At 39.8% G+C, this 72,089-nt stretch overlaps 2 protein-coding genes across 2 annotated transcripts; both read right to left on the bottom strand.

Annotated features, from left to right (window-relative positions):
* Positions 1–22,329: 22,329 nt before the first annotated feature.
* LOC111221679 (protein Wnt-7a) lies at positions 22,330–35,094 on the bottom strand. Its single transcript, XM_022745171.1, has 4 exons — positions 34,564–35,094; positions 34,070–34,296; positions 31,273–31,544; positions 22,330–23,875 (listed from the first exon to the last, which is right to left on the bottom strand). Exons 1-4 carry the CDS (start codon positions 34,632–34,634, stop codon positions 23,396–23,398), a joined length of 1,050 nt encoding a protein of 349 aa, XP_022600892.1. The 5' UTR covers positions 34,635–35,094; the 3' UTR covers positions 22,330–23,395.
* Positions 35,095–49,116: 14,022 nt separating this feature from the next.
* On the bottom strand, positions 49,117–66,055 carry ptpdc1 (protein tyrosine phosphatase domain containing 1). Its single transcript, XM_022745397.1, has 10 exons — positions 65,871–66,055; positions 60,729–60,826; positions 58,407–58,578; positions 57,983–58,063; positions 57,621–57,739; positions 53,406–53,543; positions 52,203–53,314; positions 51,843–52,028; positions 50,130–50,240; positions 49,117–50,043 (listed from the first exon to the last, which is right to left on the bottom strand). Exons 2-10 carry the CDS (start codon positions 60,814–60,816, stop codon positions 49,930–49,932), a joined length of 2,121 nt encoding a protein of 706 aa, XP_022601118.1. The 5' UTR covers positions 60,817–60,826; positions 65,871–66,055; the 3' UTR covers positions 49,117–49,929.
* Positions 66,056–72,089: the final 6,034 nt, after the last annotated feature.

The raw sequence follows: 72,089 nt of genomic DNA, 5'->3' as shown, positions 1-72,089 counted from the left end.
CAGAGGGTGGCAGAAACGCACCAGAAGCTGTCACCAGACTTTGAGTCCATGGTTTTCATCCTTAGTCCTGTGTGTAGTTAGGTTTAGGTAATAGAGCAACTGTAGCTAAGGTTAGGGAATGGGTGCGACTAGACTGTCCCCTTTCATAGGCTCCTTCAAATGCAGCCGAGAAATACGACCTTCTTTTCCTGGGCCACGAAGGATCCAAAGGGTGGATCAACTTATCCCAACATTCACTGTGCGCCGGTTATGAAAGCTAACAACACCGACAGAGAGCCTGAGGGTTTCACTTTTAAATGTAAGTCTTGAGTTTCAGCTCAGTTCAACAGCTAACGTTGCAACCACGGGCCTTAAAAACCTCAAGTTTTTGTGAAAAAAAGTAACGCGTTGTCAAGGTTGCTAGGCGACAGGAGGCACGCTTTCCGACGCAACGATAAGGGCGGGAACAGCTGGTGACACGCAGTGTAAATACACTATATACCAGACCCTCTCATTTTCATTCGAAGGGCCACACCTTCGTAGACCATGTCTTCCGAAGGATGCAGCCCCTGGATTGGGACACAGACTATAGTCTATGATGCTTGCCTATGACTCATAGTCTAGCAACAGCCTTAACAACGACACAATGGTTGATTAACAACATACAGACCAATAAGTAATGAAAGCAAGAAACAACTGTAAGAATTGCAATTTGAAATATAGTGGCAATTTGCAGATTCAAGCCCTTTGGCACTTTGGATCTTAAACCCTAATCTCAGACTGACACACGCGGTTGTATTAATAAGTAGGCAGGTTCTTTTAATCACTGGTCTAGTAGGAGCTTCAGAGAGAAATTTAATTTAGCTTTTGTATCTCTGCACAGCTGATCAATTGCGGTGTGCAGTGGCTGTGAATGTTGCTTTAAAGTTACAGAAATGGTCAGACACAGCCCCCCAGTGAAGCTATCTGACCATAGGACCAAGCAGTTCTGGAGGAGTATACTGCCAGCTTAAGCTAGGTTACCATATAGTATTATATTTATTCAGAGAGCTTTTATTAATATAAATGACCTTTAAGTTTAGCCTCTTTAAGCGTGCATTAGACCAGGCTTGAATCCATCTGGCAACATTATCTCTACATCTACTTAAAGTCAATTTTTGGCAACAGCATGAGCTATAGTCAGCTATTTATTATAGGCATTGGCACTGGACATAGTTTCATTTCATTTCAAACTGCTGCCGCTCTCTGCCACTGTGCCTCGACATACACTACAGTCTGTCTTAGTGGTTCCCAGCACAAACCCACCTGTACCTGTTTTGATGTGTGGGGAACCACAGCCTGACGTGATTCCAGCTTCTGTTTTCCGCTCTTATTAAATATCACTCTTCTACGTCTTCTCAGAAAGTAATTCTGTTTTTACAGAGAACATCCACCTGCCTCCAAATACCTGATGATTGAGATCAGCTACTGGTTTTTATCTCCTGTGCTGTCTGCATGAGCTGTAAAGGAGCTCTGATGTGATAAGCGGGTACCATCAGGCTCTATCCCGCCGTCTTTATTATCACTTACCTCTCAGCCACTGTGCTACCAGAGGCTTCAGGAAAGTGACAGTTCTTTCATCAGCCCCGTGGCAGGAAACAGAAGGAGAGCCTGTGCTTCACGTCTATGTCAGTTTGCTGTGGTGTCGCGTTCTTCCCCAGATGGGCCCTTTGACTGATGTGGACAGTTCAGTGATTTTCCCGCTGTCTGAGTCATCACAGTACATGAAGACATAATTAACTTAATCGGTTTCAGACGAGGGGCAAACTTTGGTTTTAGACTCTTAACACGCACCACAAACAATTCACTTTTTAACTTCTCTTTGAACAACAGCTGTGGAGGCACATCTCATTGTTGTGGATTAGACGATTGGAGGAACTTTATTTGGTGCATCACTCCTTTTTATGTGTGTTCACCTTCAAGGTTCTTTCTCTCAGCACATGCAATAATAAAGACAACAATTTAGCTCCAAAGTGTAGCTATACGCAGGTGATGATAGAATAGATAAAACACTCGCCCTGTAATTCAGATCATTTATGTCATTAAGGCCACCAGGTGCAGATGTGAACTGTGACCTTGATCTCTAATAACATTCCTCTTCCGACTTCAACATCATCTCCATTCCCCAACAACTGTGAAGTTTGTAGGCAGAGATGTATTTGCACTGTTTGTTTTTGGATTGCTGTTAACACCAAAATAACCACAGAAGAAGATTAGGGCCACGTGATTTCTTTTTTTTTTTTTTTTCAGAATTGGAAATATATAAATTAAAAATTTGCATGTGGCCTTAATCCTCTTCTGAAAAGGACACTTTCCTCTGTACTGAACATTTCACTCACTCAATCTTCAAAATAGCTGGTTGTGAACTGGCTGTAACTGTGACTGCAGGCTGTTTGCAAGTTCCAGTAGATTCAAAGTAATGATACGGTCAGGGACGGCAAATTACTGTCATATTGAAACTTCTGTCGAACTGGTTTTACAGTGATTTGATATGGTGCATGGATTTTAGACCAGACTGGACAGCTGTGGCTCAGGAGGTAGAGCAGGTCGTCTGTTAATCGGACAGTCGGTGGTTCGATTTCTGGCTTCTCCGATTTGCATATCGAAGTGTCCTTGGGCAAGACACTGAACCCTGAATTGTCCAGATCAGAGTGTGTGTGTGATAGAAAAGCACAGTATGCATGTGAGAGTGGATGGGTGAACGTGGCTTGTAGTGTAAATGGCTTTGAGTGAAGAGCGCTGTATAAGTGCATTTACCTGTTGAATTAAATATGAATTTCACATTTGACTATTTCAGCAGGTGTATAATCTGTAATAAATGAATAACCTATAACTGCGGTGGTGTTTTGAACCTCTTCTTTCCCTCGCTCCTGTCACTAAGCACATGTGAAGCACTGTTCCACAATTTTACCATCTGTGAAGCTAATCAAACTGAAATGATATTAAATTTGACCAAAATATTTCTTATTTGTGTTTGTTTATTCATATTTTGTCACCCCTGCATAATTTATTGAAGCGTTTCACCTCAGTGTATTGATACATCTGTATTACAATCAGGAGAAACTTAATTCTGAGTTGACCAATAAACTTTCACATTGCCATGTGCAAAAGAGAGAGGAAAAGTGAGAGAGGAGGGAGTCCTTGGCGATTAGACCCCATCATCATGTCGTCATATGTGAAAAGGGGGTGAGGCTGTGCAAAGTAAAGAAAACCCTATGATGCTATAAGAGGATGCTGGAGATCTGGATGTGATGTGGACTCTGATGAGCTGGACATGGTGCAGGATATGAAGACTGGAGGTGGATGGTGTGGACGAGGGTCACAGCAATATACACTGAAACGACAGCTGACAGCAGGAGAGGGGGGAACAGATTTTAAAGTTTGACAGGGACAACGTGATTGGCTGGTTGAGATCGTGGCGAGATCTGATCGGTTTAAACGAAAACACCTGAAGTCAGCTGATTACAAGAAGAGAGAGGACAGAGTGAGAGAGTGGTGCTGAGATGGTTTTGTGTTCTCTGTTTTGTTGTGGTTTCAATTCTTTGAGTGTTTCTCAGTCCATGTGACTTTATGGTCACTCCCCTGATGTCATCACCAACTGACCAACACAAGCGTTTAGGCAGAACAACAAGCCTCACTCAAACCGGCTACATTATTCATGTAAGTAAGAAGGTTTTAACTGATCTGTCATCAACTTGTGTTTTATTACAAATGTTTCATCTGACAGGGCGGGGTGTTTTTCTATGTACCAGAGAGATATGTCAACAGTGAATTGAAGCGCAAGACACACGGTGTTTAATATATTAACATTAATCTGAAAACACAAACTTTCTCCTCCCATCAGTGCTGTTGGTGCCTAAACCCAACCACACGCAGCATTCATGATGCAAGCCCTGGTCTCCTGTGTCACAGTCCTACAGCGCACACACCCACAATCCACCTCCACCACCTCTCAGCAACTCCCAAACTGTACATAAACGTTACGCTTCCCTCACTCGGAAAAACATTTCCATGGAACATAATACACAGAATACACACGTTAGTCCCGACTGGCCTTGTGCATATTGCTGTGGTTCAGTGTGTCAACACTGCACTGACTGCTACTGAAATGTTGCCCAGTCATTGACAATCATTGATACCAAATACACACAGTGATTGTGCACAAGTGCACAAAACCACCCTGCAGATGTCTACGTTTTCATCATCATTCATGTTATAAGACTGCTGTAAGCAACAGTGTCTGTTAGGGCACTGACCTTCCTCTCATTTCAACATCATATGGAAGTTTCTATGACAACATACCAACTTATCATGTTGTAACAAATAAGGTTAGTTTTAATGAGATATTGAGATCCGTTGTGATGGACCAAGATGATGATATTGACAAGAAATGAAAAACTGAATTTGATATTAAGTGATAACGAGAAAATGCAAATGACACTTTATGAGGAAAACCTATAGACCTGCTTATTAATCATCCAATCAGCTAATCATGTGGCAGCAGTGCAGTGTATAAAACCCTGCAGATACAGAACAGGAGCTTCAGTTAATGTTCACATCAAACATCAGACTGAGGAAAACATGTGATCTCAGTGACTTTGACTGAAGAACAACTGAAAACACGGAACAACACTGATGACTTCTATACAATTTGAAAAATAAAACTAACAGTATGAAATAGAATTCTCTTCAAAGTCTTGAATGATCAGGTGATTGAAATATTACAAAAAAAGTTAATCCAACTCATTTGTCTTTAGTCTGTAAGATGAAGTAAAACAAAATGAAATCAGCCCAATACTCACCATTCATTTTACTAATGAAATGTTTTACTAATGCAAGTTTTCATTGTAAACTACTGTCAGTTATGCACATCAGTGCATGTGAGTGTTGATGAGTGAGCCCCATGAATAATGGGATTTATCCTTCAGGCAACTTGAGCCTGAAGATGGCGCTGCAGTTCCTGAGCTCCCTCATAGTAAACCCCAGTGTTGTGGAGGTTGTACGCATTAACATATACTGGCAATACATGGCCATGATTAATTCACCTAATCATCTAAAGTTTGATATTAATGTGCCACACGCTCTCATCGTAATGGCTTTCAGCACTCACACAGTCAGGATATAGTCACTGGCCTCAGGTACAACATTTTATCACATTTTACATGGTGAAGAAAAAAAAAAAGTCATGATGATGTGGTGATGTGAACTTCTGTCCCATAGCATGTAAATGGAACTGTGTTTGCTTATTTCAAATAGAAGCATCCTGTGTCTTGCGGTGGATTAAGCCAATGTCAACAGAGACCTAAGCTTTAAACAAACTGTGCTTTAGGGACAGTCAACTGGTTCTAATCTGGGGCCAACAACCACTGAGGAGGGGTCTATTAGCAAACAAATACTTAACTGCAGCGTGGCATACATCTATAACTGAAACATGTCTCAATAATAAACAGACAACACATAGCATGAAGAGAGAAATCCAGAGGAGATTGTATGAGCCTTGGTATGTTATTTTAATCATATATTTTCATATATAAATTAGTTTAATCTGCATCTGGATTTGCATTCAAATAAATGTATATCTTGATATACAGTATATGCATGTATCATATAAAGATGGTTGCAAAGAGCTATGGTCATTTATGTCAAATAGCCTGACAAACACTAACAATGTGGCAGGTGGTAATACAACAACAAATATTTTTCTAACATAATCAAAATATATCATGTTCCAAACATGGTGAAGAGTTGATGAAATCCATCGAAGAGATGAGGAGAAATTACAATAGCAGAAAATCTGTCTTGAATCAAGAGCTCCAGGTAAAAGAATTTAGGTTTTACTCCCTGCAGTTCAGGAGTTATGAGCCAACACATAAAGCACTTTATAGATGACCATACGCTTGCACTTCCTGTAAGAAAAACTAATCTGTTCTTCCTCTGCTCGTGCCTGAAAATATTTGAGACTGCACCAGAATCAAAATCAAATACAATCGTGATGGAAATATCTTTTCTAAAAGTCAAACCTCACTCAGCTGCTGTCAGACCTCAGAGCTGTGGTGGGTTTGCACCCTGGCACTGGGAGGAGATTGAGCTGAATGACTAACCTTGTCTGTGAGCCGCTCACCATGGCTGGCTAGCTGCCATTGGGAACACTGGGAGTGTGAAAGGGATAGCAAAGCCTCTCAATTGGCTTCCAAAGCTAAGCTTAGTGAGGCCTCTTTTCTTCCTCGGTGTGACTAGCCGATGAGGCAGGATCTCCAAGAAGCCTGTCACTTTGACCTAATCCGTTTTCTGCCCAGCTGTGGGGGAAAGTCACCTCTTAGTTTTATCACATTTGAATGCAAACAAGGCCGGAAGGGTGCTTGTGTGTCACATCGGAGGGCCTGTGAGCTCCTCTGAAAGGGTTTCCCTGTAGTCAAGGAGAAAAATGTGACAGGCAGCTCTATCACTGCTCACCCGCCAGACAATTTGAAAAATATTGCCTCTTTCAAGGCGCACTCTTCTTTTTGGGGGCCTAACCCAACACACCAGGCTGTTTAGCTTCTCCACAGCCATGAGACTTATCCTGATTGCCACATCATGGAATCTCATTGTCAGTGTTTAACATTGCATTGGAGCTAAGGAGGAGGATTAACTTTAACAACCCAGTGGTCGTCAGGCACATACATTCATTTATATAGAACCCTTTAACCGCAAATTACAGCACAAGGAAAAAATATTGACTAATAAAATTTTTGATGTAAACTTTTTTTTACTTTCTGTGAAATAACCTGTCAACATGACAGAGTGTAAAATGCTTGATTTGCTGCACATTTTTGACATTTTTGCATTTTAGGTTGGTTTCAGCTTAGAACTCATTGCATGTGGTTGTTCCACTGACATCAGTGTACAAGCCACATTTATTCCTGACTTAATTATGAAACAAAGTATGAATTTCTTATTCAGACAATGACCATGGGCCCACCGATCTGCCGGGGACAGAATTGTAGCGTCAGAATGATGAGGTCATGAGTTAACTGGAAGTTATTTAAGGTCCAGGGGCCGGTTGCACAAAACACATTAAGTTAAGATTTTCCTTAATGTCCAAGTTACAATTTCCTTAAAATAAAAACAGTTGCACAAAACACCCTTATGTCTTCTCCTTAAGGTTACCTCAAGTATTAGAGATTTTCTCCTTATCTTGGTCTTATACATAAGGAAACACTTAAAGTCAGTTAAGCCATTGCACAGAAGACCCTAGCGACCGAACTAAGGAAAAAACCTTAGGGTATCTCTGATTGTGTCTTACCTGCAGCTCTGCAGGTAAGACTGCAGATTTGATCAGCAGATTTGATTTGATCAGCAGTAAATTCATGATTTGTCCGACCGTCAGTTTGGTTTTCTTGCCTTCTTCGCCCATTTTGTGAGATGATAGCAGGTGAGATGATCAAAAGTGCTAATGCCAGAAAAAACAAGGTCTTCATGGAAATTGTACAATTTTAGCGCTGTAAAATATCTTTCATTGCTTCAAATGCCTTAACTCCCTCAGCTGAGGAGAAATTCAACCTTAAGTGTCAAAGTTAAGTAGAAAACTTAAGTGTTTTTGTACAACTGGCCCCAAATGTGGGAGTTTATTGGTAAATTGTGATGCAATAGAAAATACAGCTATGTACTGTATATATAAACTATGTGTGTTTCCTGTGATCACTGAGGTGAAGTGTTCTTCCTCAAGAAATTTGATCCCAAAAGATCTACAGTGCAGCTCAAGTGTTTTATTATCCTGTATATTTCAACACATTCAAATATACATCCCAAGCAGTGGAAACACTGTGGTGGCGGGAAAAGGTCATGTATGAGAGCAGCTCACGGAGAGAAGTCAGTATAATGAGTAAGACATTCGCCCAAATCAAGACAGAATAAAAGGAAACATCAACAATTGCTGATTGTTCCAAACCACAGCTTTGTTGGTGCCGTCCTCCAGCCACCACACTGCTGTGACAGTCGGCACTGGGTGAAATGATGAATGGGTTTAATAAGTCTGTAGCTCACGGTTACACCACAGGCAGATGAGACAAAACAAACGTGTGTTTCTATGTGTTTTAAAGAGCATGTAGAAAACACACATGTACAGACTAGCTTTATGGCCCTGAGGCGGCCTGGTCTTCTTAGACTGCTGGTGGATCTCAAGTCTGAGCTCTCAGAAAAGATTTCACACAACCTGATGAAGTTAGAGATTGTTGTCAGAGTTTAACTGCTGTTTTATAAAGTAATAAATCAGAGCAGCCGGTGTCACTTTTCCAGAAGAAATCCTTTGAGACACGTTTGTATTTGCTTAAACAATGATAGTCACTGTGGCTAAATCTATATCTATATCAACAGACAACCCAACACAAATGTCAGCAAACAAAGTCTGATCAAGAGGTGATTCGTGGAGAGAGCAATGGAAAAACAGCAACAAGCACTTAACACAAGAGCGCAAGTCCTTATAGGACGCAGTCTCATTTCACTCAGATTTTTTTTTGGACTCCAAACAGGACGCCGTAAACCAAGACAAGATTACGGACTTCTGTCTTACGCTGTATTTTTTCATCCCTCCTGATGAGACACATGAGGGCTCTCGACCGGGGACAAGCCCTTCTTGTACCTGCACCTGTAACCAGAGAGTCATTGGACCTCAGGAACAGCATTTTATGGTGGATGTGATCGCACAAGTATCGTCTGACAGAGCCTTTGGCACATTTTATTTTAGAGAAATACTGTAGCTGTGTTAGTGGCTACTGGTAATAATAGTATAGCTTTCCCCTCTGGGAGGAAAAGTGAATGCAATCTTGCCACATCATCTCTCTGCTTTTAAGCCTCGCACACACTGCTGACATAACACACAAACGCTTCTTTTATTACCTGGCAGTGATTGTTTGCTGAATGGGGAATGGCCTCCAGGAACCTACTAAGCATTCCAGAGGAGCGCTACAGTATTCCAGGGGGAGTAATGGCCATTGTGCCTCTGTTAGGTCGGCCTATCGTGTGGCCCAGAAATTAAGGATGAGTTTGTAAATAGCTGGATTTGATCTGATTTTCTCTTTCAAGTCAGGTGCCCAATGGGAGTACATTCTTACAGGGAAACAATTTTCCTTTATAAATCTGCAGACTGTAGTTTTAATCTCCCACAGTCCTCATTGCATGGAAGTGTTTTTATAGGGCAAATTATTGTACAACCTTTGATTGTACTTTTGATAGGTGGCGCTGGCTGCTAACACAACTTACAAAATATATATTTATCTTATTTACCTCTTGTGGTCACACAGACACGAATAACACACAGACCTTACCTGGAACAACCTCCTCCTTCTTCTTCTTTTCTTCTTCTGATAATTGTTGGTTAGTGAGGTTTGTGGATTACCCAGTGTAAGGTGGACCATCCAATGAGCACACTGCTTCTGGTGGCCATCATTGGTACAACAATTGCTATTGTTATTATTTTGAGTGCGTTTACATATGTTTTTCCTTAGCTACAAATAAATTGGTTGGATGATCTTTCTGTAAACTGTTGGCTTGTTTGCAGTCTGTCATTGTTATCATCACCACTAGTGATAAGACATAAGTAAAAAAAAAATACGACATAAATTGTGATTAACATGAACTATTCTTTTAAGGACAGACAGCTGGAAGGCTGAAGCCACATTTACGTAGTTGATAATGAATCCATCTGCCAGTGCCACCAGTGTTTTGCAGAACTGTTATTGAACCTTTTCTTCATCCTCACTGTCTGTGTCCTTACATCAAATTAGCTCCACGTCAATCAGCCGACCCGCCATCAGTTATTTAATTATCATCCTCGGTCTGACATCACTGGTCCGGCCAGCTGTGTTTTTCTGAGCGGAGGATGACATCTACGGACACCTCTGACCTCACGCTGAACTGGACTCTCAGCCAATCAGACGGCAGCGGACGTCCTCTCCTGCAGTTAACTATCGCCGGAACACACTCAAGGGCTAAATGGATATGGAACATCTTTCCAGATCAATCGGAAAAAGAGGAGCATCCAGAGGAGCTGCACGGAAAATGTGTGTTAGTGCAGTGTTCAGTGACGCAGCCTACTAGTGCTCATGGGAGACAAAAGACACAGAGAAAGCTTCACCTGTTAAATGTGAGGGCCACCGTCTAAGCCTGTCTGCTGATTCCCAAAGAGCTATGAGGAAGAGTTTGTATCAGTGGCAGGCTGCCTGGGTCCTGGCTGAAGCTCGTCCTGCTTATGGTCAGTCTCAAACATAAATATCAACTTTCCCTTCTTGAGGAGGCCTCAAGCTGTCAAAACAAAGAAAGAGGGGGGGACAGCAACAAGCAACATGAGGCAGCCATGGGAAAGCAGAATGCACATCTCAGGGAGCAAAAGGAAGAAATAGCCTTTATTTTTCTTATTCTGATAAATATGAACTTAGATCCCACATGTGTTTGCTCAACTTTTCAGCCACCAGGTGCAGCGCTCCTCTGATTCCCTACATTTACATGTTCTGTACACACTATCAGAGCACACATTCAAATTCAGACACCGTGTGATGTACAAGCATTGTGGTTTGAAAGAGGCATTTTGTGCATTTGGAGGTTTTCAAAAACATTTAGAAATGACTGTCAACACCGCAGGTGAGTCTACACCTGACTCTGTCTTATGAGAGTCTTATTAATCAGCTAATAGCAGGGTTTATTAACACTTATAATTCTAAACCAAGAACATATTTATCTGCCAGCTTCAGCTTTTACTTAAATGTTTTCTTCTGTTCTAGAAGTCACACGTCTATTGACAGACAGGTTCATCGATATCAGATGATTCAGCAAAACTCTGCATTAAACACACAGTCTGTAACTTCGGCCTCTAGGTGTCTCTCAATCTAAACAATAATAAAAGACAGCGTTGGGCTACATCATGAAATAGCGTGGGATCATGGGAGTTGTTGTCTTCACCACCATTACCATAAGCTCCTCCCGGTTTGGATTCCTTCAGTGTCAGTGGTTCAGGAAATCAAACAGACCCGGTGATTCTAACCATTAAAAACACTGAATGAAGCAGTTTGACATTTAAAGTCAGTGTTTGAGCGACGCTGTACGGAGGACAGAGACTCAGGGAAGAGTTGGAGCTGAGATTGATGCTAACCTTTGTTCTGATTGTTTCTCTATAACTTATGAAGCAGATGTTCAGGAGGTTTTTACCAGCAGCTGGATTATCCACAGAGGTGTCCTCCTCTCCACAACAAACACACCAGGGGATTAAAACCAGTAGAAACACTCAGAAAAATCAGAGATTCAGCAACGCTCTTCAGTGACACAGGACAGGACGTCTCCAGCAGCTGGAGCTGAGCTGTCTAACATTTCCTCAGCTTGTTTCTCTGATAACTTCAGATCCAGACGTCCGACGACTAAAATCCTTCATCTGGTTCAAATATAGAGCTGAAAACCACCAAGGTGTAAAAAGTGTATGTGGCTTAAAACAAACACAACACTGACACATGATCATAGAGGATATGATGTCACTGACAGGCGACCAATGACACGGAGCATTACCATGATTAAAATCACAGACTTCACAGATTTGGGATAATGTAAGAACAAGTCAAAGGTCTAATCATTTTTAGATATTTTAATGTGGAAAATTACATATAGTAACTTTAAAGGTTCACTGTGAGATTTTAGACCTCTAGTAGCGCTGTGGAGCTGTTTTTCTCATTCTGTTTATCTTGTGCATGCGTACACATGTGGGTTATGTGGTTCAGTCCTAGGTGAAGGCAACAACAAAGGATGAGAAGAAGAAGACTGCAGGCTAGTAAGCGTGGAGGCAAACAATGCTGGATTTAGAATGCTTTAACAATAAGCTTTGCAAATGTATTATGAGGAAGGAAAGGAGTGGGCACTTTGGCACGCTTATACATGGACACACAATGCATTGTGGTCAAATTCCCGTGACAGGGCGCCAACTTCAGTCACCTGCACAAAAGTCAGACACAGTAAATCTGCACCTTTCTACACGAAGGACGTGCTACATCAGGCACTGAACAATAGAGGTCCAGACTTGTTCAATATTGACATAATTCTTAAGGATACTGAGCTGAAAGATCCAGTTGGCGGGTTGAAAAGTGTGAGTGACTCTGGTCCTGCTCCTCCAAACAGATTTATGTAACTGCTCTTTAAACAATGACAAGCAGTGAATCCTATACCGCCATCACTAGCTGCCGTTTTCAAGCACAGAGACCCATACAAGCCACAAGGGAATCTTTCAACTTGAAAAAAGAACGTTTCAGAGTGTAATTGCATTATAGATCTTCAGAAGGTTTTGATCTCTGTCTCCCTTTTTAGCTCTGCCAGACACTGTCTGAACATCAGAGGCTGCAGCGAGATGAAAGGTCACCACAGGAACAGTGCTGTTGTTGTCGCTATTGTTTTCTCTGTAGTATCATTACCCTGACAGCCGACATGCAATCTGACTTTTAATTTGTCACATAAACCTGCAAGGATCTGCGTAATGTTCACAGACAACCAGTAGGTCCGGCTTCCAAAGCATGACGTTTGGCACGAAAGTGAGCTGAGATCTTTTTTTCCCCTGGAGAATCCGTGTCTTGTCACTTGTTGAAACTTGTTGTTTTAAAGCAGCAGAGAGCTCACTGATCCAATCCCAGGCTAATGTTGCCAGCACAAATGACATTCATCATTATTATACTAATCTCCTAGTTTCCACAGTTTATAAGGCTGTGCCATGGCAGTGACCTTACTGTGAACCTCAAAACTAACAAATCAAAAGACTTTTCTTTTTTTTTCATGCAGAGAAAGTTTGTGTCTACATTCGACATCTGGGCAGAAAAGATGACTTCCTTCAACAGTGATTAGGAGCTCTATCACAGGGGCTGTTGAAGCATGTTTTGGTGCAAACTCCAGAGTCATGCACATTTACAATATGAGCGTGTCTTATCTCAGTAATTCCTCATGAAGCTCATAAAGATATGTGCTGGATGAATGCAAGCAGAATAGTTTCCTAACTAAAGCAATGCAGGCCGGGGACTGGACGTAAAGATAACGTGTGGAGAGGTCCTGCACAGGTAATGTAAGCACACCCACAACTCAGAGCGGAAAACAAAGTTCAGACATCCTGTCTGCTCCTGGTTCTCAGGAGGGGAAGTTAGAGAGATGACAAGAAGTCCACTGAGGCCTTATAGGTTTCAAATATTTGCGCTGTCATTGTGGTGCTTATTTAATTTAAATGGATAAAATGACAATTTTTTCAAAGTTTCTTTTAAGTCTTGCTAATTTATTAAAAGTCAAAAACTGAAATCTTTCATATTCTGACACTTTTGTTTTCCGCACCTGTGTATACAAGGTCAAAAACCAAACTATGAAGTCAAAGGAACTCTCCATACACCTACGTGATAAGATTGTAAAACATAGATCCGGGCAAGGATATAAAAACCATTTCTAAACCTTTGAGTGTTCCCATGAACTCAGTGGCATCAATAATTGTGAAGTTTGGAACCACCGGGACTCCCTAAAGTTGGTTGTCCAGCAAAACTGAGTAACCCGGCAAGAAGCTTGGACAGGGAGGCGCCCAAGAACCCAGTGGTCACTCTAACAAAGATTTCAAAAGTCCTCTGCAGAGGTAGAAGGACAACAATCTCAGCACACTCCATCAGTCAGGCCTCTATGGTAGAGCGGCTAGACTTAAGCTGAGTAAAAGGCATATGACAGCCTGCTGGAGTTTGCCAAATGCCATTTAAAAGACCCTGAGAGCAATGAGGAAAAAGATTCTCTGGTCTGACGAGACAAAAATTGAACTCTGGGCAGAACTCCAAACACTATATCTGCACAGCAGGCACTGCTCATCACTAAGAGATAGGGTTGCTCATCTCTAATACCATCCCTACAGTGAAGCATGGTGGTGGCAGCATCATTCAATGGCGCTGCTTCTCAGCTGCAGGGACAGAGAGACGGGTCAGAATTGCGGGAAGCGTAAATGCAGCCAAATACAGAGAGGTCCTTGAAGAAGCCTGGGACGGCAGTTCACCTTTGAATGACAGCCAAGGCAACGCTGGATTGGCTTCAGGACAAGTCTCTGACTGTCCTTGGTGACCCAGCCAAAGCCCAGACTTAAAACCCATAGAGCACCTGTGGAGAGACCTGAGGATGGTGGTTCAGTTCACAGACACGTCCAGTCTGATGGAACGTCTGTCAGGAAAGAGTCCAGGTGTGGAAAGCTCGAAGAGACTCAGGTACAGTGCACAGTGGCTTTACTGGATTGTTTTCATTGAGAACTCTTGTCTGCTGCGGCTGGAACCCACACTGATGAGAGCAGTAAGAGTGAACCACAACAGGAGAGAGCCAAAACAAAGAGCTAAAAGACACTAAAACCGTCCACAGAGCTGACTGGATTTGCAGAGACGAGAGATAACTCACTGTAGTGACACTACGATGGCCGCACCAGCAGCCACACACTGAACAAAGGCATGGTGGGAACTCTTACTTAGTTTAAGAGTCGTTCTTTGTTAGCATGACACTCAAAATTCACATGTATGAACAGATAAACACTTGCACACACATGGGTTTTGGTTTGATACAACATACACAGTTTTATCAGCAATATTTGACAGCACAATGATGTATTCGAGGTGCACACATTTAGTTAACTTTCTTTGTAAGTTTTTTAAAGTTATTCATGTGTCATGTTTGTTTGTGTCTCTCCCCCCTGTGTGTCTGAACGGCCTGATCAGCCACTGTATATGTTCCAGGTTAAGGTCAGTTAGTGTTGTTAAGTGAACTTCTGTTGGTGCTTGAGTTTAGTTCTTTTTTTTCTTTTTTTTTCTTTTTATAAATAAAATTTTTCAAAAAACTACCTGTGTCTCTCCGGTCCATCAGCTCGCTCCCTGACAGAGACCTTTCACATGATACAGTCAGTTTTTGCAATTGCTAATAAATACTACATAGTGGAGCTTTAACTGAATGAAAGAATAAGTATAATCTAGCAACTTTCAATCTTCTCATAATAAAGTTTGATGTCTGTTATTTTTTTTTTGGTTTACATTGGGAACACTAACCACCAACATCTTTGATTTACTTTAGGAAAAAATGTGAAACACATCACAGGCTGAGCTCCAACAGATTTTTCCAGACACAGAACTGGAAGGTAGAATCAGTATCAGCTACAGAGAACAGGATAATGGACACTGACTGACAACAAATATCATCAGTTATTGCTTTAATGCTCCACAATTGTGCATAATGACTGTGAACACAAGTTTGCAGACCTGCTTCTCATTCGTCATTCAAAGCATTTGAAGAGGGCACAGTAGTTCTGGATAGATTGATGTAGTGTAAGTCTGTCATCAGGCTGTTCATTACTCAAACTTATTTTAGCATGACTGTCACAACTGTTTTCAGGTTCCTCCAGCTGCCCTCTCTGCTGCAGGATGATCCACCACATTCCTCAGCTTAAATCAACTGTTGAAAGGTGTGAGGTGATGAAACCATCAAGAATGAGCAAATTCTACACAGGAATTTATGCGTCACCTGAAGCGTGTACCTGCTCTCCCAATAGAGAATCAAAGCTGGTCGTGGTTGTGCAGTGAACTGAGACAGGATACAGGGCTTGTATTAGCTGTTGATTCAACCTTTCCGCCCACACTCAGCTCCAGGCTTCAGAGTTTTTCTCATCATTTAATGGCTCAATATGCTGCAAGAACTTTTTTTTTTTTACATCCTTTTATTTGGGGAGAAATTATAGCTTGCTGGGCGTAAAGCAGGAAGTGGTTTGTGTAGCTGATGCTTGCTTATTTGGTTTTCATGTCAGCATGGCTACAGGGACATACCTCCCATGTCCTGTCAGTAAAGCAGTTCTTACGGTGCACGCCATGTGTCATTACTGCATTCTTCACACATTTTTACAGTCAAAGGAGCAGAGGGTGTAGTGTCTGATGTAAGCCTTTGTAGGGACAACTCATAATTTAGTTTGCCCTGCACCGTAAGCTTTAATAACAGCGTGATACTCCTCTATATACTCCACAAATTGGTATGAGCTGCAAGCTAACACAAGCACAAGAATCATTTCTAATCCTTTTCATACGTGGAGTGTAATTTCAGATACACGCCACACATGTGGTAGAAAGGCCTGCAGGAGAAAAAAAGTGTAATTAAGTGTATATTGATGTTATTTCCTTTGGCTTCTCTGGGATTAAGCCACCTGTCAATCACTGCAGGAAACAAAGGGGGACTGGGACCGCCAGCACGGCTTCATGTCTTAGTGCGTAACCGCAGCACAACTGCATGACGCCTCAGTGCCGATGGCAGGAGATCTCTACTTGCTCCACACATTGATCTCTGTTTGGACTGAGATGGTAAAAGCAGGTAGTTGGCATGACTGCAATATTAGAAACCCATATAATCCTTTAAATATAGAGTTCCATGTAGTATTTACAAAATTTGTTTTTGTCACGAACACCATGAGAACATTGTGTCCACACTGTGACACCTTCACTTAGGGCGGATTAGCAGGGAGATTATAACAAGCGGAAAGTCGATGCCGTTCAGGAGATAGGGTTGGGCTTTTTCAAATCTGTCTTAATACATTACTCACATTCCATGTGTACAATGAAAGAGTTTATATCACTGACCTTCCTCCTGTCCATACTGACTGTAAAATAATTACACACAAGCTCAACTCCACTGTGAAAGATGGACAAAATCCACCATGTAAAATGCATTCCAGAGTTGAGCCAAAGCTAATATGAGGACTGAGCAGGCTTAGTTAGCCAGATCAAGAGGCTAGCCCGTCTTACACAGTCCCAGTCTTTCTAACTGGCATGGCTCCATGGCTCAGTGTCGTTCTGTCATTCGGATCTGCTCTGTTAGTTGGTCTCAACAACCTTTGGATAGATTTCCATGAAATTAGGTGTAAATGTTTCATGGTGCCCAGAGGATGAATCCTACTGACTTTGAGATCCTCTGACTTTCATCTTCTGCCACTGTGCGCTTGACACGTGTGGATGGATTGCTATGGGATGAGGTATACCCATTCATGTTCCCTTCAAGATGAACTGTAATTGCTTTGGTGATCCCACGACTTTTCATCTAGCGCCATAATCAGGTCAAAATTGTTTACTTTGGTTTATAACTAAATGCTTTTTACAACTAAAAACTAACAACATTCCCATCAGCCTCAGCTGTACTAGTTTACTCAGCACACAGTTTAGTGCTGATTCTCACAGATGGATGAATACTGGTACTCACTTGTAGGTTTTGGGACTGAAACAGCTCAAAAACTTCACTGCTTAGACTGAACACAAAGTGACTTTTTGCCTCACATTTTGTTTTACTTTTTGTTTTGTTTTGTTTTGTTTTGTTTTGTTTTGTTTTGTTTTGTTTTGTTTTGTTTTGTTTTGTTTTGTTTTGTTTTGTTTTGTTTTGATGCAAAAAGTCAGTTCAGCTAAAAGTGCAGATGTTAGCTCAGTACAGATGTTAGCTCTGGCTGTCTAAACAACACACTCTGTGTGTGGGAAGTGAGTATGCATGTGTGTGTGTGCGTGTGCGTGTGTGTGCTTGGTGTGTGTGTGTGTGTGTGTGTGTGTGTGTGCGTGTGCGTGTGTGTGTGCGTGTGCGTTTGTGTGTGTGTGTGCGTGTGTGTGTGCGTGTGTGTGTGTGTTACTTCAGGCTTGGACTGAATTCAAAACTCTCAGAAACTGCAGGTTTACGCTCCTCCTCCTGACGCTCTGGTTTTTAGGTCTGTCTCCATTCTAACAGACAATGAACAGATAAATTCCATCAGTTCTTTGGAGGGTTTCAGACAAAGATGTTCCCACATGTGCAAAAATACAGTGATAGAGAGGCTTTGCCACAGGAAACACTAAGAGGGAGCGTAATGTGCCCATGTGACTCTGTTAACCCAGACTGCTGAAGCGTGAAGATATCTTCAGAAGATCTGAAGAATCTTACGTGAATGAAGGAACAAGGACTTTGTCCCCCATCTCATTGGAATCATGTTGAGGAGGGATTTCTTCACAGCCAGTGTGGACAAAAGGAAAGATTACAGTGACCACTACCAAGCTACATGTGCATATGGGCAAGTGATTATTGGTGTAAGATAGACTTTAGAATATGGAAGCTTGAGCTTGTCCTTTAAAGGGTTACTTCACCAAATTACAACAGCATTGAAATGACTTCCTACAAAACAAAGCCTGTATAAAAAACTATTTGTGTGTTTTCAAATGCCATTCTTTGATTCCTGTGAGTACCAACAACATTACGCTCATGAATATCTCAAAACCTGATCAAATAAAAACAAATCCATGTGCTTGGCTGGATACCAATAGAAGTAGGTGCATTTTGCAATTTGTTGAAGAGTATGGCCATAACTTCTACAATCCCCTAAACTGCTGAAGAATTTCAACACCTCTAAAAGCAATTTTATTACATCTGCTTTACTGGTGCAGCCATTTCAGCACTAAAAACATTTCACAACCAGACAGCAGGAGTTTAGCTCAGGGCTATAGGTTTATTATTATCTGGCATGCTTCAACCTTAGTCTATTCACCCAACAAATAACACATCATTCATTCAATCACTGCTGAGGCAAATTCTGATTTATTGTAGATGCAGTGTTTAAAGTCCCCGATATGAAATGTTTGATTTATGCGTCCTTCAATTAAATTCTTCAGAACACCCTTTGGTTTTCCAGAGTACGTGTACCTTGTTTCTGGCTCATTCCTGGGCTACCACGTCATTGTTGGCACAGTTTGGACCCTGATTGGCCCTCGCTTTCAAGGTGCTGCCATAACTGTAGTTATTAGGCAGCCCCTGTCTTAAATAATCAGCGCTCTGACAAAGACTGCACAAGCCAAGCATGACAACTTCCAGTGCCAGTTTGCAGTGTCGTTACTTCTTTTTTTTTTTTCATGCTGAAAGACCCTGGTCTGAAATATAACAGCCAGCAAAGCTCTGTATGAAAAGAATGAAGCTCTGCATAAATGAAATATCTACTGTCAGTTGCAGTTTGGAGGAGACACACATGAGCAGCTTCAGGAACAGATGCAGAGTCGACAGGCAGTCGCAGCAACAACAGTGGACTCACGCAGCGAGAAGTATGGCAGTCATAAATCCTGGAACAGCACCTCAGTGCAGGTGTTCACAGGTGCACCGCACACAGACACACACAGAGGCTGGCACCAGCAGCTCCAAACGCCTCCAACAAGCAGCGGCATTAAACACCGGGGACCTTGGCAGTGACACACTCGTGTTTATAGCAAAAACACCATGAAGCAGTTCATTAGTGCTTTTGGAGCTTGTTCTTTGACAGAGGCCTGTGAGGGATGAGTCATATGTTCTTTGACTTATGTTTGGATTTTCTCTCTGTAGTCAGTGTCTGTGAGTCGGAGAAAGTGCATGATTTAATATGGTATGCAGTTAAAGAGAGTGTATGACAATATGTTATGGAAACATAAATCAACCTGGACGGGTTATACACGCCGTCTACTCCTGATTGTTTTCAAACAAAAAAAAAAAGATTGAGAGAAACAAAGGAAATGAATCACTGCCAGTTATCTGCATTATCACACTTCCAGAAAAGTTTACTGGTCGACTGAGTTGTTATTCTATTTGAAAGAAATTTGTTCCACATTTAAGTAAATTATAAAATAAAAATGGAACCTAAAAATGAACATCTCGTTTTGGACCATTGGTCAGAATAAAGAATCAATTTGAATATGTCGCCTTGGATCTTGGGAAATTTGTAACTCTGACTGTATCTTGACATTCTTATAAATCAATCAGAAATGTGTGCATGGGTTTCTGATTTTTTAATAAGCCATCAGAAAATGTCAGTGAGTCTTCTGCAATTTTAAATGTATTATTAAATCTTTTTAAAGGGTTCTCCCAGTAATGCAACAATTTTGCAGTTGTGAATGTTAATAAATTGTTTATACATGAATTTTAGTGCAGATGCTCTGCAGCTTCTTCCCAGACAACAGATGACTGATCCAGCAGAACCAGTAAATTTCACTCACTTGTTGGAGCTTTCATTCATGTCATGATTTTCTTTAGACTAGCAGAGTTTGTCTTGTCGTCAGTGAGTTGTTTAATGTTCAAATTCCCACTTTTCTGAGACTTCTCATTCATGTCGGATTAAACACTGAAACAAACAAAACAGTTGACAATTGGACAACTCCATTATCTGCTAAAGGAGATCATAATATTAATCAAGACCTGCAAGCAGGTTTTCAAGGTGACGCAAGTTGGACCTGCAGGTCCACCGGTGCAAAGCAAGTCCGAGGAAAACATTTGTCACAATTCTGTGGATGTGCTGAAAAGAGTTCAGGTCTGTAGGACATACAAGTGATTTATTTTGAATTTATGAAANCAACAGGGTCCAAGCCCCCTGAGCCATTCAAGGTGACGCAAGTCGGACCTGCAAGTCCGAGGAAAACATTTCTGTGGATGTGCTGAAAAGAGTTCAGGTCTGTAGTTCAGGTCTGTAGGACATACAAGTGATTTATTTTGAATTTATGAAATTTGAAAGGTGAAATGTGTGAAGGAACGCCCACTTTAATCAATCATTACCAAATTTTAACTGTGGAGTGAGGAATGACTCTTGATCACGCACACCAAATTTGTGGCGCCCGCTAGTGGCCAATTAGCACCAAATTTTGTACAGACCCTCGGAGTCATATGATGAACTACTTTCCTAAGTTTCGGGTTAAAAGTATCATTCTCTCCAAAGATATGCAACACTTCCTGTTTCGCTTGCTAGCTACAGGAAGTTGTTCTTGTTTAACTTCTGCATTTTTTCGAGGAATGCTACTCCTTGCTACTCAAGTTCGAAAAAGTAGGTTTTGCATATATCGCTATTTTCCACCTTTATTTTTACAGCATGGTTCAATGAGAGCAGTTTCACTCTCTTTTGTGTGGACACACTGTGTAGACAGAACAATCAAACTGAATTTCACAAAGCTGAAACCATGTAGACATACTGCAGAGAATAGATGAGGATTGAACAGTAAAAGGATGAGAGCAATGGAAGGATGTGTTCAGACACATTTAAAACCAATCCAGTGTAGTCAAGCCATAACTTATAAACAATATATCATCAAAACACATAAGACATGTGACCATGTAAACCATAGTGGTACCGTGGTACTTCTGACTTTAACATTACAACATATAACATATAACAACATATAACGCAGTAACATGCTGGTTCCAAGGCACTACCATGTTGATATACCATAGGAAGTACTAAAGCAGGTACCTTAGGGGATAGATACCAAACCATATCTGAGCGTACCAGGGTACCAGTGGTGCCAGGAGGTACCATGGTAACAGGGTAATATACCATGACACTTAAGATAGTACTATCGGGCTAACAGGACAATATCTATGATCTTTGAAAGGTAATATTAGTGAACCAGGGGAATCAAGTTTTCAGTCTAATACTGAATAGTAAACAATATCATAATTGTTCTTTTATCATATATGATATGTAAACTCAGTCAGTCTAACATTAAGCCTTTATAAAGGATCCATTATTACAAAGTTACACAGAGCAGTAGGTTTGTTAGTGAAAAGGAGGAATGGATGTAAGATAGACAGTGACACTGTCAATAGATCAGTTGTCCATCTGTGAGCCTGTGTTTCATGTTGACAGAATTATTAGAGATGTGAGTAGAAAGAAGCCAGTGCAGCCTGAGACACCAGATAATGTTGTTGAGTTCTCAGTGACAGAGCCTCGGTGTTACTCTAACCAAGGCTGTTTGGCCAGCTGCCTTTTGAAAAGCGTCACTCTATTGAGGCAAAGTTTAGCCGAGGAATGTTTTGTGCCGATTATTCCGGGAGTTAAGACCTTTTCTATTGCTCAGATTGAAATCCTTCTTGACATCATCCCCGTGCTATTGTAAAGCCCCCCCCCCCTCCCCGGTTTCTTCTCATTTGCTATTTCCACAAAATAAATAGCATCCAAATTTTATCTGGGCTTTGCATGGTTACCATTTTCTTAATGGGCAGTCTGGCCTCTCGATGAGACGAGGAGCATTTTTGGGGGGCACAGTGTGGTTGTTGTAGCAACGTTGCTGAGGAGTGAATGAAGCAGATGTCAGAGTAATCCATCAGCCGGCAGCTCCACACTCCCACTGCTCGCTGAGGAACACACACTGCTGTGACACCTGCAGCGTGACCCTCACTTACACCTACTTCCCTCTGATCTGCCCTCATCATCAACCCAAACATGAAAAATGTTCATTAAAACACAAAATCACCTCGTTCTGTTAATTCTGAGACGACATTTATTAAACAAAAACAAATGAAAATGCAGTGTGGGTCTACATGACAAGTGTCAGGTTCTTGGTGACATGATTTCATCAGTTCAGTCACAAAAAAAAACTAAAAAAAACGATAAGGTACCTTGTGTTTTATATTTCATTGTTAGGGAAGGGCGGGGTAGAAAACCTTAATACTTATTGAAATGTGTCCAGAGAACCAAGTGTCAATAACTTGAATTGGATTCTTTGATCTGAAATTTCATGATGTAAATCAAAACTTTTATTTTATTTCATGTTTCAGTGGTTAAAGAAATGCTAAGGGAAAAAATCTTACACAGAGATCGAAAATAAATAAAACAATATTTATATAAAAATAATCTCTTACAAAATATATTCTATCAACCAACATTGAGGGAAATTTCTGTCTGGAAGCTTTTTGCGTTTGCTCCTGGTGGTGTCAACTTAGCTTAGAAGAGTCAATATGGCTGCTCGCTCACAAACTCCATAACAGACATCAATCCAGACAACTAGCAGCAAACTGGAGGGGGAGGGGGGAAAGAAACAAGCAGAAAACAATACTATCATACTGAGTCCAGAATCAGTAGTTCAATGTTAATCTGTCAGTCGAGTTCAGTTCTGACTGTTTCACGTTTCAGCTCCAGTGTTTAAGTTGTCTTTAAAAAAAAAGAAAAAAATTCTTTTTACTCATAAGTGCACTTGAATAGTTTCTTTTTACTAAAATATCAGGCATCTACACCAACTGATAAACCTTACCAGATTTAGTTGACAGTGAAATGATCAGTAGTTTTCTCACTGAATAAATTATTAGTCTAGAAGAAGAAAAAAAAACTATCACTGTTTGAGGTGAGTCATGCCATCAGAGCAGTGTGGCCTGCAGAGAAGTCAAGCCTGGGGCATGACATGGCATTCGAAACAATAAAAATAAAATGTATGAGCCCATAGGTTGAGTCCAGTGTGATGGCTGATGTGCACTTGCACAACACAAGTTGGAGGAAGCTGCTGTAATGCCAAGACAGCACGTGTGTCAGAAGCCTTCTTCTGAAATATACAACAGGCACGTGCACACACAGTCCAGTCTAGCTGTCTGAATACACGTCCAATAAATATCTCTATTTACAGGTATATACCTCCGTCCTCTCACTGCAGGTGTTGCATTTAACGTAGCAGCACCACAGGAACTTGCAGTTGCACTGCCAAACGCGCGAGTACTGGTGTGTGTTATATCCCCGACCGCAGCACATCAGGTCGCAGCTGTTGGGCTGCTGAGCTGTTTTGTTGCACAGGCGACCCTGCGTTCCCATGCTGCCCGTCAGAGGGTCCGCCTCGCAATAGTTAGGCGATCTCTCGATGTAGACCAACTCTGTGTCCAGGGGCTTACGGTAGGAATGGGGTTTCTTGATCTTCAGGAAAGTGGGGCGCTTGTTGCGGCTGGCTCGCACTGGCTCCACGTGGATGGCCTGGTTGTACTTGTCTTTGAGGATGAATCCCAGCTGACGGAACTTGGGGAGAGTCGTCCAGCAAGTTTTGGTGGTGCAAGATCCTGACACACCGTGACACTTACACTCCAGATGCATGCCCTTCTCCAGAACCTACAATATGGAGGAAAATTTCAGATGAGGCAAAGTTTCAAGCTGGAAGGTGTGAAGACGAAACTACTCAAACCAACTGAAAATACAGTTTTACTTTAAACTTTTTGTTTTTTTAGATTAAACTGCTGTATCTACCACATCTTTATAAGAGCTTTGCCTGATACATGAAGTACACACAGTTTCTTACAATTTGTTTGTTGCTGTCTTTCCATAATGAGCAGGTGAGAAACATCAGTTCAGAGAAATATTCACAGATATTGCATGAATAGTTCAACAGGTTGAGACAAAAGTTTTCTAGCATTCCAAATGAATGTAAGCATTCCTGAGACCTCAGAGCTGCTACAGTATGTCACTCTATGGCTGGTAGCTATGTATGTTCCATTCTTTTACAAGACTGCATGAGCTTCAAAACATGGAAGAACCACACTCAAAAGCATGGAAAAACTCTTACTTCATGGATGATGTGCTGTTCAATAAATTCCTATATTCATACACAAATCATAGACTTTTCATTGGGTTTATTTCAGTCATATTAACAGTATAATTAAAACAAGTTAAAACAAAGGACATCTTGATTTTACACATCGGTTTACGAGTTATAGACAGTACTTCAGGCTTTTGTCGGCAATGGAAAAGGGTTCAGTCAGCATTCACTCCTAGGTTAAATGACTCAGTAGCAGTAGACGTGGGTATTTATCGGCTCCGGCTCCGGTCGGCGTTCATGTAAACACAACACCCGGGTGAAGCCACTTTTCGGTCCTTCAGAGCACAACCCCTGTAGACATCCCTGTCACCTGCCCAGCATGGTGCTGTACCAGAAACTCCGCAGCTACACTGCTCTCCAGGATGAAAGAGTGAACTGCAGCCCCAAGATAAGTTTTAAAAACACGCAGAGGCTTTTTCTGCGTTTGTGCCCAGTGAGAAACTTTTACAGGACTGAATGGGCAACCATCTTTGAACACAGTATCCAGTTCACCTTGAGTTAGGAGAATACTTTTTTATGCATTTACCCAGCAAAAAAGGTGTAATAAAAAATGCTATCAAGCATTATGGGAAATGTCGGATCCGGGGTTATTGAAGCTCGACTCATAGGGACTGAAAGTCAGTATATCCTGGCTTCTGCTGCTTTGGTTTCGGCATTTTATTGTCTCTCACATGTCCCCAACTTTATGAAAGCTGAATATTTAATTGCTGGAGTAAAACTTAAAATATTCTATTTTGTTTTGTCTGATTTTCTATGAAAAATTCCTTCATTTTTTTCAAATATGATAATTGGTTCTAATTGTTTTTCACCCAAATTTTACAAACCCATGCAGTTTAAAGTTGTAGTGTTTCATGCTGCAAACGTACACTTACACATACAGTAAATGACTCCATTAGTGCACAGCCTGAGAAGTGCATTTAATGAATCAAATGCAGTCGAATTACTTTGACTTACATAAATATTGATTTCAAAATGAACAGAAAAATGAAGAAATGCAAATGAGTCTTTCTAACTTATTGTGCAGGTCTGCAAACACCTTCAGCTCATAGATTTGTAGATCTTCTGTCTCCTGCCTCTAAAGAGCAATCTGGTTTTTGTCTCACAGACCTACAATAATTGCTTTACTATGGACAAGAACTATGGAAAAGTGTGACCACAGAATTTTTCTTCATATATACTGAGAATAAAATGAAACTGTAGGCCTATAAGGTGATGAATTCAGACATAAGCAGGTTTAATTCATGAGTTCTTGTGGTGACTGAAGAGACGGTTTGTTCTGTCACCACGTTGAGACATTTATAGTGAGTAGACTGGCAACAGTGAAAGGCCTTTTTAGGGTTAGAGTGGAACTGTTTGGTGTGTTTGGCAAAGCAGCCGGGGCATTCTCTGTGCGCCTCGGGCGGAATGACATCAGCTTACCCTCCTCCATCCTCACCCTCGCTGGCATTAAAGAAGCCTCACCCTGCTTTTTAATTATTCCACTCTGATATGGCCTCAGACTTTCTGGAGTCTCGTGGGGTAATTGTCAAAAGCCTTGGATGCACACAGCTTAGTGTGGTCATGCTCCCGAGATCTGACAAACATATAATTCATGGAGTTCAGTGAAGTGAGATGCCAACGAAGCTGCCATTGTTTGTCTAACAGAGACCCTGTAAGCCTCCCATGGCACCTTTTACACTATTGTTGATTCTTCTCAAGAAATTTGAAGGTTGACACTCAAAACACACTCTGACATCATCTCCAATTAAACATGAAAGCCTCACTACAATAATTACAGAGGTATCAATTTAGTAAGTGTATATTAAGAGATTGTATCACATTCTGACTGGTGCCTGACCTCAGATGTGAAACCTTCCACCACCAAAGCCTAGTCAGATGAAACAATTCCTCTTTGTCCCTGAATGGGACCACAACCTGTCACTGTGATACTGACATGAACTCTTTCTAAGCAAACTCACTTCTCAGCAGTACAGCCCTCTAAATACAAAGTTTCATGTTTATTCCTCTGATAGAAAGTAGTGCACATTAAAGGTCCCATATATTATAAAGGTAGGTGTCCATGTGTTGTTTGATTATAAAGCAGGTCTAGGTTCTATATTAATACTCTGAAAGTATCAAAGTCCCAGTCCACAGAGAAATGCACACAACCTGTATTCAGAAACTGAGCCTTAAAACCAGCTGTCAAGACTTCTGTAACTTTGTGATGTCACAACAAAGCAGTTACCGCTCTCAGCCATGCCCCAGGCCCCGCCCACCTGGACCCACCATCCAACCTTGCAGGATTTGGTTTCTCTGAGTGTAATACCTGAAATCTGCTATATTTTCATTTAATCACCCAGAAAACAGTCAACCAATCAGAAGAGAGACTCAGAGCCTCCTCTCTTCTGATTGGCTCACCGACCTGTTGTTACTAGAGCTCCAGAGAGAAGCCTGAGAGAGGAGATGTAAAACTACATTGAGATGGTTTTCGGTTCTTAAAACCACAAATATATCTTCTTATGGATCAACACTTCAAATAAGATTTGTCAGCCGGATTATCCAAAAAGTACTCTACTGATTTGCACTGAACTTGGTGGAGGGATGGGGCATGGGTCAGGGAGGAACCCAATAAATTTTGGGGCAGATCCGGACCATTTACTATGAATTTGAATTTTTCTCTCTGAAGTCTGGTGTATCTTGTTTAACATTGGCCTTAGTGGAGGTCTGCACTCTCATAGTGGCCCTCTAGTTTAGTACTGATTTATCTCATAAAATGCCAGAACACAATTAAAATGCCAGTTACAATTTTCTAGATGCTAATGCCATAAATTAGCTTGTTTTGTCAGACCAGCAGTCCATGCTTGCAGCTCTAAGGGGCTATAGTCAGGCTTGGTAACATGCCCTTAATGACAAATGCTAACATGCTGATGTTTAGTAGGTATAATGTTTACAGTGTTCATTATCGCAGGTTAGCATATAGCATGTGAGCATGCTAATATTTGCTTCGGTAAAATTTTGACCTGATGATGGCATTAGATGAAAATCAACAAAATAATTAAAATTCATGCTGAGCAGGGCATGATATTTCAATAGTTTCAAATGGCGGTGAGGAAAAGTCAGCAAATAACCAGTGTCAGTAGGATTCATCCTCTGGAGACAAGGTGTTGATTCATAAAGTTAAATCGGCACTTCTCTAAACCCGTTCCAACAAAAACTGAACAACATAACCTTCATGAAGGTAGGATTCATTGCAGGACTGTTGTACTAGGCTGCACTAGGTTTAACTATGTGTACCTAATAAACCGGCAACTGAGTAAACTGCAGACATGTTTATATTAACCTCTAAAATAGGCTCTTTTACAGACCCTAAATTGCTCCACACTGAGCGATCAGGGATTTGTGGCGCCATGTTTTCAACAGTGAAAATGTCATTTCAAACATCTCAAGACTCCAAAACAAACAAAGAGGAAGAAACAACTGTTAAATGAAGCGTAGCTCAATCAAGAAGATCTTCATGTTTACTCTATTACAATTACTCTGTCTCTCTCTCTTCCCTTTCCTGCTTCCAACTCAATCAGCTGACTGGTGGCGGTCACTCTTCCAGTTAAACCAATCACATTTTGTCTGCGAGCCAATCATCTCGCTGCTGTCAAAATTTAAACCTCGTTCCTGTCCAGGGAGTTCTGAGACATCACATTCAACTCTGTCGAAACAAAAGCATCACTCCAAGTCGAAAACCCATCTGTGATATGACTAAGTCCTTTACCTCTGCCTGAAACATCACAGAACAACAGTTGCTCTCCCTTCTTGGCCATCGTTACTTTACTGTGCATGTGATTTCCCAGAGGCACTCCTTCTCCCGACCTGCACTTTTGTTCTCATCTGCTCGATCACTGGAATGACATAACTAAGAAAAACTGGTGCATTCCACTGACTTGATCAAGCACCATCCGTGGGTTTTGGGATTTTTTTTATCTTATCTGCTGTTGCCTGGTAAGAAAAGGTAAGAAACAATATTTTCTTTGGTGGGAATGTTTCTCTGCAGCTCATGGAATAACTACCCCTTTAAATGATGATGTGGCGTCTAATTGCCACAGACTTCTAACATTTGTTCATCTTTTCTATTGTGCAACTAAATAAAATGAATTCATTTAATTACCCCTTAAGAACCTCTTCATGACTGATATCAGTCTTTTAGTAAAAGTTCAGTCAGGAGGACTTCCTTCATTCTCTCTCTGCTTACTCTCTCTCTCCCTCTTTCTCTTTCCTTTCATCTCAGTCAGCTTCACTTCAACCAATCAGATTTCACCTTGGCTTCTGTGAGCCAATCTTCTTGTCGCTGCCAAATTTAAAACAGTTCCTTTCTCTGCTGTTCCCACCTCCACCCAGTTCACCTCCACTTTTCATCCACACCTTCAGTTTGCTCTTCACCACTGGAGGATTTCCTTTGGCAGATCATGGAATGACCAAACCTCTAAATGATTATATCTCGATTGGGTTTTTCATTGCCAGAGACACCTCACATATTTCTTCATCTTTTCTATTGTGCGAACTAAATCAAATGAATTGAATTAATTACTCTGTGTCTCCCTCTGTTATCCTCTCCTGACTGTGTAGACATTTACCTCAGGCTGATCCCTCATATGTCTGCTGTGGCTTTTCCACTAGATTTCTTGTGGTGCCACTTTGTGGCTGATCCTGCACTTTCTATTGATCGGTCATTTGCTTCCTGAGAGTCCAGCTAATGTACTCTCATATGGTCACGGACCTGGGTTCGCTTCACTGTGCATCTTATCAGACACTGTTACCTCTTGACTCTACATTATTTACTTTCTCTCAATTAGTGTAGGCTCCTGCATCGACCACACTTTGTCCTCAGTGGCTTCTAATGTCCCTCTCCCTGTAACTGGCCCTGGTTATTACCTACTGTATGTCAGTGTAAGATTGTGAGAAATGGCTGCAACCGAAACTAGATCCAACTCATCAGCTAATCAAAAAATACCACGTGAAACCTCCACATTTATACCTTTTATATTATAAATGCCTGAGAATTACAAGACAACATAGCTTAACCTGCATTTAACTAGAATGCCATCATGTAAAGCTGAGCGGCATCATATATCAGAGTTATTTTAATAATGACAAATATAACAATAATCATGTTTTATACATTGGTGCGTATACTTCTTTATCTCTGTTGTTTGACCTGTTTAATGACAGACACTGCATAGATTTACTGTGTTTACTCTACAGTTTAAAACCCCCTCTGATGAAAATCAACTGTTTAACCTTGTTAACATCCATATTATGTTTTTATATAATACAGATGAGTGAAATAATCATCAACACCATGACTGAGTGTTTCCACCTTGAACTGCAGTGAACCAATTACAGTCTCATGACAACAGATTGAGACAGCCAGGGTTTCATACGTCACAAACCTAAGGAACCAATCCTGTCAGCTGGTGGGGACGGGGGGCGGTGCTAAATAAACCTGAAACCTTGTCAGCACAGAGAGAGAGTTAGCACTAGCACAACCACTAACAGTGTGTCAGCCACTGCCAGTTACAAGCTAACAAACAACATAAACAAATAAAAGATGCTAACTGCGCTAACTGTATGGCCTGATCCCGATTTCTCAATCAGCAAGTAAGAGTAGATGTTCTAGCCCCAGCTTTTGATTTCTTTTAAAAGTTCTTACAAGTCACCAGTTCAACAACAGCCACGTGAAAGTGTTACCCAGGCTACTGTACATGTGTCAATCCTGTGTCAGACTTGGTTTTAATGTGGCTTTTCGTTCTATATCTGTGGTTCATTCTGAACCACCAGTAATGTGATTTAAAACTTGTTTTGTACTTTCATTTACTTTCCATGGCTTCAGGGCTTGAAGTCAAAAAACACATCAGTCAGCCGGTGGATATAGTTTCATCTTAAAAAAAAGGCTCAGTAAGTTTTTTTTATCAAATGTTACTCATAGTGCATTGTTTGGAGATTAGTTTCAGCAGCGGATTAATTTTCTGTGTATGGGACTAGGTCAAAATGAACTACAATATATGTGTTCATGTCATTGATGTGCTTTGAATAGACAACAATGGAGCTCTGTGGCACAGAAGAATAAGATATATCAGGCTACTTGTTAGTAGGACACATTCATTGTTGGTTTTGGGAGAGAACATATTGAATATTGCCGGTCTTTGCCAGCCTCATCGGTCCGTTTACTTGGTGGCCAAGGAATTTTCATTTTGAAATGAGAAAACCAAAATCAGGAAACAGCTGATATCACCACAAGACATTCCATTTGTTCTGCACTCTTCACTAAAACTCACACATTCCTGCAAAGACATTTTGTTAACGTCCAAATAATGGCTCAAAATCACTGTAACTAATGCTCCTGACATCCAGGTATGTGACAAGCAGCGTACTATTTACAACTTCTGGGTCACACCAGAAAAATCAACACAAAATTGATGAATATGATTTCCACACAGGTATTTCAATTCACAATATCCATTTATAATCACATCGAGAAAAAACAGATAACGCATCGTTTTATCGTTTCCCCTTTTTTTTAATTATCAACAGAAAAAACTGGAAACAGGTCATTGTCTGTTCTTTGTTTCCCTTTTTCTAAATAGTGATAGGGAAACAGCTAGTTTCCCGATTTCGGTTTTCTCATATCAAAACAAAAATTTGTTGGCCACCAAGTACACATCCTTTAAAAGCTGTCTTCACTGATGTTACAATGACAAAGTGATACCGCAACACTGAAGTGTTAACAGGTCAAATGTTAAAATTCACCTTCACACTCCCAGCCTAGACTTTATTACCCAGTGCTTTGGTCTTTGTGACCTTGAGCATCTGTTGCAAATAACTTATTACTGGGTGATTATGACGTGAGGTGGATGAGATAAAATAAAAGCAAAAACAAATGTACCTTGCGTCCCACTTCGTTGTTGTGTAAATTCATGAGCGTCCTGGCATTCTGCTTAATTTCCCGCGCGTCCACAAACACCTTGGAGAAACCCAGGCCATAGTGGACGTCTGCAGAGCAGCCGCCCCACTTCCAGCCTTCCTCCTGGTTGTAGAAACCCTGTTTCTCCTTGTCACAGCCGCAGCCACTCAGACTACCCTGGGTGCAGGCTGCAGTGACTGCATGGGCGACCCCGGCAGCGATAATAGCGTAGGTGAACGCGGCCTCCTTGCTGCCTGCGATAAAGAGGAAAGACGTTTTTAATCACAATTGCCAACAACAGGATTCACTATTTCAGACACTGTCAAGCCTCCTTACATACCTGGCATAGCTGCCTCAAACCAAATCATAAAATACATGAGCCGAGCCAAGTCTCGTTCATTAATCATCCTCTCTTTAAACGGATAAACTTCAGAGGTAGTTCTGAATCTTGCAGAAAATATAAAGAAGAAGACTGGAAGAGGAGTGAAGCCCTAATGAAGGAAACTATTGTATTTATGAGTTGTAATCAAAGAACCTTCAGCCTTGTGACGTGTCTGTAAATGGAGTATAATCTAACAACTTCAACCAATCGACATTCAGTCTATTGATTACATATGATTGGTAAAGCTATATATTTGAGACCATTGAGTGGGATTTAATGTCCAGGCATCATTTTGGCCCCTGTCCCAGCTGCCATCACACTAGGATCCACCCTGTGGAGGTGAATCTGAGAGGCATGCAGAGCCTCCCTACCTAGATGGATATCCACTCCATAAATCAGAGTGCTTCAAGTCAACGGCGTTTTTTAATTATAGAGATAATTCCTGTTGGAGCACATGTGGAAACCGTCCAAAAATGACCATAAGTTGCAAAAAATGCTCCAATAAAGTCATCATCTTTAACCATTAAACCGCCATAGAAGTTTTTTTTAGACATTTAAGGTCGTAGTTCTTTGAACACTGAAATTTATGGGCAAGTGTTGAGATTTGTCGGAACAATGTGATGAGAGTCTCTGAAAGACATCCTAGCATTCCATTTGTAAAGCAGATATGTTAACTGTTACATAATTTGCAATAAACACTCTGTGATCTACTCCTTCAGTCAGTATAGAAGCAGCCAGTACGGGGGAGGATGTGGAGGATAATAGATCTTTATGGCATAATACAACAACAACTACAATCCTAAATGTAAGTGTGCTGTCAGTTATCAGTGGTCAAGTCTGCTGGAACAAAACAATATATTCAGACAGGCTCTATGCAGGGCAGCTGGAACTGAGCAGCGATCCAGCCGAGCCGCTGTCTCCTGAAAATCAGCCTGATTCTCATCTTGTAGTAGTAAATTGTGTATTCGCAACCGTCTCCTCTCACGGAGTTTTGTTTGAATCTGCTGATATGCATAAAACGTGTAGTTGCCTCCCTGAAGCAGCAGCCTCAAATCGTTCTACATAAAACATCAGCCTGCCAAAGCTGCAGAACCTGGAGGTAAGTTTGTAAACCTAGAAGAAAGTGCTTGTCTGAACTTGAAACTTTTGGGGGGAAAGTATTTTATGAACATACATGAAGGTCGTTTAGCTGAGACGAGATAAAGAGCATGTCGGTCCACATGTTACAGGCTGTGAAACAGCAACAGGGTGATAAGGAAATGCATTCAGTTATAGATATGATAAAACACGCTGAAATTATTAGACAAAAGATTCTAATGTATAATCTTAACCATCACAATCAGAGAGGTCACCTGATGACTCTATCACATCAAACTATTCATCCTGCATGTGTGAATCTGTTCTGCACTCAACATCCGTCACGGCTAATACCACGACCATTTCATGTAACACAACATAATATCAATGCACAATGTACAAAGCAGCAATCGGCATATATGAAAGGCTTAAACATGAGGTGAGCTATATAATCCTTAATGACACTTAAGAGTGAAATATGACCCTCAAGCTCTGCATCTCTGTCTATGAGATGACAGGGTGAACTGAGACAGTGGAATACCATGTGTGTTAAATATGATTCTCAACTTGTTTCCACTATCCTGTCTCTGGAGCAAGCATCGCCTCCAGCCTTATTCCACATACAGGATAAGATCTGTGGCTTCTTTTCCCACCAAGAGTCTGAGCTTCTGTCAGTGTCAGAGGTCGACCACCTCGGAGGAAATGTCTTCTTGGACTATTTCTGGACACTTTACAGCAACTTCCAATGTTTGCTGTTCAGCTTTTTCATGCACTTTTTAGACTTTGATTGAGATGCATCAAACAGTAAGAAACAGATATAACAATGAATAAATAAAAAATCAGTTGTGCAGTTTTGCACAATTATTGCTGGTTTTATGGTCTATACTGTGCAGCAATTTAGAGAAGAAACTGCTTCTCTCACTATACATTTTATTAGTAAAAACAAATATTGTAACTATACAGAGCTATAGACACACTGACATGTTTCAACAGTGTCTCTTACGGCGCTTTGGTACAAAGACTCAAAGATAAAGTGGAGCTCTTAGTACTAAGGCTTAAAGATTCACCTTCAAAACAACAAAACCAGTGATTCTCTAATAACAAACGTTGTTAATGTAAATGCTTAGAACCCTTTAGGAATACTAGTCTGCATACAATGAGATAAAACAACTTATAACAGAGGACCGATCACAGAACCCCATAGCACAATGTAGGGAAATAACATGAATTCAAAAATGCTTGTTGCACAAATAACAATACATGTGCAGATTTTTCCCCCTCGCGCACATCTTGTTCAGATCAAATCAAAGTGCAACGTACCCACTTTGAGCTCTTTCCCGAACACGGTCCTCTCTCCCAGGGCCGAGCAGTTCCAGCGTCCGTGTCTGAACTGGAACTGACATTCATTGATGCCCATCTGAACTCCTTCTCCGATCACTATGATGGCGTCGGGTCGGCTCTGACAGATCGTCCTCTGACGGGGGGCCAAGCCGGGGATCTTATTACAGATGATGCTCGCTCCCAGCGCAACCACCGATGACAGACCCCTGCGGTGAAGGCGGAAAGGTTAAAATATGGCATTTTTTTTTTCTAATGTTGGTCCTTCAGGTGTTTTTAATACAGACCATTAGGTGAGGAAATAAACAATGCTCTGACCTATCTACATGCATCTGGTGTGTTTACATTCCTGCAGCTTTTCCTTTAATGGAAAACTGTTTTAAATTCTGTATGTTTTTCTCCTGCGAGCCTCTCAACCTCTTACAGCACCTGTGTGTAAATGCAAAGACAACCTGTGGAACATCCCGGTAACTCACCCGATTTTCACATACACTATTCCAAGGCACAGGAAAAAATGTAAAATCCAGCGCCGAGTCTTCCTACTCATGGTGCTGAGCCCGGCCGGTGGATCAATGCTCTGTAACCTGCTTTATTTCTCTATCGAGTCCGGCGGGACCTCCAGGTGTTCCGATCGCGCGACAGACGTGGATAAAGCTCCTCGGGACAAACCAGCGTTTGTGGAAGTGAACTCGTCCTGATTTCATTTGGTAGGTGTCCGGCGGTGTGAGCCCGTACGTGGTGGAGCATTGGGGCTGGTGTTTTCAGGTAAGCAGACTCGGCTCCTTGGTTGATCAGGCCAGAGTGTGTGTCTTTTACCTTTTTCTATCAGGGCGTGTTCTGCGGAGGATCTGCCTCTGAGCCGCTCACAGTCTCAGCCTGCAGGTACACGCTCAGATCATCTGTCCCTCTGTCTCTGAGCTGCAGACCTTCAAACCGCCAGGTCCTGTCAGCTCACACAGACCGAGTCCTCTCCGGGACACTGGATCATCCGCGCACTTAACGAGTCCATCCCGCCACTGAACAGTAGCACTCTGACAGACAAGCAGCCAGCCGCACTTTTTATTAATGTTCCAACAATAAACGCCCCTCCCACTGATTCTCTGTTAACTTGGCACGTTTTTGACCCCTACCCCCCCCCCCTCCCCCCCTCTCCATCAGATCACATTTCATCTGATGCGATTTGCACCTCAATCTCAAACCAATGAACTAACAACACCATCGCTCGACATCGACAACACGTGTAATTTCTGTAATAATGAACCAGAATCCCTGATACATTTATTCTACCAATGTACACATTCAGTTACCTTGTAGGCTCAGCTGACTAACCATATGCTATAATCTGTGAGAGTAAAAATTATTTCAGTATCGAATATAAAAATGTCATTACATATTATGAACATAATAATTACGACATTGAATACATTGTTAATTTGATGATCCTTTATAGTAAATTTCATAAATATAGAGTAACAAAAGTCAGTTATTGCATTTTAGAGAATATATTAAGACTCTTGACCTTATTAGTACTAAATAAAGTAATAAGATGTCCAACTGTATAATGAACTCCTTAGAGACGAATAACATGGTATCTATCTATCTATCTATCTATCTATCTATCTATCTATCTATCTATCTATCTATCTATCTATCTATCTATCTACTATATATATTGTCTCACAGTTTTATTGTACTGTAGTTGGTTTTCCTTTTATATAATTTTTTCATTATGTCCTCTTATTTTCATTATATTTACTTTTATAATTTTACAACTTTTTATTTTACTATCATTATTCTTGTCTCTGTTGAGCACATTTTTGTATTGCATGTATATTTGAATGTTTTCCAATAAAGGTTGGAGATGAAAAAAAACCACCACTGGTGGGAAACTTGAGTATTTCGGTACCACTTTACACTAAGACTACCCTTATAAAGGATTTATGAAGTCTTTATAATTAGGTTATTTATTCGGTTATTAACACTTTATAAATCATAAAAAAAACAATCATGAACAAGTTACAAGACAGTTTTCATACAATGATGCAGGCTCACTATTTGGCAAGATCAAGTTAATGCTTACTACTCATTAATCTTACTAATTACTACCATTAACAACTGGTAAAAGGAGCTTTATTGTAAAGTGTGAAACAAATCATCATTTATTAACCAGAGGGCAGTTATAAATCATAGTACCTCATTAATAAATGGTGATGTGTTTTACACTTTACAATAAGGCTCCTTTTGCCAGTTACAAATGTTTCTGAGCATTAAGATGCTGAAGGTGCTTCATTGATTCTAACTGAACAAACGTGATGAAGCAGCAGCTACAAATGCTGATGATGGAGAAAACAAAGAAAGTAACTAATGAGATATGAGGATGAACTGTACAGAGAAATGTGGGCTCACTATTTGGCAAGCAACAGGTCACTGTTGCCTTTTTTATCTCATGTATTATAGCAGCTTATAAATTATCTATGAAGTGTTAACAAGCTAATTAATAAACTAGTTATAAAGCATTCATAAATCCTTTATAATTGTCTTATTGTGAAGTGGTACAAGTATTTCTGTTTCATAGGCTACTGCTTCATACTTTTACTCCACCACACTTGTTTTTACTCAACAATAACTTTACTCAACCAAACTTTTCACACCAGACACATCATCATCATCTTATCAAAAGTCATGTCCTCTATCCATGAAAAATACCCAGCGCTATGAAGCAGTTCAAACTAGCAGCACCTCGACCAGCTGCAACATTCAAATGCAAGATTACTGACATTGCAATGCCTCAATATAAATAACCCAATAATTTAATAAAATAATCAGGACCTTTCAGCATAATGAGAAATGTTTTATCTTTAATGCTGAAACATGTCTGTGCTTTCATTTAAATAAATGTTTCAGTGCATTTTACCTTTAATTTGTGGTAGAGCTCCTTTTACTGAATGATTTGAGTTCTTCCATCAGATTAACGTTTTCATTCATATTTCCATATCTGTTTCAACAGGTTGTCTGCCACAAATTTTCATAACTGACGCATATTTATGTTCAAGCGCTTCTTGGTGGTCTCCTGCAGGACAGATGGTTTGAGTTGCTAAAGAACTATAACACCACCTGCTGTCACACCTGTGAAACTACATGACGTTCAACAGCGCAGGGCTGAATGAACCTGTTGAGTGGCCCTGGGCAAAAAACTGCTGTTGACCAGGGATGGTTGTAACACGGGTCAGTTGTAACACTTGTAACACAACCAGGAACAAGTTCTGAGTCACCTGATTCACTCTGTACCTGCACAATTTATTCCTTATTCCACATGTGAGGAAGTAGCTCCCTGTGACAGACACTGACTGTTTTAGGAGGAAAAAACTCATTTTGAGTAAAGTTAAGTTTGAGTTGTCTGGGTTAGTTGTAACAACAATACAAACATAAGCACACACACATGCATACACACACACACACACACACACACACACACATATATATATATATTCAGTTGTTGTTCAGCTGGTGAACATTTGCACATTTTGTTCAGTTATATTATTATGTCCTTATGTTCAAATGTCTTATCACTGCTATGACTGACAGTAACTAACACACTTCACTCGCTCACACACACACACACACACACACACACACACACACACACACACACAAACACAAATGATTATGTTAAAAAGTAATGTAAGTGTTGAAAATCAAGTTTTTGTCAGTTTTCTGTTTAAGTTGCAGAGATAACACCTCCTCTATTAAATAGCAGACACATGTAACTAGTTTGTATTAAATTCGGAATGCACTGGCTTTGAAGAGCTCCAACATACAGGCTGAAATGTCAAATTGTTACAACCAATTCTCCCCTACAGGCACACCAACGTCTATGTTTAGCTCAGTTCACATGGTAATTTGATTAAACACAGCTAACTCAGGACATGCATTGTGTGAGCACAAATAAATTGCAATTATCATGGTGTTAGAGCTAGGTTTTAACACAGGGCCACAAGAACACGATATACTGCAAGATAGTTAATGCCACGCCACTAAATGAAAGAGCCGCTGACACAGTGAGTCTGAGGCTGTGGAGGGACTGGGACAGTTGTCACTTTGCCCAGTTGGTACCTGCAAAACTGGACGAGGACGATTTACATCAAGCCAAATGAGTTAAGTAATTGACACACATCAGCCAATCAATGCATATTGATTCATTTAAAGCTGACTGGTGTGATAAAATGATTCTTGGTTGACTAGAGGTGTGACATTCACTATGGTGGAAATTAACAACACACATTTACGTACCGGTCCCATCACACGGGTATTTTCACTTACGACACCTGAACAGACGTTTTCTTGTCTTAGTTCTTTTCTTTTTTTTACATCTGTAGGACATCATCTGTTAGGGTGCAAAAAATGTAGATAATTGTTAAGTACAGTTTTTATTCTTCCCCACCACTACCTTTATTTGTTTCATATAAAGAAATGCAGAATATTATAGTGATTATGGTAAAAAAAAAAAAAAATGGTCTAAACACATCTCTGATCTACTTGTACGATATGAAGCACCCAGACCCCTCAGGTGATCTGGGACAGGTTCACTCACTGTTCCCAGAATCAGCACCAAACAAGTTGAAGCAGCTTTTAGTTCCTCTGCTCCTCACCTGTGGAACAAACTTCCTGAACACCTGAGATCTGCTGAAACTGTCAGCTCACTATATCAGGGCTTAAAACATCAGTTTACTGCAGCTCACCAATTAATCACATACATGACTGTGACTATGAATCACTATTTATATTCTGGCATTTCCTTTTTCTTATTTATTCAAATTGCTTTTATCATTTTTAAATGCTATTTAAATATCATCTCAATGTTCTAAATTGAATGTATTTCCATGCTTCTGTAAAGCACTTTGAATTGTCATGCGTCTGAATGGTGCAGTAAATAAACTTGCCTTGCCTTATGAAAAGCTCTGTTTAAACCATTTAAATAAATACTAATTTAATTGCTTTATTATTGAAAACTTTATTTCCTATGTATTGTGTGTTGCGTTGTGTATTCCTGAGGACAACTTTCACAATTTGCATGTTTAGTCAACGTGCACTCATTAAGACTCTAATTGGAGGTGTATTGAACACTACATATCTCCTACAAATAGTGTATTATATAGTACTTCCTCGTAAATTATACACCTGTAAAAATAATAATCATTGCATATGAATATTTTTCAGTTACTTTGAAGAGTATGATTTCAAAACCAAGAGATTCAAACTAATGCACTGTTATAAACTTTCATACCCAGACAGAACTTCAAAATATTGCTTATACATTACTGCATTAGTAATAATAATAATCAAATACCAGTATTACGCAATGCAACTGTCAACAACCATTCTGCACAATACAGACTTTTACTTTTAATAGTTTAAGTACATTTATCTGATTATATCTATGTACTGAACTGCACGATATCTACCTGTCATTCTGTATTTTTACACTGTGGTATTAATACTTTAAGTTTACATTTTATAAAGTGACTGTACATTTGTAATTCAATATCAATCAACTGTTAGCCAACAAGTGTTTTCTGTATCAGATTTTATTATAAAGCTCAAGAAAATAGAAAAGGAGTAAGTTCATATTTACACTGACCAAATGTGAGGGAAAATATTTTCACAAACACATGATATCATAGCAAATCCCATGTATTCATCACATTCTATAATCACAACTTATGTGAAACTAAAATATAAAAAAAAACATTTTAAAAACAAATCTAATTTATGATTATGGATATACTGTAACTGAGCAATTACCTCTGCTCAGAACCAATTCTCTGAGCAAGAAATTAGTAAGTAAAATGTTCCCAAACATTTCAATAAATAAATTGGGAAACACAGCAGTTTTTAGTGAGGATGCCTTACAGAGGAAAAATAGTTTGAAAATGAATGCAGGAATAAAAACAGAAGAGATGCCACTCCTCAGGGAAGGCAATAGATTGTATAGTTATCTTCCAAACAGGGCAAAATCACTACCCTACAACTATACAATCTACTACCTCACACTGTGTGAGCAGCTGGAATAACACGTCGAGATCCATTAAAACACTGCTGTCAGATGGGTGGCCCTTCAGGATCCATATAGGGACGACTGAGACGTGTGCTTGGCACTTTGAGAAAGACAGTAGGTTGAATAGTTATCTCCCAGTGCGGGTGTGACCCTAAAACTATACAACCTACTACCTCAACCCACAGTGAAAGCAAAGTTGTCAGCTGCAGTGGAAGAGAAGATCAGGGGCAGTCTGATGATGAGGAGACTCCAAGATAGACAAGAACCGGGTTGTGACACAGCAGTTTGGACCTTGGACTGTGGAGAGTCAAACAGATGGTGATTTCTAAGGTCAGTAACATAACAACTGAGCCTGTATGAACAAAGCTGATCATTTACAAATTTACTTCAGTCTGATTTTCAAAGTGCGAACAATACATCTAAACAGATGTCTAAAAGTGTGTCTCCAGTATTTTCTGACAATAGAATAATGAACATACTTCATGACTACGGACTATGTCCTTGTGTGACCATATTATCACTTTTGTGGTGGGTAGGACTACAGTGAACTGGGTACTGAACGGCACCAGTATCAAAAACCTTGGATGGAACCCAGCTCAAGTGTCAGTTACTTGTGCAAGCGACCATAACATTAACCAACAAGAAATGACCCCGAAATATAGTTTCATGGATATAAACATACATAAGGTGACTTGTGATACTCATGGTTGGAAAGTTAGGTATAGCTAGGCACAGGTTGTTATAGACAGCGCTATTTTGGATCTGGTTTCTGATCTGCAAAACACCCAGGTTCATTTATCTCTGACGCTGACAAATCTTCAACCTTTCACCTCTCGTTACTTTTTATTATCAAAGAGCAATGGAAAATATGTAAGTGGCAGACGTCTCAATTTTAGCTGACTGTTACTGTTTAAAATGACAGATAAAGGACAGTAGATTCAATCATCTGTAGCTAAATAACTTGAATTCTGTAATGGCTAAAACAAAAAACATTGGCTGCTCTTTGGTTAAGGTGTCACTGCAGCTGGAGTTTGTATCCGGCCAAAGATTGTGAGTTAGTTTTCAGCAGGTAAATCTGATAAGATTCGATAAGGGATTTGAAAAGGTTCACATTCAATACGCTGATTCAATACTGGATTTGGATTTGATAAAATGCTACTGAACCCCATCCATAGTAGGTATACCAACATAAAGCAATAGTAACTGTGTTGTTCCCCACAACAGATGTGGTCACCAGCACATTTGGGCAAAACACTGAGGGTAAACTGGAGTCCGCTACATGCAAGTTTATGTAGATAAAAACTACAAACCCACAGAAATAGTACTCCTCATTTTAAGTTCAGTACCATGGACAGCAGCTGGCAACGTAGTGCTGTTGCGCTGCGAAATGAACACAATACATCCAGATGAAACATTCTGTTTACCTCAGCTGTCTGCACTGATTATGACAAATATTATCACACAAAATAATACGTGCACCCGGAGTTAATGGTGTATGGCTGGAGAACATTTGATGGATTTCTAGTGTTCATACTAATTTAACTTTAAAGGTTTGGCTGTTCATTTTTTTGGACTACAGCATACCAGAGTTATCTTCAGCAGTATGCTGGAGCTGACCCACCACCCCCAACATAATGAAGGCCTCTGCTATGGAAAACAATATTAGGCCTATTCAGTTACAGGGAAAACACACAATGGCCATGTTACATTTGTGAGGTAAAGTGTCTCCTAACTACACTGATAATGAGACGACATATGCAGCATTTGTCTGATTCATGAGAGTAATTTTTTTAAAATATAATTATCATTAACAGCCACAAAGGAAATTAACTGTGTAATCAATCAAATATCAAAAAATAGTTAACTATCCATCACAATTTCTCAGACGCAGAGATGACTTTTTGGTTTGCTGGTTTTACCAAACAACCAGTACAAAATCATATGATAATAAACTTACAATGCCGTAGAATAGAAGGGGGCAATAAGTCCTCAGATTTGACAAGATGCAACCAGACAGAGTTTAGCATTTTTGAGTGATGAATTAATGATTTATTGTTTTAAAGGGTGCAACTAATGATTGTATTCATTATTAATTAATCTGTCAATAACATTCCCTATTAATGATTTTAAATATGAAACGTCAGAAAATAATGAGCAAACGTCCATCACAGTCTCTAAAACCGGAGGTGCCATCTCCAAATTGATTTTTATTTTGAAGATGATCAATTTACAACGATGTCAGAGAGAGCAGAGCAATTATTCTTCATATTTTAGAAGCGAGTTTTGGGTATTTTTGCTTGAAAATTGACTGTGAAAAAAGTTGATTATTTTTATTACAGCCCTGGATTGAGTTATAAATTGCTTCATAATTAGCTTGAAAAAATATACTCAGAATACAAAAATCGCCAACACCATTTAACCTGCTTCTGTATGAACCTCTGTCAGACAGGAGGGGTCATTTCCAGCTGACAGCAGGTAGGCCAGCTGCCGCCTCCTTTTCTTTTTTTTTTTTTCTTATCACCACCCAAATCTCCCTCAACCTCCAACCAAACACGCTGTTAATCAGTATCAGTGTCCATTTGAAAGGAAGCATTAAACTACTGTCTGACCACTGCTGCCCCATACAAATATTTACAGTAAAAGGAAACAAAAAAATTCAGGGCTGCTCTGTTAATCTGTTAATATGGCATGCCTTTACCTCAGGGGTTCGACTGAATTACTAAAGTAACTCTAAACATTAAACAGAAATTCCGCCTGTCTGTCTGCTACTGGGATCAGAACCGACTCCTTGACCAGGCAGTGAAAGCTAGCAAGCTAGCTAGTTCTAACAATCCAGCCAACGTGACTAGGCATTTAAGAACTACAGCATCTTATGTGGATATTCTCACCGTTGGAAAAGTCTTACTAAATGTACCAATTAAACGCATATCTAATTTCGTTGCATCGCACTCTGGTAGGCTCGTCAGTTAACCACTCCTTACAACTTGCTAGCTAACCCCACCGAGCTAGCAGCTAGCTAGCAGCACGTTCCAGCATGGTTGACCAGAAAAGCAAACGTCGGATAAAAGTAGAGCAGCTGAATCTTCCACCACAAAATGGCAGCAAGTGTTAATATACAGCGTTTTAAAGAATACACGTCCAAGCAGTGAAATATATCTATTAAAAAATGTGTGATTAATACAGTCTACCCACCTGTCTGCCATGTCAAAATGCTTCTCCACCCTCTGACTGCTTCTTCTTCGTGGCTTTTTGGCGCAGCTTACAACGACGTTAGAGGCGCATTACAGCCTCTTGCTGTTTCGGAGGGCTAAATACTACATTAATATGGAGGACCAGGGATGTCGCAGGAAAAGTAAGAAAGCCTTTCCTTAATTTCATATTTTAATAGGCATCAAAAAAATATATATACATGAACAATTAATCTATCAATAAATATTTCATATTCAAAAAATGAATGCATAAAAACAGCATAAAACACTCGTTAAATACACCATGTATAAATATATTTATTAATTCATGAATAAATTATAGAATTTGAAAAACTATTTGAAAAGGTATTTTAAAAATGGGAAAACATACCTGGAGTACATCCAGATTAGTTTTAACGTTCATGTCATTACATCCTCTTTCTTAGTCATTTCCTGCAGTGAATAACAATGTATTCACTTGACTCCTACTTAAGAAAGTAGTAAATCAAATTGAAAATGCTACATTTAATCATTTAATGAGGTCATAGGGTAGGAGACAGATAAAGCTGACCAATATATTTTTTTCATTACAGTCTATTACTTTATTAATTACGCCTGTACACCTGCTTCTCTGAAAATATCTCATCAGTCAACCATGGACCAACAACTCAATGCATAAAAGAATGCAGACATTGTGAAGGTGTTCAGCTCTTGTCCAGACCAAACTTCAGAAAGGGGAAGAAATGTGGTCGAAGTGACTTTGACTGTGGAATAGCTGTCACTCTGGTCAGTCTCTGTTGTCTTAAATGAATGCATTTACTCTGGGCCCAGGAAACAGACTCCACACAGGTAAGGATGGTTTACAATAAGCCTCCCGCAGACACAGAGCCACTGCAGTCTTCACGACTGGACAGTCTGCTGTTAAAGGTTACAGTTACTTTGATGAGTTACTAAAAAAAACAGTTTGACAGTGATTCAGCAATTTCACATATACATTTCAATAAATTCTACCATAGTCGTCCCCTTCATGATTGTAAGATCAACATCAAACAAAACTACTTGTACAGATGACATATGAATTCAATTTTGCAGAGCCACACAGTGGCCATCCTCAGAAGAACATCAGCAAGCACAGAGGTCATAGGTCACACAGTGTCATCCAATAATCAAAAGGTCAATGGTTCGATTCTCGACTCCTTCAGCCCCCATTACAAAGTGTCCTTGGGCAAGATACTAAACCCCAAATTGCCCCTGATGTATCATCTGTGTGTGAAAATGTGATGTTTATTAAGATAAACATCTCATAATTCATTAATTAGCTGACTACAAAATATAAATGAAAGAAAATCTCAATGGCCTACAATAATTGGAGCAGAGTCACACTCACAGACCCATACCAAGATACAGATGTCTCAGTTAATTGATTTCTTTATGGATAAAGCAACCTTTAACCCTAACCCTATAATGTGTGTGTCCCGAATAATCTCTTGTTGTTGTTACACCTGTGCATTAATTTACAACTGGTTTTAAACATAGTACTGATGTAACTGCTTTCTGCTGGTTAAGAGAATCAAACTGTCTCAATGTCCACAAGTGATTCTAAAAGAAAATGATATGGAACAATAAAAAAAATAAAAATGGAACAATACCAATGAACAGCCTAAGCCCTATAGGGTTCTGGGCATTCTAACAAGAACACTCTTTGGATGAAAGGGAATATTCTGCCCTTATAACATCACACACAAATCGATCATAACAGGTGTCATAGTCATAGATCCAGGGTTTTCACTGAATGTTCCTGGAGATGACAAGATGAGGCGTCACCAGGGTTAACTTGGAACTTAGCTGACTCATAAAAGCTACATTTTCTACGCATCTTACCATCTTCTGATGTCCTGTGATGACGTGTTTTGTTGTGAACTCTCTTGGTACCCACAGCGGTGCTATTGTCCTAGCACTGTAGTTCATGTCCTAAAACTCTTGCAATCTAGTGACTGTTTTGCATTGTCCTCAAGGATGATGAAGGCGATGCCACTTATGATTTTCTCCGGCCACTCTGTCAGTTGGCACAGTCCTGCCCTCATTTCCCCTAATTGAATCTTTTTGGCACCTTGTGACATGGATCCATTTTGCCTTGCGTGCATCTTTATGGTAGTTCTTGTAGTCAACAGCACCTGATATAGTCCTGTTCACCTCGGACAAGAGAAGCTTATGATTTCACAAAAGTAAAATTAAGGAAGGAATGCCACCTTTAACTCTGGCCTGGTCGCGGGCATCCCAAAATTCAAAAAAATAACTAAAAAGTATTTTATTTTGTACTTGTCAATAACATGACACATTCCAATAATCAAACTTAATTTACATCTGATTGGTTGGTCTTGCCATATAAAAACTGGATACAGCGAGGAGAGCAGGTACTTCTCTTTCATTTCACTTCATCACTACTCTCTGGTTACCAGCCTACTGTGCTCACACTCAGTGACTTGACTCTGATGATTTGCAATCACCTTGTAGACATAGCGGTTAGCTCGTTAGCTGCGTGTGTGCAGCTTTACACGGCATAGTAGCGTCACATTTCTCTCTCAAAAACAAAAGCACCCCCAATTTTAATTTTCAAAACTTACATTGCCAGTTACATTGAGGTGTCCCATTAAATAGAAAATACATTAGTGGACTACAAAAATATACTGGATTAAAACAGATAGCTTATTTTTAACAATGTAAAATAATGTAAGAATAGATGCTTAGACATAAAGTTGTCCTCCCAGGGCGAGAGGAGGTGGGTTTTAAATGAAATACCAAATTATGGTCTTATGTATTATTAGATTCTGTGACTTTAGTTTTAGATTAAATAAAACACTACATGTTGTAGCCCCCCAAGCTATCCTTCTCAGACCATGTTGCACCCATCTCAGAAAAATCAGGCCTTACCTGACTCAGTACTTCACCCAGCTCTTGGTCCAGACCACGGTTACCTCTCACCTCGACTACTGCAGTGCCCCTCTGACAGGCCTCCCTTCTCGCTCAATGAAACCGTTACAGATGGTCCAGAATGCAGCAGCCCATCTGGTCTTTGATCAGCCCGAAAGATCACATGTCACTCTGCTAATCATCGACCACACTGACTACCAATGAATAAAATTCAAGTCACATTCTCAGAATGTTAGAGCCAGTACACAGTCAGCCATGGATTCCTCTTTTCATATCAGAGCAAGTCTGTGAGGTGAGTGTGTGTCAGCAGGTGGGTAATGTGCACCTGTGGACATCGGTCATCCCATTAATGCTTCATGTTCTGTTAGCAGTATTTCAGATAGCATACTGTATATCACTAAAGTATCTGGCCATTTCAAACTTGTGAACTTCATGTGGGAGACAGAATCTGAGAATATTTTTCTTCCACCAGACAGTTTTTCCACTGTCGTGTCATCTTGTGTTTCTTGTGGGGAACATCTCAAATTACTTTGAGAACATGTCTACAGTAATCACGATTTAGAGACATGTACGAGGTCTGTTTGCATGTTTTGAAATGGACCTGATGGTGGCGGTAGATGGTCACGTTTCACTTCTTCCTTGCCCTTCAATATGTATTTTTCACTGTTTTTTTCACCAGACTCGGCTTGTTTACCAACAAACTCCATGCATTTTTTTTCCATATTACAACTCAAAACTCAAAACCAACCAAACCAATCCCATCTCCCCACTATATCACCGGACCATAACAAACCAAGCAGCTTCCAACTACCCAGTACTGCACACTTCTTCCACCAACGGATGCTCCCGAGACCTTATTTCTTTATATCATATGTGTTTATTGTTTTTCTCTCATATAACAAAAAGCTGTCAGTTGTTCTCTGCAGTAGTGTATGCCATCATGTTATGTTATTTCATGTCATGTCGTGCTATGCTACATCTCGTTATGATTATGTCTTGTTATGCTATCACTTTCTTTGTCTTTATCTTGCTTCCCCAAAAAAGTTAGTCCTACGGAGACTGTCTCGAGCGTGGACTATGAATCTGCAGTAAGCCACAGCTTCATCATGAGGTCCACTGGTGTTGGAGTATATATCTCACACAATCTACTCTACATCTGCTCTCTGCTGTCCAGCTGTTGGACATAACACTTACTGCTCCACTGAGTTAGGCACTGATTAGACACAGGAGACATATCTCCCAGGTCTCCAAGGCAGGCTTTGGAAGCTGTTTGTACACTTATTGGTGATTTTTTCCTTTTATTTGTCTTAGACATGTTCGTGCATCACCATAATCTCTGCCTCCCAAGCCTTGAGAGTTTCTTATCTTCCCTCTCCTGCAGCCTTGTCTGTCTCTGTCCTATCTCTCTGGAAAACTGCCCAATCCATACAAAATGGTTTTCCCAAATTGTTCTTTTCACCTTGTGCCTCTGCTTCTATTTGTTCTATCGTTGCTCTTGCTACTGCCAATTTAGGCACACTAAGTGTACCAGTTACTGTGTGCAGTTTGGTACATGCTGAGCAATTGAAGGCCCCAATTTGTCTGCTATTACCCTGACTGGTCCCATAAGAGGAGATTCAGAGGTGGAGTGTGAGGTTTACTCACATATTTCCCCATGGAAAAGGGAAAGAGGATTCCTTATAAGGAGAAAGAGGGTAAAAAAGAACTTGATGCTTTTCCTAATTATTGTCAAAATGATAATCATAATAAATTTTATTTGTATAGCACCTTTAATACAAGAAATATAGCTCAAGTGCTACATTTCATATGTAGAAATGTAGAAATGACATAGAAAGCATAAAATCAGTAAGACATCAACTCATAACAGCATTTAAAAGAAGTGCTGAGCAAAGTGAAGAGATAAGTTTAAAGTTTTCTTTTAAAAACAGTGATCTGCTTCTCGCTAATATCTGTATCTATAGATATCTATACCTGATATCTACAGGTCATGTGTTCCACAGCTTTGGGCCGTGACAAAGGCTCCCTCCCTGATTTCCCTACAGCTACGTCAATAGTAATTTGTAGCTGTCACTAAATTTAATGCCCCTCTGAAGTAAGAGAAAATGCCAAGTAAGGCTCTTGAGGTGAAGCTGCTTAAGCGTAATATAGCGGTTTGTAAGGATTAGTATTTATGTGATCAGCTTTGCACACTTAATTTTTTCTTGGCAAATTTATACAGCCAAATATTCAATATTATTCCTACATATGAAACATGATATTTTGAGAGGTCTCAGGTGGGACTCCGACTCCCTCAAGCCAAGTTGCTGCAGGGGCTTTCATTGGTGATTTCAACCCGTGCAACCTGTCACAAATTAGACAGCACAGACATCCATCCCAACAAGTCACACTCTGAAATCTCTATCTAACAATTCTTACCATCTTTCTTTCTTTCTTTCTGGATATGGCTAGACATCACTATCACTTACTCATCAAAGTCTGCTAAGCAAAGATAAGATATTGAGAAACAAGATGTTACATGTAAAGCGCCCCCCCCCCCCACAGTACACTTTTCTTTCTCAGTTTCATGCTGAAAATCATTAAAAAAAAAAGACTCAGTGCGTACAGCTTGCAGTCACTTGTGTTTAATTGTGTAAGAAGTAGCCCACTGTAACAATGAAAAAATAGTGCTTGCTGAAAATCCTCACGTCCTTCATATTATCATCATTAGTGTTCCACATTCAGCCTGCATGTGTCAGCAGATCTACATTACACTGTGTCCATGTATGAGACATATGAGGTGAGAGGCAGCCCCTGACTTGTCTCAACAGCAGCCACACACACACACACACACACACACACACACACACACACACACACACACACACAAAAAGCAGCCTAGTCCAGACAGAGATCATTTCAGTTGAGGCAGCATTTAGCTAAAGAGTAGCGTAGAGGCAGATTGATGTTTTACAAATGCATGTAAAGAACAGTACAGTGAGTTTTTGGTGCACACAGTATTAAGGACATAAAAATTGATTGGGAAAACAAATGCAGTGTGGTCTGTTGAGTTTGCATTGCCATAACAATAGCCACAGTTTGCATTTGGGTCTAAGAGAACAGCTTACATTCTACAGGAACAAAGCAACCTTGCGACTTGTCGTCAGGTTATGGTTGTTAAACTCATTTCTGCATTTCAAATAAAAAGATCGGAATAAATAAGACACATTGTAGCATCTGCACAGTGTAAAACATCTTTTGGTTTAAATAAGACCCCCCCCAACCCCAACAGCTTTGACAGCTGCGTAACACATTTAAATAACATAACATTAACATCATGAGAATGTTTCTCAGTCATTTCCTACCCACTAACAGGTACATAATAAAAGCAACATCAAGTCCCTCACAAATATTACAGTAGAACAGATGACGAACAAATGCTTTCAAACTGAGCACAGTGGCACATTAACACAGAGAATGGCAGTGCTTAGAGTCTATTAAGCGCTTCAAACAACAACAACAAAATCCTAAACTTCATATGACAAATCTTCAATCTTGAGAGACAAAAGATTGGCAGATCTCAGCAGAATCTGATGCAAGGAACCGGCTTAAAACACAGTAATGCCCAAAAGTTAGAGTGGAACCCTGTGTGTAATTCTTCCTCTTGTCACACTTATCATGTTGAGGCTGGATCAGGACTCTTCATTCACGTCCACAGCTTTGTCACGCAGCTCATGAAGAATGGGAGTCAGGATTGCTTTTAGTGTCATGTATAATGACTCATTCTTCTCTGAAGCAGGATCAATCTGGAGATAAAGAAAAAAAAAACGAGTTCATGCAAACTAAATACGCATCTTAATATATTCAGTGTACAGCTTATGTTAATACTCACCTTAGTAAACACTTTTATTGTTTGGTTGAGAAAACTAGTCTTCACTTCTTCAGGCATTGGCAGGAGATGAGCAGCACAGTCGAGGATACAGAGCAAAGTGAGCCGGTGACCCTGTCAGTGGAAAGGTCACAGATCACATGACAACACTGTAGTAGTATTGGAATAAAAGATCAATGACAAGATAAAAGATGGAACCAGCTTCAAACAGCAGACTAGATACTGGCTGGATGATGTTCAGTAAAGTTGTTTTGTTTTTTTTTGAGTGAATGTATTAATGACAGCAGATTTGCCAGGAGGTGTTTGGGGTGGATGGTGGGTGTACAAAGTGCACGACTGAGTCCCATCTGTGGTTAGATTTAGGCAACAAAGGCGTTTTAAGGTCAGGGAGCGATCATCATTTTGGTTAAAAGAAAGAAAAAACACACTGTTGTTGAATTACTGAACTTTTTTCTGTATTAAATAAAACCACAACTAGACTAGAACCTAGTATCCGTCTGGACCGCCTATGGTCTAATCCTGATTTTATAACTGTGACGTCATCTGACAAAATCACTAAACACATAAACTAAAGACAAGGACTGAGCTGTGATTTCAGCTGTGTTTACTGTAACATGATCAGAAAGTAGGAAGAGGACAGAATATCTTTCTTTTTAAGATATTTTTTCAGGCTTTTGCCTTTATTTCAGAGAGAGAGAGAGAGAGGGAGAGAGAGAGAGAGAGAGAGAGAGAGAGAGAGAGGAGATGACATGCAGCAAAGAGCCACAGATCGTTTTTTAACCCGGGCTGCCATCGCAAAGACTAAGTCAAAATGACACCTGCTCCACCAGGTGAACCACTGGGGCCAGAGACAGACGATCTTTCTTATTCAGTCCCTCACACAGAGCACAGCCTCCATCTGGATCCACAATAGTTTATTCTTTATTTACTTCAACTCCAGAATGTAACAGACTTTTATTAGAGGCAGGTCTTTATGTCTAACTCCCTCTGTTTGATATGTAGAGTTGGTCATAGTCGTTAGTACGAAGCCTCGTTACCGATGACTTCTCTCTCTCTCTCCTGCTCTCTCTGCTCTGTGTGTCTTATGTTTAGTTATTCCTCTGCCTCCTTTAGTAAAAATGACACATGTAATGAAAGTAGTTTATTTGCTGTAATGGAGGAGAGGCTCACTGTACTGGAAGTGCTCCTCCTCTTCCCTGCAGTTCCTGAGCAGCTGGTAAGCCAGAGCGGCTCAATAGACTGAGGCTCAACACTCCACTGACCAGTGGTGGAAATATCATCACTCAGTCAGTCATTCAGCGACATTTGGGATTATAGGGCTGGCCCTGCTGTTGCAGTCCAGACAAAAATGGCAGACTGGGTTAATTATTGAAACTGCTCATCTTTTGAATGTAATGTTGTAAAGTGTCTCGTCAGTAGTTTTGAAATAAAGACAAGAAATAATTTGTTCAAACACATGATTACAAACTTTTTCAGTATGTTAGTTTGTTAGTTGTGTTCTGAACTGGCAGTCTCATTGATTCTCATTTCCTGTTGTGTACTGTCAGTGTGGACTGCCTTTAAGGAATTAACAATGAAAACAGGACATAGTATTTTGCAAAATTACCAGGATTATAATTTGTTCCATAATCAAGTGTTACAGTGTAAGTGGACACCGAGTTACACAGTGTGTCAGTGTGTCAGTGTTGCCAGTGTTTGTTTCTGAGAGTGACGTACCTTTTCCAGTGAGTCGAGGGTGTTCTCTGGATTTACATTCTTCCCACTCAGAGCTTTTATGTCCTCACTGCTGATGACTGGGTCCTTGAGCTGCTCCAGCCACGACCACATCAGACCGGAGAGGACCAGAGGATCTCTCTCCATACACAGCCTCTCCCACGCCCCCTCTCTGGAGTTCAGCTCTGTCTGTAGATCACAGCAAAGAGCATTCTTACAATGAACTGACTGACATGAGGTGTCAATAGGCAAGAAAAATACAGCTTTAAATCAGAGCTTCCAGTTAAGCAGTAGTTTAGAGGTTTTGTATTATTCCGTGTTAATACGTGGTATTATTTGCTTGTGTGTTATGGAGGACCCTACCTGCCACACTGACACCTTGTAGGTGAGGTCTTTGTCCGTCAGGTCCATGGCCAGAACTTTGGCCACCAGCAGGCGTCTGTTCTCTGGAGAGAGCTCAGACTGGAGGCTGATGAAGGGAACCTCTGTGACGTTCTCTCTCTCTGCTCCACCCACTGACACATCCACATCTGACTGCTCCTCACTGGTTACCCATCTGCTCTTGGTTGATAAGGCTGGCAGTGTGGCATTACAGTGGGATTTTCTTTCCAGCTCTGAAAGATCTAAAGACAAACTCTGATGACCCTTACGTAGCTGCTTTTTTAAAAAAGGAGACCCAGTGTCTTGCTCTGCCTCTGTATTTGCGTCCTGAATGATGCTGATGTCCTGAGGAGAGAGTTCACAACATCTGGAGGGTTTAGAGCCTGAGAGGCTGCTGTGAGACAGGGAACGTTTGATCAGGCAGCTGATTTGTTTCTTGCTATTCAGTTTTTCTAAATGGTGCTGCTGTGGTTTGAGTTTGTGAAGGACAGAATCACTGAGGCTCCTGTTGTTATACAGATTAGATCTTAGAGGGCTCTCGACATTCTGCTGCCTCCACAGAGGGTCGAGGTCATTATCACTGGCGAGAGGCTGATCATGTGAGGGTCTGGCCTGCAGAGCTGGTGGGCTGAGAGGATTAGATAAACAAAGTGGGACAGGAATCCCCTTCCCTCTCATCTCCTTCCCCAGCTGCTGAAGGGCCTGCTGAGACACAGTCTTTTCCACCTCTGCTGTGAGGTCGGGGATCTCCAGCCACTCCTCCTCGATCACCACTTGTCTGTTGGCTGCGATGTCAATGAGGAGCCTGCACACCAGCTGGACAATTTTTGGCACATTCTTCATCTGCCGAGCCTCGTAGCCGTGCAGCAGGTGGCGCTGCCTGGTGAGGTACTGGGACAAGGTGACGGCGCACGCTTTGGGTTCTGCACAGGAGAAGACGCTTCGTAGAGGAACCAGGAACTGGGCAAACTCCCTGACACACAGCAGTTGGCCTCTGGTCTGGATGGAGTTGGGTCTCTTGGCTCGCACAAACAGGATGGCTTGGTCAGCACTCATGCGGGATGTGAAGACCAAGTAGCAGGCCAACAACACACCTACGCGAAAAAAAAATAAAACGACATAAAACTGATATTTTACAAGCACGGGTGAGGATTGAAGCGCTTCCAAATTGCTGGTGCTACAAACCTGTTCTTCCAAGACCAGCATGGCAGTGGACGGCCATTTTCCCTTCTTGGACAGCAAATGACATGACTTTCACCATGTCAAGGATTGTAGTAAGAGATGCCACGCCATAGTCCTTCCAGCCAAAGTTGTAGTAATAGACTGAAACATAAAAAGCCAGAGGATTGAATTTATTTTTCTTCCTGATGCAATTTCAGATATGGAGGACGTAGCTGGCTTCCAATACCTGTTAAAGTACAGGCTTTTTGTCATTCAGCTACAAAGTAGGAGTCTTTTAATTTAAAGAGTACTGTTAATTTAGCCTTGCACTCACATAACATCTGACTCATGATGGACAGAAAAAAAAAAAAGAGGATCAAAATTGATGCAGCAGAAATAGGTCGTCTTTTTGTTTCTTCTTTGTCAAAACCCGGTGTCTGCATTACCTACAAAGCCACCCACCGCTTACTCTGGTAACATCACTTCTCTATGATTCCACACCCCCAGAATTTTTTCTTAAGTATCAGTTGAGGGCGTGTATCAGACTTCAGACAGCTCTGTCTGAAGACACTAAAGACTTTTGGCTTTACACACCATTTTCCATACTATATGCAGTCGCCTGGTATGACGCAGTATTAGGGCCAGATTGAGGAAAAAAAAAAATCTTAAATTTTGAGAATAAAGTCATAATATTATGAGAAGAATAAGTGGTAATTTTAGGTTCTGTGTTGTTTTAGAGGGGAATATCAGAAGCTTTGAAGAACATGGAGTATCCTGTGAAGTTCTCCTATAACAGAGGTTTCACAAATAAGAAGATACTTCATCTTTTGGGTCATCAACATCATCATCATCATCAGCAGCATCAGGACACTAAAAAGACTGTGCAGAAAATTAGTCTATTCCATTGTCAGACAGACAAACAGCAGTGTTAGAAGCAGCTGACTGTCCTTTCACCTGTTTGATTGGTTGCTGGTAATATTCCTAAAAATTGTGTTTTTTTTTTCTCGCTGCTCATCTGATATTCCCCTCTAAAACAACACACAACCTAAAATTACCACTTTATTCTCATAATATTAGGACTTTTTTCTTGTAAAATTATCACTTTATTCTTGTAATATTATGATTTATTATGATATATATTCCCAAAATTTCAGATTTCTTTGTTTTCCTCAATGTGGCCCTGATACTCTGTCGCAGCCCGGAAACAGACTGTGATGTATGAAAGCAGTGGTAGATCTGATATGGGAACAACTTAAAATAAGCTCTTCTGCAGTGTTTCCTGCTTCATTAACCTGATTTTATCTTCTTTGTGCATAAGAGATGGTGACTGAGATAATAACTGTATTAAAGTGATTGATGAAGGCAGCCCACTTATTTATCTAATCTCTCTACACATATTTTACCTTGTGCTGCTGCAGCCTTTAAGTTTAACTGACAGCATTCAATTCAGACTTGTGTCATGTGTAGTGTGATACAGAAATGTTACTTTCACGTCACGTCACCTCACATCACATCACGTCACATCACGTCACAGTTCGGAGCTTTCTGACCAAACAGGCTTGGAACCTGGGGAGTTGGTGTGAACCATGATGATTTTTTAAAATGTTTTATAAAAAGTCTGTGGTTTCACACTTCTGAACTGTGCTGTATGTGATAAATTAAAAGCTTATTTGCTGACCCTACATAGAGTTTCCTTTACACTTGTGTAGGCTCTATGTTTGCAACTGAAAACCTTTTACACACCATTGGACATGCATGTAACAGTCCTCTACGTCTTCTTATCATTAATTTTGGTTCAAACTTGTTTTTTGGATGTAAACAAAAATCTGTAATAACTGAAGAAAAGCTTGCAGGTAATGAATGTAATCCACTATCTTGCTACTACTGTTTACTTCTGTTGTACTTTGTGCAACACCCTCAATTCATGACACATCCTCAATTACAGCGGCTCTGCTCAAAACTGGTGGAAACATGGGCTGGTTGGCTTGATAGCATCACGAATCCTGAGCGGAACTGGTTCAGAGCTCATTTGGTGCAAAGGTAATGGGAGGGCCTCTAGAGAGTTGTTCATAAAACTGGAGTGTGAAGAAACGTGTGCCTATAGCAAAGTAACAAACCAGAGTTCATATTGGAGGCTTTTTACTGAGTGTGAAATTATAGACAGCACTATTCAAAATGCTTTCATGTTTTGATGAGGTGACTTAGGTAAAGATCTCAAGAGAGCTTGTTAAGAAAAGGCCTCCTCAGACATAACATGTGGAATCCCTCGGCACTCGGTTACTAAGGAGCACATCACATTCTGGATGGATGGATGGTACTGAGGAAAATGTTATATCTAGGTAAGTCTCTTATCTTATATCTATGACGGCTGCTCATTTTCCTGTAGAATGCTAAGATACAGATTAAATGTGCTCCATAGAGAGTCGTTCTCTACCACTGTTTTTTTGTCATGCAGGCCTCCTACAAATGTGGAAAGAGCTCCACTCTTCCTAATAGAGACCAGGGTTGCACCATTTTTACATGTTAAGTCTTCACTACATTCTTAGAGGCTCCTTCTACTGAGGACGTCTCAGGCAGTAAAGCAATTACTACTATGTGAATCTGTTGCTAGAAAACATCTCCAGGAGCATCCAAATAGAAAACAATGAAATCACAGAATGCACTGCAGCATAAGAAGCTGCCTTTGAGACAATTTAAAAAAAAAAAAAAAAAGGTTTTAATACAACAAGACATATTAAACCATCATATAAAGGGGTATATTGTCATACAGTTTAGAGAGAGAGGGGATGAATCTAATCAAAGTATGCCACTAATGAAGGACATTATTAGACTAGTTGAGATATATTATTCCTGTTACTGCCTGTAATTTAACAACACTTAACAGAAATGACTGCAGTGTTTGAAGCTATTTTGAGCTTCATTAATCAGATCAAGAAAAAAATGTGACAGCATTAATAATGGTTTTTAAAATGTTAAAAAGCATGTGAAGCGCCTACCTGATCCCTGACCAGCTCAATCACTGAATGATCTGTATGAGTGAGGGTGTGTGTGTGTGTTAGTTAATGGATAACTGTTACCTAGCCAGGTGTTGGCTATTGCTAACTGTTAATTGCTGATGCTAAAGTGCAGAAGTTATTATTCTTCAACTAACAGAGGTGTATAAATGTAAACAAAGGTGCATTAAATCTCATACAGATTTTATCAGGAAATGAGACACTTGAAAAGACAAATGTAAAAATAGTAAAACTCAGATCTTCATAGTGTTAATACCAGTCAATTAAGCAACGCTACATCTGACAGTTGGTAGGTGTAAATATTAGAAAACAACTAAACTCATGATGCACACTTCTCGGTCTAAGAAAGACAAACTAAAACATCACTAAATCGTTCATCATCTGAATGAATTGTCTTGATGAACAGCAGGTGTAACCAGCCGCAGGAACACAAGTGACTGCTCCATCCTTACTTTCCAATGGTTCAAACACATTAGCTTTCTGTATTACTACAGATACATGTTAGCATGACCATGTGATTACACACATTCAGCATTTTGTTATTTTAATCCAATTACCTACCAAGTCGTAAAGCCCCTTTGACACTGGTCAAAAATCCACTAAGACAAACATCAGGCTTTTGTCAGCAATGGAAAAGAGAACAATCAGCATTCACACCAGCTCAAATGACTTTGCAGTAGACGTAGGTATTTATCCGCTCCAGCTCTAATCGGCAGTGATGTAAACACAATACCCGAGTGAACTTGCTAATTTTCGCCCCTCCTCCTGCTATGATGACTTTCAAAGCACAAACACTATAAACACAATTGTCACCTGTCCAGCACAATGCTGTTAAACTAGAAACATCGCAGCTACACTGTGCTCAAGGATGACAGAGTGAGCTGCAGCCCCGAAATAAGTTTTAAAAACATCACTGATTGAAGCGTCTCACATGGAGGCTCTGACACTTTTACAGGAGAACCACCCAGGGATGAGACCAGTTCACAGGGTGGCTAGCAGCTCATCTGTGTGTGTGCTCCTTGCAGTTGTGTGTTCACAGTCTGAATAGAAAGGCAAACTCGTGGAAAAGGAGTCAGTTGGCTTTTATTAGCAGGTTTACCTGCTTTTACCTGTTAATTCTGATGGAAAAAGGGTATAAGTCACACTTGGTATGCATATTGGTTTGTGACCTGTTTACTGTGTGAGAGACCACAGTGTGTTAGTGAGGATGGATTCAGGGACTCACTGCCTGCCTCCATGAACGTTTCAGGTCGATAAGTGAAACCACTCTCCTGCTCCAGTGCGTTACCACAGCTGGCATGTTCTCCGGGCCGCTGCAGGTTAATGACCGTCTTCAAACCACACCTGAGCACAGCAACATGTTTGAGTCATTGTCCAGAGCATTTCATACAACAGACCACCACCAGTCAATGCAACACATATATTCACAATAATATTTACACACTGGCATCTGACAGCAGTGAAGGTGAACACAAGACAGTTGGATCAAACCACTGAACAACCTTCATTTCACTGTTACTCTAAATGTTAAGTAAGACCTGCATGAAAATAAATCCAACAGTGTGTGAAAAAGGGAGACTACTTTACCTTTGAAACTGTTCAATTATATTATATCTCTCTATGATTTCAGTTGAAGGCCTCGCCATAGCTAGCAAGCTGTCTGTAATCCTGTAAGTGGAGAATATGACAAGTTAGGGGTATCAACAGCAAAAACACAATGTTTTAACTTCATAACAAAGCAAAAGCTCCATTTCCAAGACCTGAAGAAACCAAAAGACAAATCCAAAGACACTGGAAACATGCTGATGCAGTGAAACTAAATATCTGACTTGTTCAGTGATTCCATTTTGACATGATCACAGTGCAGAGTAAAAACCAGGACAAATGTATTGACTTTTCATGTAACTATTGATGTGGACTTCAGTGACCCGTACTAAGCGAGAACAGCGCTGACAAAAAAAGGAACATGAACACAGATGGCTGTGTGAAAGGCGGTGATAAGACAACATACCAGGATGAGTAGAGTCCTTTGATAGCTTGCTCCTCATTACTCCAACGAGAGGGATTTTCATATTTACAGGCTTTCCCTCCACAGGCCATGGAGCACTGCATGTGACCGGGGATGACATGCCTCAGGGTCTCCCCCATCTTGGTGTACTTTGCTGTGGGGACCCTCGCATTGGCTGGAGAGAAAAAAAAAATAAGAAACTTTTTTTTTAACAATTTCACAATACTCATCAGTGCATCAGTTTGATCTTTCCTTGCAGCTAAAGTTATTATCAAACCCTTCAATGCTCAAACAGTAGTTCAGTGTGGTTACATCTCCTGGTCTTGCTTTCGGTCGGAGGCTGAGACAGGTTGACGCTGACGGCCACCATGACTCTGTGGGAGGAGGAGGAGAGGATCTCCAGGACAGAACTGCGTCTGCGCTGCAGGACTTTCAGCAGGACGTCCGAGGCAGAGTGCCTGCGGTCATGCCTCCTCACGCTCGCCGTCATCTCTCCGGCTAAAGAGCGCCGTCCTCTGTGCTGCTGCATTTCACAGTGCGGGCTGTGCCGCAACGTGCACTGCAAGCAGCTCTGCACTAACAAAGGCTCCTGACTCAACAGCTCTGTGCCCATGGTGAATCATCACACAACAATCACCCATTGGCAAAGAGAGGCAAATACAACCCATCAGTTTATCAGCAGCATTTGAAGTGTCACCATGACAACCATCTCCAAAGTCGTCAGTGGGAGGTAGATGGGGGCGAATGCTGCACACACACAGACACGCATTCACACAGATCTAAAGCAGGCGGCTTGTAACTGAAAGAGGAAAAATGCCGTGCTTGTTGCTTAAAAGGCCATACATCTGTCGGTACAGCCCTGAACACACAGCATCAACCAGTGTTAACAATCAAACTCCTTTTCCCGCTTTTGATTGGATCAGCAACAGCCAAGTGGTTTACATAACATAAAATCCATAGGGATGTAACATTTGAATGAATAACACTATGAATTTTGAAAGCCTTTGACAGCTTTTTTGAAAGTGCTAGTATTTTTCCAGGGCTACAAGTTGAACCTTTCATTGTCTTAATATATTCATCTTTTAGTCTAAAAAATGCCCACTGAAGATGATCAAAGCCCAAAGTCAAACTGACTATTTTGTACATTTGAATATTTTGTCTGATGAGGTTCAGTTAACAATACAATTCAACTAAGAGAAACAAGAAGATCCACATTCAAAGCTGGAACCAGCTGGATCTACTTGTTTTATGGACTTATGGACTATATTTTCAAATATCACTACCGCTACTAACAACTTCCATTAAGACAAGACTATGTGACTGGGACACAGACATTGTGCTTGAAGTCCACTCAACAATTCAGCAGTCAGTCCAACTGAAGCCAAAAGGTGACATGATACTGCTGGCTCATGGAGGCTCTCAGTGTGGGGGAGCAGCAGGCACACTGACAAACAGCAAAGATGAGAGAGGGCTGCAGCATTAGAGGACTGGCTGCATTCATCACCTCTCCTCTGTTTTACCTGTTTGCATGCTTTCCATGAACTGACTTATTATCTAGTCTTATAATCAGTAGCAGATTTTCTTCCAAAGTGATTATTATATTATATTTAAGAAAGCCAGTATAAGGATAATTCAAAGATACAGACAAGACATTTGAACTGAGGGAATAGTTCATAAGGCCAAACCATCACATAGCCTGCAATTAGAGGAAGTTATGATCAGGTTTTGCTTTTAGTCAAATATGTCAATTAAAACCATAAAATATGAAAACAGATTTATTGTGGGTTTGTGGTTATTCTCCAATAAGAACCAGTTTTAAACAAGGTCAACTCAGGAAATTGGCTACAGAAAAGACCCACTATCAGAGGTCCACACCAAACCTCCTGTAATCTTTTCCTGAAGCTGCCTTAGCATATTAAATTGTTCCAATTTCTAATATATATATATATATATATATATGTATACCACAGGACACTTTCCATTATATTTCCAAGTATATTATATCCATCTGGAGAACCTTACACTTCAATTAAGAGTAACGCAAACCTCCAGCCACATCAATAACATTCATATAACATTCATACATTTTCATGACAAAAAAAAAACTAACCCTGCTTTTTTATAACAGCTGAGATAAAAGTACAGTGTGTTTCACCTGAAATTTTTGTCCCACACTAAAGAGCATATTTAATTTAAAGAAAATGAATTTAATTTCCAACTCCAACATTACATAAAATGGCAATTTAACTTCACAGTCGACAGTCATTATCATAAAAACCACCAGCGTTTTCTTTGTGTTGTTTGTGTGTTGCAGAGCTCTCCTACCTGTCTCCATCTCTGTGCTGATCTCTCCACTGTGGGCTCCAGTCATGGAGTAAGGAAGGTCACTGAGTACGCTGACACCAGCTGCCATTGCAAGGTGGCTGAAAGGTGTGAATAAACATGGTGTCAAAGGCAAAATGGAAAAAAAAAAATCAGCTTACAAGCACAAGCTTTGGTTGTGCTGATAATGCAAACAGTCACAAGGTGCACACCCAAATGAGATATGGGGAGTGTAAGCGGCGTTGCCTGGCAGGATAACCCAGGGGAGAGAGGGAAATGTGCAAACTGAGCTACCAAGTCAGCAGCTCATGTGTCAGTCTGACCACTGCACCTCTGGGAGGAGGTGGGCGTGGCCTGGGGACAACAGTGGGAGCTAGGAGCACATCCGAGATCCAAGGTGCTGAGTTACAAACAGCACTGACTTCAGCGGCACCTAAACAGGGCACATGGAGTCTCAAGATAAGCACACACCAAAGTACACTCATCTCCCTCAAGTTGAACTCCATTTCAGCTTGTAAGAATATTTTAAATTGTGTTTGAGATTCAGCAAATTCTTCCTACTTTACAAGGCTGATGCCACAATTATCAATTATTCAAGTGAATACATCCACAAGCTATTATGGAGCTTGCGAGCAACTTGCACATCTGATTTATGTAGCCTGATATCAGAGGCTATGAAGCTGCTTCTCATCCTGATAGCATACAAACCTCCATCATATTCCACGCTGTGCTTTGAATTAGAATCCATTTCTGAATCTGAGTATCTTTAATCAGCTTTTGGAGACTGATGTGGCAGAAATACTTGAAAATGAGATCTGATCTGATGTATGTGAAGCATTAAAGGAAAGTTTACTTACTTATGTGTACATAGTATTTTATTATTTTTAAACAATAAATGACTGAATCAATGTGACAAAATATTATGTGCAGAAACTGATGTAAATTTCATTTTAAATTGGCCTTTTACACAGTAGTCATTTTGACTTGTCATAGCATGAAAAGCACAGGTATTACTACTGACACTGACAATGGCTCTGTCCCAGTAAGCCATGGTGAGACTGAGCCACCTCTAACAAAATATGTTTCACCTAAAAAAGGCCTCTAGCTGCACCCAGATAAGAAAGCAGCTGAATGGAAATCAGCCAACAGTAATTTATTATTTATACTTGCGTTTCTGTAAAATGCTATTGTTTTGTTGAACTCAATATATTTTTGAGAAAGTACCTAATTCCTCACAGCAATGATTCTAGGTAATTTTTTGAACCTGAAATTCTCATTATTGTTTGCTATATTTGTATACTATGAATGTACTAAGAAAATTAACAAAGCACTGATTGATCTTTACTTTGAAATCAAAGTCATTTACATTTACACTTAGTGAATATTTAAATATACTGAATATTTTTACTTTACTTTTTTACTTTTTGTTCAGTGTGCAGGGCTTTCGAAAGCATCTTTTACAACTTCAGGGACGGGTCACATTTAGGTCACAAAGCCATTTCTGTGAAGAGTTGGGCTCCTGTAGTCTGTGAATAATTGATGGTGTAAAGTTAGAACCTGTCTTTTTCCATTCACAGCTGTTTTTGGACTTCTTTTACACTGTAATCCACACTTACTCGTTACAAACTGATATGGCACCAAAACCTAGTATGACACTGGTTGAAGCGTTTCCAACATTACAGCCGGAAAGAAGCCTATCCAATCAGTTCAGCAGTCTGTTCGGCTGCAGCCTGACACCACTTGGCATTGTTTAAAGGAAGCTCTTGATAACAAGCTGGTGAATGAGAAGGTGTTCCTCATGAGAAAATATGATGTGTGTACATCAAATATTAACTATTGTATAAAACTGAGCTAAATATTATACCACATATTAATCTCTTCACTCAACCACTAGCAAAGAATAAATTCACAACACTTCACACATTTGTAGTAGATCCATAAGCACATGCCCACTGGGAAGCCAGTTTGTTGTTGGACATGAGAAATGTGGTGTGAAGGCTGAGAGTTATCTTTCAGAGCTGCTGCTAATGAGTGTGGGATGTGAGAGTCGTTTCCACTGAGGGTGCTAATAAAGTAATATGGCTGACGAGATGGTGCTCCTGACACCATGTTTAATCCATGATAATGTGTCTGAAGGGATCCTAATCACACAACAGGCAAACCAATGGGATAGACAGCCTTCACAATACTACAGCATGGCTATCTGTCACAGTCTCACTCAAAACAGTACCACTGGTATTTACTGTGTGGCCAATCAGCCCATCAGCCACCAATCAGAAATCTAGTGGTCTGTTTTACTCATTATCTTACATGTCCAGCATCACATTGCAACACTACCTGCTAGCATCATGTGTCAAACATGCAGTGAGGGGAAAGGATCTGATGAGACTGGAAAATTGATAATGAAATAAAGCTTTTGAGCATGCTTTATCTGCTAATCACTATTTCTCCGTAAAAAAAAAAAAAGGTGACATGTTGATGAAAAGCATCTTTTGCAACTTCAAAGACAGGTCACATTTAGATGACGATGCCACTTCTGCTAAGAGCAAGGCTCCTGTAGTCTCAGTCTGTAGTCTGGAGGCTATAAAGCCTCATATTTGAGGATAATAGAAAGCAGCATTACAGCCATGCCCTCAAAAGCAGGTGTGTAGACCTGCTCAGTGGTCAAGATGAGCAAAGGGGGGTTAGGGACTAAAAAAGTATAGGAGTGTAACTAATGATTATTTTCAGTACAGATTCATCTGCCTATTACTTTTTTTCAATTAATTGTTAATTGTTTAACTCATTAAGTGATACATCTTGAAGGTGTGTTCACATTTTTTCACTATTTTTGCATGAAACATTACTGCAACAATTAGTTGATTATAAAATTTGTTGTTGATTATTTTTCTGTTAATCGACTACTTGTTTGATTGACTAATCATTGCAGCTCCAATTCATAGCATTATTAAGAAAAATACATCATGTTAAATATGTGGCTTACGTGTTTCCTTATTAGTTTTATTTTTTATCACAGGACCAGACTATAAAGTGTCCCTTTCAATATCACTGATAAATATTCATGAATTAACCTTTTGTTGTGGGGAAAATTTGGTGAACAGAAACGTAATTTTTTTTTACACCTTTACATATCAGTAACAGGTGTTCTCAATAATCAAGTAAACAGAGCAACAGCCACGTAAACTAAGAATCTTTAACAGCAGTCATCAGTCTCTCATATAGTTAACCAGAGGCTCTATAGTGAACAGTAAACTTCCGACACGTATTAATCATAATCATTCTGCTTCACGGGAATGTGACTTTCACATCTATAAAATGTGACCCATTGCACTATGGGACTGTCAATCAATCAAAAAGTAGTATAGACACCATGTCATTTTATAATTTAATTGTGGGAGTTTTTGAGGACACTTTAAAATTTTCACTCAGTTTTCAGACAGTAAATGTGGTTCACTATATAATAAATATGGAATCATATCTGATACAGCCTCTGACTTGTTGTAGCAAGGAAGGCGCAGTTGTAATGCATAACAATACTCATGGTTGCATTTACATGCAATGTAAATGCAGTGTTCATGCTGCTGGTTTACTGACACAGCTCACTCACACGTGATGAAAAAACAATGGCTAATGTTATTATTGGATTTTTGGGGCCGATGCCGATATTAGGGATTAAAAAAAATCTGATATGGATATATATATATAGATACAGATATATACACTGTATATATTAACACTTGTGAAAAGGATATGTAATAAAAGCAGCAAGCATTTTACAGATTAACAATGAACTTTATTGTCCAAAATGACATCAGTGCACTGAATGGTAAATTTCACTGGGAATTAAATAAAATAACTATGAAAATAAATAACTATAAATAAAAAAACATAAGAACAACAAAGAAATCAATGGAAACAAAGGATCAAATATACATAAAATGCTGCCTATATTACTTGACTTGACCCGAGCATTTCCACTGCATTATTGCTTCTTAATCAAGTATCATATCAGAGAATATAAATGCAGATACGATATATCTGTGACAGACCAATATTGTACGATAAAATCGGTTGACCGATATATCAGTCGGGCTCTACTTGTATATAAGGCTGCACAATTATCATGAATTTCTATCTATCTATCTATCTATCTATCTATCTATCTATCTATCTATCTATGTATTTATCAAAATATTATCAAAATTGTAATATGATATGTGTCACAACATTGTTGTGCATAAGAGTTGTGGTGCTACAGAGACGCCCCTGCCTACAAAACATCTCCAGACATAAGGGAACATGTTTGTTGGTACAAGACCCAACAAAAATCACATCATAATTTTCATATTTTTTCAGTGGAAATTAAATGCAAAAACGACCACTCCAACTGAAATTGCATATTGCAATATCTGCCAGAATAACTAAAATATGATGGATTTTTTTTTTTGCATATGGTGCAGCCCTACTTACATTATTAGGTACATTATAGGAGCAAAAGCATATACAAATCTTATATAAATAGTTATATACTCATTCAAGTAACAGATGATGATGAGGTAGAGCACACTGGTGCATGTACAATGAAAAAACTCCATTATTTTAACTCCCAGTATCAGTGTCTACTTCGCTGACAATGAACAGTAATATTAGAGTCACAACAGAGCATTAATACACTCTCCACACATCACATCCTCTGACCGCAGGTGAAAATGTGATTATGGCAAACTGGCAGGTACATCCCCAGTGTGTAGAGGCTGCTGATGAGCGTGCTGTCATAGGTTGCTTAGCTCTGACCATCTCCATGTGGCAGCGAATACAAATCAAAGTTTGGCCACTTCGGTCAGCTCCACAAGCAGCTGTCTGTCTTACTAGCTGCACTAATGTCAGCTCGATTATTAAAGATACTTCACGTTAACTTAGGTCACATGTTAATTACCGTACAGCTCACTGAAATTACGTCAGCTGTAGTTGAACTGTCACATTTGAAAGTAAATCTCAACTGAAAGACTAACATAATGTTAACTTATCGAGTGTTATGTAACGCTGGGTGTTGATGCTGCAAGCTGCAGAATTAACGCTAGCTGATTATCTTACTGTGCTGTGTTAGCTGAGGCTACCATTGCGGCCACAGAAGGCCTAACTTACCGTTTTCCTGTCGTCTGACTCCGGGGCTGTCTTTAAAATTCCCGACATAGTCGGTTCATCTCTTCAAAGCCATGGTAGTGTTAGGCGGTCGTGCAGGCACGTAACAAACCGGGGTTCTCCACTAGCCGCATCATTTGTTGAGCTTAGCAAAGCTAGCTTACTAGCTAACTTAGCAACCTAACATGTTGTCATGTCACGTCACATGACAACAGAGTCACAGAAACGGCTCAGATAGCACATTTTAATTATGGCCACTAGTTTAATTTTAATCTCATTTTGGTTTTTGATTTTGATAATGAATTTGTTTATTGAATAATAGTCAAGTTTTCGTATGAATATATTTATATTTATATTTTTCTTCCAAAGAAAACTTTACAGGTCACAGCTATTTTCTGTTGCACAGCCCTGCCACCACTCTGTGTATTTTCTTTTTTATTTTTATGTTTATCCTTAATTTTTCCATTCATTTGTGATTATTCTTAAATAATTTAAAAATCCTAGTACTCCATAATTAAAATAAATATATTTGTAATTAAAAATTCCTTCATAGTTTGAGTCTGTGACACTGTGAGTTTGTAATGACCTTATCTTTTGGTGTTTACTCCTGGCATTTTACATTATACCACTGCTTCTCCTAACCCTGAGTAAAATTAACATCCTAACACACTAGGAAAATTTCAACACATGAAGATGTAATTTACTTTTGATGAATAAAGAAAGTTGTCTTAATGAATGTATGTATTCTGGGCCCAGGAAACAATGGCTCAATAGCCTATTATTTCACTAAACTTCAATGAGGACAAGGTCATAGTCAGTCTCTTCTCCAGCACAACAATCTTCACAAATGGATAGTCTGGCAACGAAGCCAATGCAACAGTGATTCAGCAATTTCACATACACATTTTAATAAATTCTACCACAGCTTGGCACAGTTTTTGTGTTATGTGTACATTTGAATTAATACATGTATTTCAAAGAAAAGACTTTCTTCCCTAAACATTAAAATTACCAGAGTTCAGAATACTGACATAGTGTTTCTGCTACACCAGGCTGACACAATAAAGATCCCTAAGAAAAGGAAAAGATGAGAGGAGACCATATCTTCTATCAAGACCTCTAGTGTAGCCTAGTGGTCGTTTATTAAAATGATGCTGTTGCACTCAAAATAATGGTTCGGCGTTTGCTTAATTATAATTGTGATGTATTTAGAACTCGACCTGAGTTCATGTGGTAAACTGGACATAGTTTAGAAAGGCACATACCTGTGTATGTGTGGTCCCACAATACACCCTGCATGCCAGGACAGAAGCCAAGCCATGAAATCCATGGGAGTCCCTGTAGAAAGCTGTGTTAGACTGCTTAGCTCAAGCTATTTATTATTATTATTACTATTAATTATTTATTTTTACTCTCAATGACTGAAGCAATAAAATTATGAGTTATGTCTTGATGCATTTACCTTGGAAATTTGAAGTTGAGATGAAATTTCATGTTATCCTCAGATATATTCCAATACTACCAAAAGCATCTTAATATATCTATAATATTATTAGTCTTTGTTTAGATTAGGCTGGTTTGCATGCTAGTTTGCTGATAAATTGAGATGAGATTAAGAGATACAACTAAAGGTTAGTGAGTTAACTAATGAGTTTAGATTATCACACACGTTTTATAAATCCACAAATTGTTCCCATAGACAGGGATGAACCCCCACGCTCTAGTTTCTATTTAGTATGGGGGTGTCCAACCTTTTCTTTCTCAAACTGATCTCCAAACCAAATCAGATGAATAAGATCATTTAACAAGTCATCAAATATCAACATCCGAAACTCACTCTGAAACTCACATCAGACAAAAATCTGAATCATGATTAAGTCAAACCTGAACACAACACACAGACATGACAACACCACTGCAAATAAACATCCTTAAATCTGATTAGAGACCAGAGAAAGAAGAAGCATCAGTGATAGTTGTCAGTTCATAAGTGGTACATAACAAGCAGGAACTTAAAATGGATAATTCACTACACTTTATTTTCCAAAATGTAAACAAACATGGGCCAAAAAAAGGCCAGTTTAACTCGCTGTATCCATAGCAACATATTTCCTGTTTGTTGGAAAATGTTTTGTTTATATCTGTTCTGTTATCAGAAGAGTTGCCGTCACTGCATGTGGCCTACAGCTGATCTGATGTAAACAAACTCATTTGACTGACAACTGACAAATAATTATTATAGGTGTGAAAGAGCGTCACTGAGAGGCAGAGACAAAAAACTAAAAACAAAAAGAACACCTCCTTCAGCTCCGGGCGCTGGGGAGAATAGGTTCACTGTCAGCATACGTTCCTTCACCAGGGGCAGAAATGCAGCTCTCACACAATGAGGATTTTAGCAAAGGCTGCAAATTAATGCAGCACATGGCTGGACAGGAGGACAAGAGCTGATTGGTCCGTGTCAGCATATGGTGTATTGTTATTTTTTCCGACAGGCCTGGGCTCCATGGACACCCATAGAGAAATGTAAATAAGATATATATGTCCCTATATCAAGAGTGATGTTGGCATAGATGTCACTTATATCACAATCACATAGGCCTACATCCTCTGGATATATGAAGATATACATTTGAACATTTATGAAATACCCATAGTAAATTTTGTACATGAACATATATTAAAAATGTCTACATGATGAATTTGTGTATGGCATAACATGTTGGGAACATATATGTTAATGATATTGATTTAATCTATATATGCAAGCTCATTAAAATAACATAAAATTCTATATGTTTATGTTTATCAAATTAATTTTATACATGTTTCTTCACATTCTGGGAAAGTGGTCTCAGACTTTTGGGATCCACTGTATATATTATTAACATATATAGGTTTGAGATGGATATATATTTATGTAACATATTTCTATAAGCATACATGCATAAGCATACTTATATGTTTCATATATATATATATTATACATACATGTCAATATTTTATTTGTAAATATATTATATAAGGAAATTCAATATATGTACATATATTACATTTGCGCATGGGAAAATGACAAAATCAGCCCACTGGACAGGCCCAGGGAAACAAGGGGCTTAAGCTAGACCTTGAACTATGACTGCACAGATTCAAAGAGCTCAGTTCATCATGTAAATAACAGTGCCCCAAAAACATAAGAAAAAAGCTGGGAGAATAACCTACACACTGATGCTGAGGAAGTCAAAGGGAAAAGCAACTTGATACCTTCAAGGGAAGGTTTTCAGTGGGACATATAGGCACATCGCTCCGGTCTGACACTGTTATATAAAGGCCTTCTGCTGACAGAAGTCAAGACAGTCTACAACTGTGTGGGCACAGCAACAACAACTAATTCCCACATGTCAGTGTTAGGGCACGATGGAAGAGTCTTGTCTGTTGTGCTGGTGTGGTTTATGCTGTATATTCAAAGCAGATTATTTAGAAAACAAACCAGGATGAAGATGCAAGATGAGACTAAATTGGCACTAATTTATCAATAGCAGTCATCCAAGCTGGTACTTCAATCTTTCACATATTTGTATATGTTATTTAGTGTTTTTATTGCAGGTATCGGCACAATAATATAAAAGTAAGAAGGCAAAAAAGTTTACAGGTAACTTAAAGATCTGCTCTCCACAAGTTTTATATATATAAAACCCTCTGCTTTGAATAATAATTTGTGTCTGATATTTTTGTACCTCAAAAACGTTAAATCATTTTATCAAAATTCCTATTATAAAACACTCATTTTACTGCGTCATAAAATCCAGAATCTATGCAAATATTCATCATTTTATGTCTTATACTACTGAAAAGTCCACTCCCACTGTATGCGTCCTGTTCTTAAGGTTACACGTCAAAGGCCTTCTTGTGTAAATTGTGTACTGGATTGACGTCTAAACAAGTCGTACTGTTATAAAATCCCTCTGGTAGCTGCACATGTGAAACTGAGATTCAGTGTGAAAAGAGAAACTCAGATGAAGGTGAAAACATCTGCAGATAAGCGAAGCTCGAACAGTCAAGTGAAGTCACATAAAATACAACATATGTTTGAGCGGAGGTAAAACTTTAAAAAGTATAATAACAAAAAATTATAAACACACAATATTACACAAGCATATAGATACACAATGACAAATACACTGAGTTGGCAGTTTAATAGGTACACCTCGCTTACACTAAGTCAGGCTAAAACAACAGTCCTGCAATAAGGAAGGATGTAATGTTCAGTTTGTGTTTCAGAAATTCAACTGTATGGCCACTTTAGAGGCTGTAGTTTGTGGTGCTGTTAAATTGTATAGTGTTATACAGGTGTTATTATTCATTTATCCAGCCCAGTGACATCAGTGAGGGTAAGCTAAATAACAGAAACACCTCTCTGGTGAATAACAAACAACATTATAACCATGAAGGGGGGTTCACTGCAGGACTGTTGTGTTGGACTGCAATAGTTTTAGCTAGGTGTTCCTAATAAACTGCACACGGAGGGTTTATACAACCAAATTTACAACAAAACTAAGTTTGTGTGCAATGTGCTGAATGTATGAAGCAGAGATGTTCAGAACAGTCTGGTATAATTTACTTGCATACTATAGTGTGCAGGATTTATTATCGTTGCAGTTTCAGAGGTGACCACCAGAGGAAGATATGTTCCAACAATGTCAGGTGATCCAGCTGGATTCAGGCTTCAGGCTTCAGGCGACATGTACCTCTGAGCAACTTCAGCAACTTCATTATTGCTACTCATGGATCATCCCTCGATCAGCTGCACATATATGACACATTCACATTTCAAATGGTTTTTTTCTATTGTTTTTTTTATTTCTCTAAAACCAAACTTTGTTCAAAACATTGTTACACCGCACACATTCTCTTGAAGGACTTGTGGTGTTACAGCATCCAGGCCCTGAAAGATTCAAAACTGTATCTCCATCCACTCCACCCCAGGAGTGGATGCTCTCCTTAAGAACAATTAAACAGATTAAGAGTATAAAAAACTTTAGAGTTTGCATTAACCTGCTGCTTGATTAACCAGATTGAAGATACTGCGAAAGTTTGTTCATGGGAAAAATCTTCTCTTTCCTGAGCTTTGAACTATCCTTCCCCTCTACACTTAAAAGCACTGAATGAATTAAGACAGATAAGCAGCAATGAGCATAACAGAGGAAATATTCTGCTGTGTGTGGTGTGTGTGTGTGTGTGGTGTGTGTGTGGTGTGTGTGTGTGTGTGTTGTGTGTTGTGTCTTGTTAAGGACTGACAATTATGGGCTTGGTTAACCTGGCTGGGAAAGGCACTTACGACTTCTCAATCCACTAACAGGATGATCCATTAACTCGCAAAACACACGAATGGCAGACAAAGAGTTCGGATTTATAGTGAAAACAAAAACTTACCTGTGGTCTTATTCATTAAGTTCCAGGTGGTGCCTTCCAAATAAGTCCCAGCAGAACAAAAGTTCGAGTGACCATCGATATAATACAGATGTAAACAAACACGTATCGCACTTATATAGCTTCACACTACCAAGCCACATTCACCATCCTACACAATAAAATAAATGGTCTTCATTTCTTATTTCATTGCCATTAGTTCTGGAGTGGTGGGCTTGGGAGCAGGGTGGGAAAGTAACAAGACACTTTTCACCCTCGAGAAAGTTAGTTACTAGTCACTTTTAAGATGAAAAGTCTGCCACAATTGGTTTCCAGCCTTTTTGGCCTCTGGACATTTTACTATAAGCACTGATTCAGTGAGGGTCACATTTTTGTTAACAGCTCCACCCAAATAGTGATTTCCCCTCTAAACTTCTTTACTTGGTTTCAGTTTCAATTAAACCATTCAAATAAATCCAGTAACTCATCAAAATTCAACAGTTAAGAAAAAGTAAAAAAAAAATGAAAACAGATTTGTGGAATTTGTTTTTTCTTTTTCTTCTCCCATAATCTCATAACCCCTAGTATGTATCTGGTATCCCTGTATATACAACTGTATATAAAAGTAGTTCATGCAGGGCTTTTACTTGAGTCATTTCAAACTGCTGTATTGCTACTTTTTACATAAGTAGGATCTGAATACTTCTTTTCATCACAGTTTCTGGGGAGCCTCACCAAGTTCACTTCTGCCTATTGTATGTGTTGTGGATAACAAGGGGAGCACTGTCCCTTTTAAACCGCCGCAGGAGTGTGGTGCTC

Source organism: Seriola dumerili, unplaced genomic scaffold (assembly GCF_002260705.1).
Source record: "Seriola dumerili isolate Sdu_G_001 unplaced genomic scaffold, Sdu_1.0 BDQW01000088.1, whole genome shotgun sequence".
Lineage (NCBI taxonomy): Eukaryota > Metazoa > Chordata > Actinopteri > Carangiformes > Carangidae > Seriola > Seriola dumerili.
The sequence above is the reverse complement of the archived record's forward strand: the minus strand, read 5'-3'. Positions and strand labels throughout refer to the sequence as shown.

Excerpts from the sequence above, each read along its gene's own strand:
- LOC111221679 (XM_022745171.1), bottom strand. The coding sequence starts at position 34,634 with ATGAGTAGGAAGACTCGGCGCTGGATTTTACATTTTTTCCTGTGCCTT. Across the intron at positions 34,297-34,563 it reads ATAGTGTATGTGAAAATCGG|GGGTCTGTCATCGGTGGTTG; the intron begins GTGAGTTACCGG and ends CCTTCACCGCAG. Across the intron at positions 23,876-31,272 it reads ACAACGAAGTGGGACGCAAG|GTTCTGGAGAAGGGCATGCA; the intron begins GTACATTTGTTT and ends TCCATATTGTAG.
- ptpdc1 (XM_022745397.1), bottom strand. The coding sequence starts at position 60,816 with ATGGCAGCTGGTGTCAGCGTACTCAGTGACCTTCCTTACTCCATGACT. Across the intron at positions 58,064-58,406 it reads AAAGGACTCTACTCATCCTG|GATTACAGACAGCTTGCTAG; the intron begins GTATGTTGTCTT and ends CTCCACTTACAG. Across the intron at positions 50,241-51,842 it reads CCCTCGACTCACTGGAAAAG|GGTCACCGGCTCACTTTGCT; the intron begins GTACGTCACTCT and ends TTCCACTGACAG.